Genomic DNA, 72,089 nt, shown 5'->3' with positions numbered 1-72,089 from the left:
TACTAGACATAAGGCCAAATTCATCCATGGTGCAACTCCATTGTCTTCAGCAAAATGACACCTGCTTACATTGAGGCTGAATTTGTCCTGAAGTATCAAACATCAACTCTTGGAGAAGAGGAGTCAGAGTGGGTTCTCCGTCTCTTGGATCATCAACAGCAAAAAATGATTCTGTAGGTCAAATTTTGCTCTCAGAAGCATTTGTGCAAACCTTGGAACTGAAAGATATTGGGGTTAGGAAGGCATTACTGAAGGCATACTCTAAAGACAGTGGAATTGCATAGATGTAGATGGGGGTATAATTTGGCCTGCAGAATTTTTAAACTTGGTGATGAACTGAGTTAGACAGAATCCAGCTTAACTGTGAGATCTCAGGGAAGGAGGGGAGTGGAGTGGAGGAAGAAGCAGGACATATAACACATACTACTTACAAATGGAGCAAGGTTAACATGGGAATCAGTGAGACACAACAAATATGGAGACCCACAATGCCCTTCTAATAGAGGCCCTTCCTAGGACAGAAAGGCACTTCTATGATATTTACTAAAGAGGAAAAAATAATTTAGTAGGCTAGCTCCTCTAGCTCCTCTAGTGTGGTGGAAGGTGTTCTGTGCCACACTGCTGGGACATTCTGAACATAAAACTGGCAGATCAACCCAACATAAGGAGGAGATTCTAGTGGAGTAGGAGTGGCACAGAAGCTCCTATGCAGCAGCCCTTCGCTGTTGCCAGCATGTGTGGATGGAAGAAAGGGGTATAGGTGGAATATCCCTACAATGCACCAATTTCTGCTATTTTAGCCTCTTAGGGACATTGCTGGTGGTGCAAATTCAAGCTGCATTCAAGTTACTCTATCTTATGCATGGGGACCATTTTGCATAGACCAGAGGTCCATCTAGCTTAGTATCCTGTTTTCTGACAATGGCTAGTGGTGCCAGATGCTTCAGAGGGAATGAACAGAACAGAGAAATTATGAATGATCCATCCCTCTGTCATCCAGCTTCTGGCACTCAGAGGGTTAGGGATACCCAGAGCATGGATGGAGTAGCATGCTTGACCATCTTGGCTAATAGCCATTGATGGACCTAACCACCATGAACTTATCTAATTCTTTTTTAACCCAGTTATACTTTTGGCCTTCATATCATCTGCTGGTAACAAGGTGACTGTTTGTTGCGTGAAGTACTTCCTTTTGCTTGTTTTAAACCTGTTGCCTATTAATATCATTAGGTGACTGCTAGTTCCTTTATTATATGAAGGAGCAAATACCACCTCCCTATTCACTTTCTCCACACCATATGATTTTAAAGACGTCTATCATATCCCCCCTAATCCTTTTTTTTCTATATTGAACAGTCCCAGTCTTTTTAATCTTTCCTCCTATGGAAGCTGTTCCATTAATTATTTTTGTCGCCCTCTTCCAATTCTAATATATTTTTCAAGTTGGGGTGACCAGAACTGCATGCATGTGGGCCATGGAACATTGAGAGGATGTTTTCAGTGAACTATCCACAATGATTCCAAGATCGCTTTCTATTTTCTCTTTTCATTTGGTAACAGCTAATTTAGACTCTATCGTTTTGTACATATAGTTGGAATTATTTTTCTAATGTGCTATATACTTTCACTTCTCAACATTGACTTTAATCAGCCATTTTGTTGCCTAGTCATCCACTTTAGTGAGAGTCCTCCGTAACTCTTCAGAATCAGCTTTGGACTTGACTATTTGGAGTAATTTTGTATTGTTTGTAAATTTTGCTTCCTCATTATTCAGCCCCTTTTTCAGATCATTTATGACTATGTTGAACAGTACACATCCCAGTACAGATCCTCAGGAAACCCGTTATTCACCTCTCTGCATTGTGCTACCTCTCACCCTACCAACTATCTCAGTTTACTATTCTGTCATAGTGAAGAATCTGGTCCATTGTTTCAAATTTAAAATTTGTACTTAATGCAGATGAATTCATTACTGTATGGTGAATTTTACTGCAATACCAGGAGGTATAACAAGTTTCCCCACAGTACATCAAGTTCTTAATTGGTGGCGAGGGGCAGAGGAGGGAGAAAGGGAGAGAAGAGAGAGAGAGAGAGAGAGAGAGAGAAAAGCTGTAATTCAGAAGAAGGAAAAATACTGACATCTCCTGGAAGAAACTAAGTCTGCACTGCAGCTCTTTGAATTACATTCTGCCTATAGCAGTGGCTCAACCTTTCCGGACTACTGTACCCCTCTGAGGAGTCTGATTTCTCTTGCACACCCCAAAGTTTCACCTCACTTAAAAACTACTTGCTTACAAAATCAGACAAAATACACAAATGTCACAGCATTCTATTACTGAAAAATTGCTGACTTTCTTATTTTTACAATATAATTATAAATGAAATCAGTTGGAAAATAAATATTGTACTTACATTTCAGTGTATAGTATATACAGCAGTATAAACAAATAATTGTCTGAATGAAATTTTAGTTTATACCGACTTCACTAGTGCTTTTTATGTAGCCTGTTGTAAAACTAGGCAAATATATATATGAACTGATTTACCCCCTGGAACACCTCTACTCATACCCCAGGGCATGTGTACCCCTGGCTGAGAACCACTGGCCTATAGTTTATCTCCCAATAATTTGTTAGAAGAATAACTTCTACTCTTTCTTGCTTTTAAAAAGTAAGCAATAAAGATATAATGGTGCTGAAATGAAAAGAAACAGTAAGGTCATTTGGTGATGCACTTTTCCTCTATAACCACAGTTACAGACTGGCTGAAATTTAACCAGACAAGTAGTCATGTTTGTTTCGTTTGGATATGCATCTGCTAACATAGAGTCCTGTCCAAATCCTATCTAATTCCATCTGTACCACAGGAAGTAACCCCCTTCACATTGCTAAACACTAGATTCACTTGGTTCTCTCCCAGCTATAAGGGCACTGAGACAACACAGAAGCTATGGTGAAGAACCAACCTTTATTTGCATCTACCACAGTTATGGTGAAAGACTTAAAAAAATCTTATTGCAAATGATTGGGTGGAGATTGTGATTTCTACCACTGGTGCCCTACCCTCTATCCTTTAAGACTTGCAGGGCATCAGTGAATAGCAAGACTGGAATGAGGGAGAGGGTGTTTAGAAGCCACATCACCGCCACCTTAACACTATCTGTGCTGTAGAGCTGTTCCTCAAAGTCTACTTCCAGAACAGGAGCTAAGAAAAGAAAAAAAAGTGTCTACTGCAACCTGGCTTGCTTGAGGTTGACACAGTTAATAACAGCAGTGATGTATATGAAATGACAGTGCATCATTCAGAAAAATGCATTGTTGCCCTGGATTTGAGGGGTGTGTATACCCCAGAATGTGATCAAGCTAATTGCAAGCATATTATGTGCATTCAGCCACCCTAAAATAATGAAATAGAACACCACATAGTTAAGGGTTAATTTGGAAACAGGCTTTCAGAACAAGGTCATATCTAGCTGGCAGTTTCTGCTAATCATAATGGGAGAAGAGGACAGGCAAGTAAACAATTCAGACTGAAAACCTTGGTGGTTGGAAAACCTTGAGTCTAGATGCCTTTGATATTAAAGGTTTATTGAAAGTTAGAAAAGTGATGATATAGTAGGGAGTATTATGATCTATGTGTTTTGTAGAAGTTAGTTATAAAAGATGAACTACAGTGTATTTTGGAGCAGCCCTCGAAGCCAACTTGAGAGAGGTTTTTCCTGATACCCTTTCTCCCTGGTGGGTGAGCAACTGGCCACTGCGAACCTGACCTGCTGTTAATTATTCAATACCGTTCCAGATGTTAGATAAATAGCTGGGATGTTCTAAACCTATTGCTTATGTTTGTGTGTGCTTGAATCTAATAAACTTTAGTTTTAGATAGAGCATGGTTACTTGCATGAATCTTATGAGATGGAATTGCTGTGTTCCTATTGATTTATTCATAACACTGCCTGGTGTGAAATAGTTACGCTGCTCCTGTTGGGGGTTCTGAAAACCCCAGGTTATAGATTTTGGCTAGCCTAGCCAGGAGCCTGTGTAGAGGAAGTGAATGATTAATGCAAGTGGTGTTTGTTGCAAAAGGTGAAGAGGACCGTGGAACAGGGTAGCAACCTGTAATTCTCCAGGTCATAGCCTGAGAGTTGATTTTTGGTCACGTTCCGTTGTTGATTCATGGGCTCAGGCTGAAAAGCCAAGTTGAGTAAAAAGATATGTCAGAAGGACAGGAAGCTCCTGGAGAGAAAAAAAAGTTAGAAGTAGATTTGGATACGAACTTGGGTTTTGGAAGCCTGGAAGCTTTACCGATCCCAGAACATTCCTGCAGCTCTGTAAGCATATGGTAACGATGGTACCTGATAAAGGAGTTAAAGGCAGCAATAGAGAAAGTTGAGAAAGATAAAGAAATATCCAGACTGAGGGCAGCTCAGATACTGGCACAGCAGAAGTAGAAGTGTGACAGCGAGAGAGAGAATAACAGGTTGGAGCAGGAAGTGTTTGAATTGAAACAGAAAATGGAGAGTGAATCTGTTGCTACAGCCTTACCAAAGGAATCCCAGGATAAGAGCCAGGCAGATCTCAGGAAATGTAAGAGTCAAAGTTGTGTGCCCAGGCAGGGAGAGCAGAAGGGACTAGTGATTACAATTTGTGGGAATTGTAGCCTTAGAGGGGGGGCAAGTCAGATGAGGATGTCGACTTGTATCCTCATTCTGATGATGAGAGATGTGATCCCCATGAGCTTTCTTTTCCCTTGGACTCTTCTTGGCAGTCCCTGTATGGTCCCTTGCTTGAAACACTGGAAGAGCTGCAGGCATCCATAGTCCCCATTGTAAATGAGATTGTTCCCCAAAGGTTCCCCAGGAGGGGAAGAATGGGTAGAGGTCAGGCTCTTCACCCCTAACCAGGCTAGAGCTGCAGGAAAACTGGTTGGCCCATTAATCCAGAGCACAGCCTTGGAATGGCTGGCAAAGATAGCTGGCAACCCTGTCTCACTCTGGTGGATGTGGCAGCAATCCCCACTCTCCTCTTGGAGCCAGGATAGGGGGTTTAGGTTCCCTGATGCTTTGGTCTGCAGAGCCCTACTTCTAGATTTATTGTTGCTGTCTGTACTTTCCTCGGCTTAGGTTTTCCTAAGTAGTTCTTTTTTCACTGCCCCTCTCCGCTTCTTCCCCGTTCTCTGCTTTTCTTGTCTCCACCTCTTCTACCCTTCTCCCCCCACTCCACTTTTTCTCTTTCTCTGTCGTGCCCCCCCCCCACCTTCCACTAAAAGTATTTACTGTCTTTGAAGATATGGTTGCCGGGCAATTCTGGTTAGGGCCTGGAAAGCAGTTTTGAGAAAGGCAGTAAAACAGCAAAAGAAGGATCAGGCTGAAAGCTTGAAAAGTTTGCATGAAGCAGTCTTGTTTAAAGCCCTGGTCCCTCCTAAATAAAATTTTAAAGGAGGAAAAAGGGAAAGTGAATGAAGACAGGCCCTTTAAGGGTTGAGTCAAAGCTCTTGATCTCTGATGGGTGGAAATTTGAAGACAGCTTTTAAAGCTTGTCCACCCTGGAATTTTTGTTAAAGCTGGCTGAGTGCACAGGGAAAATCCTGAGTGCACCAGTAGCCTCCCTATAGAATTATTAGGGTTGGAAGGGACCTCAAGAGATCATCTAGTCCAACCCCTTGCTCAAAGCAGGACCAGTCCCCAAATTGCCCCCTCAAGGATTGAACTCACAATCCTGAGTTTAACAGGACAATGCTCAAACCACTGAGCTATCCCTCCCCATCTAGGCATGTCTCGCCTAATCAGTTCCATTGCAGATGCCCTCAACTCCCCTAGCAGTGACACATTTTGACACTGATGGATGGGGGAGATTCATGGTTTATATGGAGTTTGAAGGAGGGGCATTTTGACAGAATTTGTTGTTAGATATAGGTGCCACTTACTCCTGGATTAGTACCCAGATAAGAACTTGTTTGGCCCTCTGGCCAAAACAAATGAAAAAGAATGTTTCCTTTTGCAGAAATATTTTGTATTAGGCGTGGAGGAGGAGAAATAAAGAGCAATTTGACTTAATGAATTTGGGAGGAGAGGGAATTTTGGGAATTGATGTTTTAAGAGAATTAAGAGTGTTAGCTGATTTTGCTAACAGGGTTATATAGGAAATGCCTCCTGGCATATCCTAGGAACCAGTGGAGATTTTAGCAAGCTACCAGATAGCAGCCCTTAAGGCATCTGAAGAATTGGAGTGGCCCACGTGTACTCCAGAAATTTTGGCAATTGCAGAGAAACACCAGGAGGTAGGGGCCAAGAATAAAATAGAATATGGTAAAACTGAAGCAGAAATCCTAGTTACAGAGGGGTGATCCCCCACCCCAGAAGCTGTACAGCTATCCAAATGAGGCAGAAGCCAGCCTGAGAGAAACAATTAATGGGCTTTTAAGCCAAGGGGTTTTAGCCAAGACCCAAAAACGCTGCTCTCTGGCCAGTCCTGAAAAGTGATGGCAAGACCTGGAGGCTGGTAGTTAATTTTCACTCCCTTGATTGGGCAATACCCCTGATGGCCCCCATACTGGCTAAGTATCAAGACATAATGGTTTCCATTGGGGGACGGGGGTACAGTGGTTTTCAGTTTTGGATTTGGCCAGTGCTTTCTTTGCTATCCCTTTACATCAGGGCAGCTATTACAAATTTGCTTTACCTTTCAAGGGAAGCAGTTGTGTTTTGCCAGGGTCTCCTGGTAATCAAGATGTGAATGGATGCACATAATCAAGATGGAATGGGATGCATGAAAGAGACATTGTGATTTTTTGTATGGGTAACATCCTGATTTGTATTTAGATCAGAGAAGAGAGTTTGGAAGTATTGGATAGGGTGTTACAAAAAATTCAGAACACTGGTTTAAAGTAAGCCCAAAGAAAGCGTAGTTGTGTTCCCAGCAGGTATATTATTTTGGAGTGATTTTGGGACAGAAAGGGTGTTTTCCTGATCAACAGAGTGGTGCTGATTCTTAAATTACCAGCTCCCACAGATGTTACAGCTCTTAGATTCTTCCTGGGAATGGTTAATTTCTCCCAAGGATTTTTAAAGATGGCAGCCCTACTGCATGAATTGTTAAAGGAGGGGATGGAATTGAACTGGGGCCCTCTAAAGCAGAAAGCCATGAGCAAGTTAAAGCAGGCCTTAGTTTAGGCTCCAGCTTTAGTACCCCAGGTGCGACCACCATTTGTTCTACTGCTGGCAACTACAGAAAGGAGATTGGGAGCAGTGCTATATCAGAACCATGGAACAGGCCTCTGTCCTGTGGTTTAAACCTCCAAAATTATAAGTTAAATAGAGAGAAGGTTTACTCCCTGTGAAAAAAGGAGGGTTTGGCACTAGTTCGGGTTTTGCAGCATTGGGAGTATCTGGTGGGATTGTGCCTTGTGTTATTGAAAACTGCCCACTCCCCAGTGAAATATGTGCTTACTGGCAAGACAAATAATGGTCATGTCTTCAGCTCCAGTAAGTTCTAAGCAAATTAGAGCTGATTAATTTGCTGAGCCCCAAGTGGGGATAAGCATAGTTAAGTGTTAAAGAGCCCCTCCCAGGGGAAAAGGGGGATGGGAAAGAGGGACTACAGGTTAATAAATTAGTTACCTGTTTATGTTTAAATGTATACCTCCTGCAATATAGGGAAGGCAGAAATTTTGTTTTGCTTTGTTTTAGAATATTAATTATGTAGATGCTGGAAGACCTTGCAGATGATGCATTCCTGTGTGCTTTTTGGCTGGCATTTGGATCGCAGGCCTACTCCTCTGATGGTGTGAATCCAGAACTTGGTGTGCCCGCAGCATGGGAAAACTTCCTGTGGATGACAGTGCTGTGCAACGTGAATGATGCAATGGAAATTGATGTCACCCCAGTGACCAGAAAAGTCTCAAGCAGTGCTATCAATGCCTCCTGGAAGTGGTCAGACGTCAATGGGAAAGAAGTGATCCCACCCATGACTCATCTCCAGATGCCATAATGAAGGGCTATCTGCTTTGGTGGACAGAAAAAAAAGTGATGCTTTAGGACTGTAAATTGGTGACAAATGCTAGTTTAAATTGTAGTTCTTTTTCCGCCTTTGTGTTCATTTATGAATTGATATCCCCAACTGGACAGCATTAGGGGAAGAGACAATTCATTTTAGGTCAAACACTCACTTGTATACCCAAACATTGGGCAGAAAAGTGTGGAGAGAAGCAAATTACAAATAAGGACACCGGGAGGGGAATTGGAGGCTCTTTTGCCTTACACTTGGGAGGCTCTAGGTCCTCAGGAAATTTGTAAGAGGGATAAAGGATGTCTGAATAATAGGATGGTTAAATGGTAAAAAGGTGTAGAAGAATGAATTCTATAACCACCTATAATTGATATGATTGGAGAATGTGGTTCAAATCAATGGGAAGAAGTATGTTGAGATGAAGGTAGAGTAAGGTGAATTATGGTGAGTGTGTGGATGTACAGTAAAGACAATGAAACAGTATGAATGAGGAGGTGGTTGTGAATAATATGAATGCAATAGATCAACACCTAAAGGATTTAGCAATGCCCCCCAAGGGTATTTTTAGATCAGCTAAGCTGCATACAGGATGGGATGGCACAGGTTTTAGAGAAATGGGAGCAATCCCAAGAAAAGCACCACCTCTATCTCTTGCAGGCTATTGGTGGCATCCAGAGTAATGTTTCCTTGGCCCTGACATGCTTGCAAATGCAGGTGTGGGTTACTGATATGGTAAAGAACATGATTTGAGATGGTATGAGTGGGATAATCACAATGAAAATTGGGAGCCTGCTTAGAATAATTTGGGATTGAATATGAATGTACCATAAATATCTTAATGCTACAAGATATTTAGAATAGAGAGAATATGCCTCTATTTATTGAAATGAATTTGATTGTTGTAAAAATGTTAATTAAGCATTCCTATTTAAGGAATTATTGGTAAATTGCTAGGCAGGAAGCATGCAGTCATGGTTGCCATTCACCATGCTTCTAATTAGATTAAATACGTGATTAAGAGGGTTAGCAGATTTGGAACAAAATTGGTGGGAGACATTATTGAGATGGTCCCCCACAGTACTGGGGATTTAATTTGGCCTTGCATTTAATGGTGGTGATTCTAATGTTTCAGGTGGCATTGGTCATTGTGCATCTAGTACTGATATACTGGATTCGGAGGAAGATTGATCGGTTACAAAACCAGCGATTCTATAGACCATGGGTACGCCCTGAAGATATGTACATGAAGTCTGGTCCTTAACGAGGCAAAGTCAGGAGTGATACCAGAGAGTGCTAGTGAGAAGATTTTTGCTCGGTCTGTCAAGAACCTTGTGCCTAATGCTGGACCTTCAAAAGTAACCACTGAACTAGTTATGTTGTAAAGGCCTTAATATTAAAATTATATCGCCTTTAAGGAGGGGAATGTTGCGCTGTATTTGAGGGGTTTGTATAGCCCAGAATGTGATCAAGCTAACTGCAAGCATATTACATGCATTCAGCCACCCTAAAATAATGAAATAGACCACCACATAGGTTAAGGGTTAATTTGGAAACAGGCTTTCAGAAGCAGTTTCTGCTGATCGGAAGGGAAGGTGACAGACAAGAAAAACAACAGACTGAAAACTTTGGTGGTTGGAAAACCTTGAGTCGGCACACCTTGGATATTAAAAGTTTTTTGAAAGTTTTAGAAAAGTGATGATATAGTAGGGATTATGATGACCTATGTGTTTTATAGAAGTTAGTTATAAAAGATGAGCTAATAGAGTCTTTGGAGCAGTCCTCGGAAGCCAACTTGAGAGCGGTTTTTCCTGACACCCTTTCTCCCCAGTGGGTGAGCAACTGGTCACTATGAACCTGCTGTTAATTACTCCAGATATTAGGTAAATATCTGGGATGTTCTAAACCTATTGCTTATATTTGTAAATGCTTGAATCTAACAAAACAGCAGTTTCAGATAGAGTACGCTTATTTGCATGGATCTTATCAGATGGAATTGCTGTGTTCCTATTGATTTATTCCCAATTTATATTCCATTTATTCCTGGAATGAAATCATTAAGTTGCCCCAGTTGGGGGTTCTGAAGACCCCAGGAAACCACATGACTATCCCAGAGCTAATTAAATAGCCTTTATCCAGCCCCAAATTGTCTTCATAGTTGCTGATTTATGGAAACTGCATGAGCATTCAAGCCTATGCAGCTGCAGAGGCTTCTTGCAGTTTCAGCAGGGAACTTCACCTTTAGGAGTGGCCACATAGTGGGATTGAAGTCTTCCTAGGCTGACTGATGCCATTCAGTCAGGGATTAAATTTTAATGATCTCACTGTCACAAACAGATAGCTAAGGGTTAATGTCTCTTTCACCTGTAAAGGGTTAACAAACAGTGACCTGCAACAGCTGACCAGAGGACCAATCAGGAGACAAGATATTTTCAAATCTGGGTGGAGGGAGTTTTGGGTGTGAGTTCTTTGTTCTTCTCTGGGAGGGTCTGAGAGAGACCAGACATTACTACAGGCTCTCTAAGTTTCTTTTCAAATAGAAGGTAAAAACCAGGCGGTTTAGGCTTTTTAATTGTTTTACTCTATTTGCTATCGTGGATCTGGCTGGTTAACTTTTATATGTGTAGTTGCTGGGAATATTTTGATTTGTATTGGTACTGGGGGGAAAGTCTCTTTCTGGTATCTGTAAGCTATAGGACCCTGTATAATGACATCTTGAAGTTACAGAGATAATTCTTTACTTTTTCCTTTCTTTTATTAAAATATTTCTTTTTAGAGAACCTGATTGATTGTTTTTTCTCTGTTTCCCTTGTTTTATCCCAGGGGGTTGGGCTAACTCACCAGGACGGGAGACGAGAGGGAGGGAGATAAAATCTCTCTCTGTTTTCCTTGAATCTGTTTGCCTCTTTGTGGAAGGGAAGGGAGATGCTTCTCTGTATGGTGATTTAAGAGGTTAGATCAGTATCTCAGGATAGCCCAGAGAGGGAAGTTCTGAGAGGGGAAAGGTGGGGGAATGGTTTATTTCTCCTTGTTTTAAGAACCCAAGGGGTCTGGGTTCTTGGTGTCCCCAGGGAAGGTTGGGGAGGTCAGAGTGCCCCAAAACACTATATTTTTGGGTGGTGGCAGCCTATCAGATCTAAGCTGGTAATTAAGCTTAGGAAAATTCATGCTAGTATCTCATTTTCTGAACTCTAAGGTTCAGATCTGAGAAAGAATGCTATGACAGTCATATAGCTCAGAAATTGAACTAAGCCAGAAAGAAGATTATGAGGGAGAACCTATCCCTCCAGTTAACACCCAGCAAGGCAACCTTCTGCCACAGGGCTAGGGTTTTTTCCTCCTCACTGTGAAGTGGGTCACCACCACAACATCATACCCCAGCTGTTACCTGCTTGTCTGTCTCTAGTGCATTATACTACACAATGATACATTGTCCAGCATTTCTTACATAGAATACAGCAATATTATTTCCCACAGGGCTTGTCTACAGAGGGAAATGGCCTGGAATAAATATTCCACAATAGCTCCTCATATGGACCCTCTTATTCTGCCCTAAGAATGCCTTGGTGTAATTTAACTCAATCCATTTTAGTAACAAATAAGAGTGTCTACACGGGGAGTTGCGGAATAGCAACTGTGTTTTAAATTCATACTCTAGCTTATTTCACAATAGACAAGCTCACAATGTTGCATTGTGCATTTCTTGCACAAAACGAAACACACATTTGCCAAAACTTGACCAACCATGGCAACATGTCTCCTTGTAAAGTTAAAGGGTTGTCAGCTACAGTACACCATAAAGATATTGGTGTGACAGATTCCAGTTAATGCTTTTGATCTATTGCTATAACCTGAATATCTAATAGGTAGCAAGAATACAGCAAAAAAAAGGAGAAAAAACAAAACAAAACAAAAACCACAAAGAAAGAAGCAAAACGTCACATCTCAGCTCTATCCATCTTGTTGTTCTTAGGTTTTATTGGTTTTGTTAGCTGGTCTGATTTTTACAAAGAGTAACTTAAAACACTGAAGTTGAAAAATCAAGCGCTCAAAGGTTAGAAATTGACAGAATTAAGTTTGCCTGTACAACCTGAATGTGGACCTCGTGTGAGTAGGTAATAGGATAAAGGGTGGGATTTTCAAAGCATCTAAATGACTTAAGAGCACAAGTCCTATTGAAAGAGTGGCAAATAAGACCTTTTTTCAATAGAAGAAGAAATCTCAATAGTAATTAGTTAAAACTCAATATAAAAAGAAATACTGCATAGCTACCAGCTTGTAAAGGGGATGGACTACTAGGACTGTTAAGAATTGTGCTCTCTCTATGGTGCAATATACATTCATATTTCTATATTTTCATTCAGCCACAGGTGCAATTCAGGGTCTTAGTGACTATTTTAAAAATCTCATTGTCTGGAACCTAGTTATTTAAGAGGGATTCCTTTTGTACTACTGCAGGTAGTGAGGTTCACTGGGGCATCTCAGCTATCAGTGCCTAGAACTCAGCTTTACGGTAATCTCAGCTAAAGAAATTTGGAATTTACTGGCCATCAGACCCCAAGTTTGCTGAGCATCAGATGAAGTTTTCATATTGTCGAGTGGCATCTATTTAAAAATAAGTAACAATTCAGCTTATCTGAGAAATGTAAGTTCATTAATTAGTACATTTTATGTTAAAATAAATTATACCAGCCAATTTTGATATTTTGAATTAAATACTGTTAAGTTTATTTCCCAAAATAAAATTAATGCTGATCTTTTAATAATCATCAAGTTACCAAATTATTCTCACCAAAACCCACATTTATAAATAATTAACTATTTCTGAATAACTGTCCGGCAACAGCCTTTAGCCTGCAACTCAATCTACTCAAGTGGATTCTTAAGCCTGGGGAGAGTCCCCCTGGTGCCACAGGGCTCTGAAATAATGCGCACAATTGCAGAATTGGGGTATAGAACATTATTCTTTCTAGGCACTTGCCATTTGGTTTTGTCTGTATAAGGATTTCATTATCTACATAAATGCAACTTCATGGATGTAACTCTTTCACTGACTTCAGTACAAGTAGCTCAGAGAAGAGGAGTGGAATCAGACTAGTTTACATTTATAAATATGTAACATCAGTAATCTCATTAATACTGAACACCATATTTCTTCTTCAACTCTTCAACAGAATTATCCTCCAATCCTGACTGGTTCATGTGACTGAACAATACATGTGCAGCTGTAAGAGAAGATAAAAATTAACATGACTTTCCATTTTTAGACTTTCAGACACACTATATTTTAAATGTGTGATTTTAAGGTTACAGACAAACTGTTATAGAACATAAATATATCCTATCTTACAACTGTCAATACATTTAATGTGTCATTTGGATTTGATAGAATAAGAAATCTCAACAGTAATTAGTTAAACTCAATATTCTGTCTATAAGAAACTGAAACCAAACCAAACCCAAACCCCACAAATGGCAAGAGCCACCATTTTTGTTTTGGTGCTTTACACAATGAATAAAGGTCCTTTTACAGCAAGTAGTTAGCCAAAAAACCCTATAATTCCTCAAGTGCATATTCCTGATGACAAAAATAGAAAAAACAAACAAGATATAAGCTATCTTGTCTTTATGATATTAAAAAGAGAAGATAAAAAGCTTGTGACAGATATCAGAAAAAATTGGCATAAAAATAAAGTTGCTTATTCAAATTTATAAGCTGTAATGAAGTAAAAAAGTAGAAAAAACTAAGTTTCAAAACATGAAAATGTCATTTACAACTAAAATTTGTCCAAAATATTTGTCCAAGAGGCTCAAATTTGTTTTCTATTATAAAGAAAGAGTGGTAGCTGTAGTGAAGCTCAGCTATATGCAGTAATTTCCAAATTTATTTTTTAAAATGTCCATTTATCAGCAATAGATGTCGTAGGGCACCAAACAGCTTATGTGCACAAAACTGGTGGTCTCAGTCCAGGTCTGAAGTAGAAAAATATTCAAACAGGCACTCCCCTTCCCCTTAATGGGCCATATGAAAGGAGGGTCAAGCCACAAAGAGTAAAACTCCTGTGAACTAACTGTGGTGGTCCTTCAAGAAAGGTGCTGACACATACCAGCAGAACACTTTAGAGAAGCTTGCATTGTCTGCTTAAATGTGTTCTGTGGTAAATAGAAGATGTCAATCTCTAGGACTGAGAAATCTAGCACATACATGGATACTAAATTAAAAATAAAAATCAACTGAAAAAATAGATGTCAAAACAATTACAATGTATGATGAATGGTCAAAAGATACTGAGAGGGATCCAACAGAATCTGAATCACGTAGCAAGTGTAAAAACAACCAATATTAAAAAAATTAATTTACTAACAAGAGTAATAGGGCAAAATTCTTAAGGTGGGTTACAGCCCTTTACACCACTCAAGTGGTGCAGAGGGATCAAAACGTAGCTGCATATGTCCAGCAGAGATGTCCCAGAAGTACAGGAACTCTGTTGGAGTACGTGTGCTTTCTCAGGCCCTGCGCCATACATCCCACAGCAGAACCTAGAGAGTCTAAAATGGTGGGAGAATAGAGGTGAGTCAGGGCCACAGAGCAGCTCCATCATGGCAATTATCCACTGGCAGGGTATATTATATTAGTGGCTCTTTTCCAATGGCACAAGTTAAAACTGCCACGAAGCCGTTCTAAATTGCATCAGAGCTGGGGCCAGCCATGCAAATCAGGGAGCTGTTTCAGCCCACCAACCTTCTCCCGTGCCAAGACAGAATGAAGCCTTTAGTGCCTTGATATTACAGTGATGGGTAAAATGCAAAGGTAGCAGCATTCAGTACTGCAATTAGAACCTGAGTTTGACTCTACAACATTTTGAAAATTTTCTTCCCAAATTTGATTTAGTGAGAATCAGATATGACATCATGCATTTTGGTACTATATTGTGTTCAATTGCAATTGCAGCTACTGAGTTTGTACACAACATTGCTATTGAAAAAGGTAGTTATAACCAGCATGTCTTTTCTGGCTGTTAGTTTGAGTTTTAAGGAGATCCTAAAAAGAAAGTCTCTGAGTAGAACATTTAAAATAGCTGATTTAATCAAGTGTTCATATGTCATTTAAAATCATCTATAATAAATCATTTACATTTCAAAGACATTCAAAATGTTGTCCTAAAAGATATGCTCTAGGAATTATTTTGGGGAAGTTCCATGGCCTGCGTTATATCGAAGGTCAGACTAGATCAGACGTCGGCAACCTTTCAGAAGTGCTGTGCCGAGTCTTCATTTCTTCACTCTAATTTAAGTTTTTGCGTGCCAGTAATACATTTTAACGTTTTGCGAAAGTCTCTTTCTATAAGTCTCTATATATAACTAAACTATTGTTGTATGTAAAGTAAATAAGGTTTTTAAAATGTTTAAGAAGCTTCATTTAAAATGAAATTAAAATGCAGAGCCCCCTGGACCGGAGGCCAGGACCTGGGCAGTGTGAGTGCCACTGAAAATCAGCTCACGTGCCACCTTCGGTACATGTGCTATAGTTTGCCTACCCCGGACTAGATGATCACAGTGGTTCCTTCCAGGCTTAAAAACTCAAGAATAATTTGTTTTGGGAGGCTCCTTCAAGCCCTGCACAGTACCCCAAAATTTGTCCCCATTTTTTCCCTTTATTTTCCGCACTTACAAAAGCCCTAAATAAACTGATCTCCCAGCCAAGAAGGATACGATTTGCCTGAAACCTTTCCGCTCCACAATTGCACAGGCAAGAATGGTCACTACACGGTGGTGAATTTCCCTTCTCAGAGTGGTTGAGTTCACGGCTTTTAGACTGACCCACATATCTTCCTCTCCATTCCCTCACCCCACCCCCCAACCTCTCAAAAAAGAATCAAACTGGAAACCTTTTTAGAAGCACATAGTTAAAGCAGCCTCTGAAGTATAATAAATAAGATTTCATGTGTATTTGCATTATTGGTTGTAAACTGAATTGATACTGAAGTTCATTGTATCTGACTGAAATGAGACCTATGCCAAGATCCAAGTTTGAAAGAAAACAACAACAACAACACAACAACAAAAAAGAAGATCCAGCATTACTTTGTACTTACTTTTTTTCTCCAAGTCTGACATAAACATCACTGCCATATCAAATCTTTTTAATTCAGATAGCCTCTGGAGAATTTCAAGGATGAGAGATGGTTTCTCTTTCCTAAAACAGCAGGTTATTAAATATATATGAAAATAACTACCTCTGATTAGAAAGATCCAATAGTTACAAGCAGGATTATGGAATTCAAGAAATTCAAGCTACTGGAGCAGATGAACTCAGATGGTCTGTATATAAATATTTTTAGGACTAGAGAACTGTCAAACAGATGGTTAAGGGTTACTGTCTCTTTTACCTGTAAAGGGTTAAGAAGCTCAGTGAACCTGGCTGGCACCTGACCAGAGGACCAATGGGGGGGACAAGATACTTTCAAATCTTGGTGGAGGGAAGTCTTTGTTTGTGCTGTTTGTTTTGTTTGTTGTTCGCTCTTGGGGCTAAGAGGGACCAGACATACACCCAGGTGTTCCCAATCTTTCTGAATCAGTCTTTCATGTTTCAAAATTGTAAGTATAGCCAAGCAAGGCGGATTAGTCTTGTGTTTGTTTTCTTAACTTGTAAATGTGTCTTTTTGCTGGAAGGATTTTTACCTCTGTTTGCTATAACTCTGAATCTCATGCTGGGGCAGAGGGGAAGTCTCTCTAGTCTATATGAATCTGAATACCCTGTAAGCATTTTCCATCCTGATTTTACATAGATAATTTTTACTTTTTCTTTCTTTAATTAAAAGCTTTCTTTTTAAGAACCTGATTGATTTTTCCTTGTTTTGGAATCCAAGGGATTGAGTCTAAATTTACCAGGGATTGGTGGGGGGAAAAGGAAGGGAACGGTTAATTCCTCATTGTTTTAAGAGCCAAGGAGTTTGGATCTGTATAGCTTCCCAAGGCAACCTAGAGAGGGGAAAGAGGTGGGGATGGTTTATTTCTGCTTGTTTTAAGACCCAAAGGGTTTGGGTCTTGGGTTCCCCAGGGAAGGTTTTGGGGGAACAGGAAGTGTGCCAAACACTATATTTTTGGCTGGTGGCAGAGTACCAGATCTAAGCTAGGAATTAAGTTTAGAAGTGATCATGCAGGTCCCCACTTTTTGGATGCTAAAGTTCAAAGTGGGGAAAAACCCTTGAAAAGAACAAAGGTTAAAAAAAAAACAGAAAGGAGGAGGAAAGTTGACAAGGCATAAAACATTAAACCAGGCACTAGTTATTGCTATTCTAAATATCAAATCATACTTTTCAGTACCTAAAAGATTGGAGCTTGTGGTGTGTGTTTTTTTTATAACTTTTCCATAACCACAGCACCCTTCTGAGTTATTAGCTCATGATAATGGAGAAAAAACAAATTCCTTGTTTCCAACCAAAAATGGAAGCAACAGATAATGTCACTTAAAAACACCATCTCTGGCTTTCCTAAGTAAGCACATGTTCATAAAACTATGTCAGGTAAACTGCCTTAGTAGTAAGAAATCCATCTGATTTGCTACTTTAGACATTTACAGATCATGATCTATTGATTAGAGTATGCAAATCCAGAGGGTTTTCAGGAGGAAAATAAGGAGAGATTTTTAATGGGAACCTAGTAATTTGATTGTAAGGCTGTACACAGTGATGCATGGTTGCTGTCATTTTCAGCAGTATGGAACAATCTCTTTTTTTAAAAAATTGTTCTGACAATAAGAGCATGTGAGACTACCAGCCTTCCTCTTTCACTACCAAGGACTACGTATTATTTTTTGTCTTTATACTTCACTGTCATAAACAGATGGTTAAGGGTTAATGCCTCTTTTATCTGTAAAGGGTTAAAAAATTCACCTAGCCTAGCTAACACCTGACCAGAGGAACCAATGGGGGAACAAGATGTTTCAAAAGGAAGGAGGGAAGTTTTTCCTTTGTTTGAGTTTCCCAGTTTCAGCCGGAGTGAAAAAGATCAAGAAACCAGCCTCTTATCAGAGTAGTAAGTTTTAGAAAGGAATAAATAGGTTTAATGTTTAATTTTCTTTGTACCATTAGGGAATTATCAAAATTGGGTATTTGGGTATTTTTTTGGTGTAACTAAATTTGTGCCCAAGGGAACATCATCTGCGTTTGAAATCTGTTGTCCATGAGTAGCTGGTATACTAATCTCTCCCAGAGGGTTTTCTTTTACCTTTCTTTTCTTTAATTAAAAGCCTTTTTCTTAATACCTGATTGATTTTTCCTTGTTTTTTAGATCCAAGGGGGTTGGATCTGGATCCACCATGAGTTGGTGGGAGAAAGGGAGGGGGATGGTTAATTTCTCCTTGTTTTAAGATCCAAGGGGTTTGGATCTGTGTTCACCAGGGAATTGGTGAAGTCCCTCAAAACTATCCAGAGAGAATGGTGGTACTTGGGGGGGCGTGGCGGTGATACCAGATCTAAGCTAGTAATTAAGCTTAGAAGTGTCCATGCAGGTCCCCACATCTGTACCCTAAAGTTCAGAATGGGGAAGAAACCCTGACATTCACATTTCCCTCCTTTTTAAAACTGGTTTAACTTTCTACTCTCATCAAATCCACTCTAGAAGCTATGCACGTATTAACACTGAATGTAGGACATGCCTCTTCAGGTGTGGTGATTCAAACTTATGATTTGTTGTTGTTTGGACAATACTTGATACAGGCCTATACTCTGGCCCCTTTAATTTACACTTGTTACTCTGCATAATAAAAAACCCATATTTTTAGAGCTTAGATTAATTCAGATTAATACGTTGTTCATAATGTGCAGAATTTTAGCCTCAAGTGATGCAGCACTGAAATATCTCAGAAATAACTACCAAGCGCTTTTCATTTTCTTAATATTAAGACTTCTATTCCCATGCACATGCTTGCTACTTTCAAGTGTTTTGTTACAGAATACAAGCATATTAAAGGGGAAAAAATAAAAACCAAGACACTGAAGGCATCACAATGAAGATAGCATCAAAGAATGGAATTTCTTAGTTGTTTGCTCTTCTTTGAGCTACATATCATTGTTTTAAAAAATGATTTTTGTGGTCATGGAATGTGCTATCTTTCCAATAGAAACAAATCACTTCATATAGGCCACCAAGTAGTCATATCAGTGGCCAGTAATGACACAATCTGAATTTAAACCAATGACAACGCAAAAGGCTTTTTATTTCATACCAATTTTCTCCTAGCTAATCCTTCTGAAATACTCTTCTGTACTAAAAATTAATTTCTTGAGGAATACATTTAGATAACTACATCCTGATAAGCCAGTGTTATATACTATAGTCAGTTTGTTCAGTAAACTAAACAGAAAAAGCCTCTGTTGGCAGCAAGCAATATAAAACCATAAGATAATTAGTGAGGAAATGAACTTACTCAATGTAAAAGTCTTGCAGAATTTTCAAAATCTGGTTAAATACATCTGGATCTAAGGATTTTTGGAACAGCTTAGGGTAAAGTGAAGGCTCTATTTGCTTTGGAAGAATTAAAAAAATTGTTATTTACAGACAAAAAATATTATTCAATTGTGAAAACTGAAACTAGTAATTTTAAGTTCTCCTAGCAGGATCCATTCCCTTCCGCATATATTTATAGTGCCTACCAAAATCATGGGTACTCCCGGAAATAAGTTAAAAAAACCAACAAGAATAGATTTTGGTCTATTCTGCATATGGCCTTCTACATTCTGTTGAAAAGACAGCTGTAGTTACAAGGAAATATATTTTTCTTCTTAGAGCTACTCATTTTATTTTATTTACTTGTACCTTTTTGCAAGTGATTGTTAAAGGTTTTTTAAAAATGTAGATTAACCCTTGGTAACAAGAGAGGAACTAAAATTACTTTTTTTCCTTCAAAAATATACATTAAAGTAGTTTGAGGCACTTTAAAATATCTATACAGCCTATACAGTGATAAGAATACTGGTATTCTTCAATGCTACAGCTCCAATCCGGTGCTCACACATGTGAGTAACTGGAATTCAATGTGGATACCAAGATGTGTGTTTACATAATTCAGGCCTAAATTAGAAGGAAGGGATTTAAAAAAAAGAGGGCACCAGTTTTAGACTTATACTGTAAATGTCAAATAAAATAAAATCAAGCACAGAATGAATGATTTTCACATGAAGTCAAAGCTCTTAGTTTCATGGGAAAGGGGTTTAAATTAAAATGAAGATACTGCAATTTGTGCACGGTTAAATCATTCCAGGCACTAAGTTTCCCAATTCACCAACATAAAAGGGAACTATTTCTTTAATTACACCTCTACCGATATAATGCAATCAGCCATAACAAATTCGGATATAACGCGGTAAAGCAGTGCTCCAGGGGGGCGGGGCTGCGCACTGCAGTGGATCAAAGCAAGTTTGATATAATGCGGTTTCACCTATAACACAGTAAGATTATTTGGCTCCCGAGGACATTGTTATATCGAGGTAGAGGTGTATTTCTACAGTTGCAGTCACAGAACACTACTTCTCTTACCTTTAGATACATGTACATCTTATCTGGGCAGCCTTTCATTTTTCTGAAATCAGATTCAAGCTGGAATGAATTTGCAGGGATTGCAGGGACATCAGATGTAGATGCAGGAAGTAATGCTTTTTCTTCTTCTAGATGATTTCTCAGACTGGATGATTGAGGTGTGGCTGATGGCATATCTTTCACACTGGTTGGAGGTCTAAAACGTGTTTAATTATAGATTTTAAAATAAAAATACTGGCCAATTCATAAAGGAGTCTTAGTTGGAGCTATTGGCTGCCATCTCTTTTGCAAACCTGAGCCTTAATAAATATCCGCACTTGCAAGGTTTTAGTAATATTTTGTATAAAAAGCAATTATCTTTTTCAGACTAAAATATTCTTAAGCTTTGAAATTAAAGCAAACACACATATTTAAATGGAGCTAATTAAATTTTTTTTTTAAAAATATGATTTCACTGGTCAATTTAAATGATTTTCCAGTCCTGTAAAAACGTATATGCTACATATATTTACTGTATTTCCAGAAATAACTGTTTTTAGAGCACAAAAATCTTCTACTATTCAATATATATCTCTATCTCTATATCAGCATTACAGAAATTCTTTCCCCCACAGCTGCAAGAATAAGAAAAGAAGTTTTTTTGCAATTTCATAATGCAAAACAATAAGCACGTCAAATGTGAAAACATTTTCCACACTGATTACAGTGCAGCCATTTGTTCTCCTATAATTTGTCATTTCAATCAGTATATTTTTAGAGGTTAGAACATGGCTGTAAAAATGTACTTTTGCCCTAAAAACAACACTACAAACCGAATCCATTCAGCTGTTTAGGGGAGGAAAAGAAGAAAAATTTTTCCAGACAGTTTTTCAGTTAGTAAAAATATGTTAAAAAGGCAAGGAATACCATATTAATATTCTCTGACAATTCAAAGAGCCTGGGAAATTGGCTTAAACAGCCAACCAAGGATTCCCAACACCTGGGTGTAGGGAGCTATCTCCATTGCTTCTATATCACTCAGCCCAGCACACCCCCATTTTAGGAGTCATCCCAGGGATGATTCCAGCCAATGTAATGACCCTGTCACAGGCTCGCTGGCCTTTTAAGGGGAGTTGCGGTCAGCCCAGTTGAGATAGGTCAGCTACCCTCTCCCTCCATCTGATCCTGATCAGCTAGGGAGCAAATAGTCCCGTTTAATTATTAGTCCCAGCTGGGAAGGAGTTACGGGATGACCCCAAAGGGTTGCAAGAGCTTGGTTGGGGGAGGCAGGTTGATTCCTCTAGTAGGCCCTGGAGAAGGGTAGCTCCCAGACAGACAGCCTGGTGGGCTGAGGGTTTCAGGAAGGAGACTGGTTCCTATGACTAACCCTGGAAGCAGGGAGGCTCCCAAAAGGGAAACGCCCGGAGACTCAGTGCTCTGTAGAGAGTGTGAAAGACCTGAGATTTTAGGCCAAGGGTGGAGAACCCTTCTCTGTTATGCTGCACTTGGGATTACTGTTTAAATTAGTTACCAGTACCTTGCCGGATACGGCTGATGGAGACTACTCCCTGGGAGAAAACGGAGGCATGGTGAATACTGCTGTGGTGGGCCACTAGGGGGTGCCGTGGAGTCTGACTCTGCCACAGGCTCCTTGGGAGCTCTTACCAGTCAACAGAGCTTAGGGCAGACATGAGGCTCCTGGCTGCCTCCACAATTGGAGGAGTGGTGGTAAAATGCTTTAATACCATATTTGTTGCCTCCCCTCCCCAGGTGTGCAGAGCAGACCTCTAGCACTCCTGAGAATCTTGCCCTAAAATTCCCAACTGACCTCCTATAACTGAGGTAAGATGTAGTGCATAGGAAATGTAGCATATTTTCTACATCAAGATTACATAACTTTCCTCACATATTTGGAATACTTGAGCAAAACAATCCAAGTTAACAACTTCTCTATCTGTATCTAAAAGGGTCATATTTGTTTCAGAAGAGTCTAAATAAAGTAAATCTTCGAACAAGGTGTATACAGCTACAAGACTATTTAATAAAAACAATACAGCAGTGTTTTCAAATTTCGATCATGACAACATGTAATCAAGGTTTTTTGGTGCAATATTCAAAGCACATAATAATTTGAGAAGGATTACATACCCAGTCATGTTTGCTTATCAAATCCGAGAACACCAAAGAGATTATACTCACTGGAAGATTGGTATATCACCGATTTCTTCTATTTTCAATTGTTTTGCTCTAGGAGTATCAGATGTGGTTAAGAGGTCATCTTGACTTGGATTCTTTGTTGTTTCTACGCTCGTAGAATTAATCCAATTATTGACTAGAGTAATAGTGTCAGGCACATCAATATTCTGCATCTCATCATCTACTTCTTCAATGAATATTCTTCTCAAAGGTTTCTAAATGGAACAAACACCTAAGATTAGTGGGATACTCTACTTTATTCTTTGTAAAGACTACGGGTTACAATGGACTAGAACCCCAGAGCCACCATGTTAGTGTACGCTGGTGTCCAGTGCAGATACTTTACAATAAAACTATACAGTGTTTACATATTATAATTTGTGACTTCAAAATTCATCATAAAATGAAAACTATTCTCTCTCATTTGGCCTTTTCCCTGCTACCACTTTACTTTATTTGTCTGTATCATGGGCCGTTCTCACCTCAAAGTCATTCCATTTCTATATTCTGTTTTCCCAGACAACTAAAAAGTAAAAAAAACCCATACTTCTTCTGAGAGGTCTTTTAATTTTTTAATTTAGGATCTATGATATCTGAGTCAGTCCATTAGTCAATCAAATTTTGTATCCTGACTTCAAAAGAAGATGTAGCAATGAGATTTGACTAGCTTTATTTTGCATAAATAACTACAAATGGGTCTATGGTCACAACATTTAAAATCCAGCCATACTATTTGACTAAATGACATCCTGAGGCACTGAATTCCATATAGTTTGCCTACCCATTGTTACTGAAATAATTTGTTTTATTTGTTCCAGTTTTGCTAATAATTACTTTGATCCCTGCCTGATCTCCAGCAATTGCAGACATCGTATTACAGGCCCTCCACAGGACCTCTGGGTCTTTTACCAGCCGCCCAAATGAAGCGTGAACTCCATCCACTGAATATAATCTTTTGGGAGCAGAGTGTGTTATACATATTTGCAAGACTATATACAATTATTAGTAATGTGACTCGGAAGTTCAAACAGCAAATTAATCTGTTAAAGGGAAGAACAGAAGAATGCAAAAGATTCTGGGTCAGATTCTCTGTCACAACTGAGATCTGCTTAGCACAGTGAAGAGGCCATCAGGGAACCAGTTATGATTTTCTAGTCCTCAGCTCCGGCCCGGCCCAACCCCACCTTAGAGCAGCTCACACTATTCTAACTTAACAGCTATGCTAGCTGGCAACAATCTTGGGATAGGCAGAGTGCAATCCATTATAGACACAACCCATCCTGCCCCATATCAGGAAAGGTGTAGGGTCTCCACTGGGGAGAAATAGGTGGTTTCTGTTCTCTTTTCACTGATCTTGCAGTACAAAGAGAACAGAGTAGGACAGTAAATTTGTAAGTGTCAGTAAATGTCTAACCTTAATAGAACCATGAAGGACAAATTAATCTATATTTAGTATCTCCAGTCAGTGCAGCTTTTAAGCTGAAAATTAGCATGTCAATAATGCTACAGCTGATATAACCAAGTATAATTTAACATTATAGAGGGTATATTCTATTACATTTGTATTACACAATCTCTCTTAATTGGATGTAATTAATCCAATGCTTAACTTTAAAATTTAAAGTAAAGGACATTATTTTCTACCTAACTTTAGTCTGTTACCAATTTTGGTTTATATTACAATTAATGGAATGAACAAACAAAACTGTTTGGAAATTATTTATTAAATTAAGAGAAAATGTATTTGTTAAATGTTAGTGTGCTTTGCACCGTACAAAAACACAATAAATACTCTGTGTCCCAGATAATTTACCTTATAAGAAACAGAAAAGAATTAAAATGTATGACTAGTGCAAGTCTAATGTATGCGGAAATCTGTATCTGCAAACTACATTATCTTAATATATATTTAAATAACGCATTTTTACACTAAAAGCATGCATGCCAAATATCAGTTTATATTTACAACACAACAGGTAGGAAAGGAGTTAAATGTTGAACTCCACTATTTCTCCATGTCCCTCTATATTTTTAAGATGTTCCCACCCTTCTCCCCCACTTACAGTGGATCGAAGATGTACGGGTTTATCAATGGGCTGTACCAGGCTTCGTATTTCTGTTTCTTCTGCAGATGGTTCAGGACATTCCTGGTAAGTACACAGCCCTTTCTCAACTAATTCCTTAAACATAATTGTTCAGATAATTAAAATGAAGGTTAGTTATGAAATTCATTACATTTATACATATAATCTAAGCACATAAATATTCTGTTAATAAACTGCAATATATAGTCACATACATACATACATTCTGTATTTTGGTTAGTTCATTTATTGCTTGTTTATTGCCAGGTTCCAACTTCAAAACTGTTTTAAAATCTATGGGAATAAAAAAAAAGAAAAAAATGTATAAGTTTCAGACTGAAGTATTTCTGGTCTTTTTCTTTTGTCCTTTATTATTAAACTATCTGTTTTCCCCAAAGGTAACCGCCTCCAAAATAATTAGTTTACAAGTAAATTAGGGCTGTCAGGCGATTAAAAAAATTAATCGCAGTGTTAAACAATAATAGACTACCATTGAAATATTTTTGAATGTTTTCTACATTTTCAAATATATTGATTTCAATTACAAACATAGAAAACAAAGTGTACAGTGCTCACTTTATATTTATTTATCTTTGAAATCAAATATTTGGACTGTAAAAAACAGAAGAAATAGTATTTTTCAATTCATTTAATACAAGTACTGTAGTGCAATCTCTATCACACAAGTTGAACTTACAAATTATGTACAAAATTATGTATAGAATTATGTACAAAAAATAACTGCATTAAAAAAATAAAACAATATAAAACTTTAGAGCCTACAAGTCCATTGAGTCCTACTTCAGCCAATTGCTCAGACAAACAAGTTTAGTTACAATTTGCAGGAGATGATGCTATCCGCTTCTTGCTTACAATGTCACCTGAAAGTGAGAAGAGGCGTTCGCATGGCACTGTTGTAGCCGGCGTCGCAAGATATTTGCATGCCAGATGCGCTAAAGATTCATATGTCCCTTCATGCTTCAATCACCATTCAAAAGGACATGTTTCCATGCTGATGATGGGTTCAACTTGATAATGAACCAAAGCAGAGCGGACCAACGCATGTTCATATTCATCATCCGAGAAAGATGCCACCAGCAGGCTGATTTTCTTTTTTGGTGGTTCAGGTTCTGTAGTTTCTGCATTGGAGTGTTGCTCTTTTAAGACTTCTGAAAGCATGCTTCACACCTCATCCCTCTCAGATTGCAGAAGGCACTTCAGATTCTTAAATCTTGGGCCGAGTGCTGTAGCTATTTTTAGAAATCTCACATTGGTACCTTCTTTGCATTTTGTCATATCTCCTGTTAAAATGTTCTTAAAACAGTATGTGGTGGGTCATCATCCGAGACTGCTATAACATGAAATATATGGCAGAATGCAAGTAAAACAGGAGACATACAATTCTCCCCCAAGGAGTTCAGTTACAAATTTAATGAAAACATTTTTTTAACAAGCATTTTTTAATGAAAGCACGTCCTCTTGAATGGTAGATGAAGCATGAACAAGCATACAAATGTTTAGCATATCTGGCACGTAAAAACCTTGCAATGCCAGTTACAAAAGTGCCATGCGAATGCCTGTTTTCACTGTCAGGTGACACTGTAAGCAAAAAGTGGGCAGCAAACCAAACTTCTCTGTCTGAGCGACTGCTGAACCAGGAGGAGGACTGAGTGGACTTGCAGGCGCTAAAGTTTTATATTGTTTTGTTTTTGAGTGCAATTATGTAACCAAAAAAATCTATATTTGTAAGTTACCATTTCATGGTAAAGATATTGCACTACAGTACTTGTGTGAGGTGAACTGAAAAATACTATTTTCTCATTTTTACAGTGCAAATATTTGTAATAAAAATAATATAAAGTGAGCACTATACACTTTGTATTCTATGTTGTAACAGAAATGAGTGTATTTAAAAAGATAGAAAAACATTCAAAAACATTTAATAAATTTCAGTGGGTATTCTATTATTTAACAGTGCGATTAATCACAATTAACTTTTCTGAGTTAATCGCAAGTTAACTGCGATTAATCGACAGCCCTAAATTAAATAAATGTAAAAATTAACTCCATTTATATTAGAAAAATATAAAGCTAGATTATTTCCTAGTAGCTAATAATATGTAATAAGAAATTTTTTATAACTAGGTGGGAAAAAGACATTTTATGTTAAAATAAGACTTATTATGAAAGTACCAGTCACAATTCCATATTTAAGATTGATTGGCACGTTACACTTAAACAGGAACTACAAATGCATAATAAGTGCACCCAAACAGCCATAACACTGTTCTGTAGTGTTACCACAAGGCAGCAGGGCTGAGGGAAAAAAATGAGTGTCTCTTTAAAAAAATTAATATTTTTACTTAAAATGGAACACTAAATACTTTAATTATAATTATGTGGTTATTGCATGTTGTCAGTATAGAGAGTTAAGGTTACCTATTCCTGTGATGTGTTTTCCCTTAAATTACTATTCACAAATCTTAATGTAGTTTTTGACTAGAGATAATACTAAAAACACATGCTGAAGCTTGAAAATTAGGTTGGTTTAATGACCACTATGGTATCAGTCTTCATCTCTCCCACTCTCCCAATATTCAGGTCCCATGCTGTTGAGCATGGGACCTGAATATTTCTTGCTGGAATGCAAACCTAGAACCCTTCTACAATACTCTTTAAATAATACATTCCATTGCAATCTTTAGAGATATAATTTTATTTGTTCAAATGAATAAGAGATGGTAGGTGAAATAAATCTTCAATTTGGCCTACCAATGAAAAAAAAAATTAGAGATCCGAAATTCATGGTACCAAAAAAGTGGTCTTCCTAGAAGGCTTGCCCCAAAATACTGGAAATGTCAATAAATTGGTTTAATTGTTTATTGAGTGTTTAAAGGATCAGGACTAAAATCTATATATGGTACCTAACCCATCACAAATATTTACTTGCATTCAAAGCCTCACCTTGCATAGCTTCTTTTAGCTTTCCTAGTGCTGCTCTGGCAGACCCTCTTCTAGCAAAAGCTTTAGAATAGGAAACATCTAGTTGTACAGCTTGTGTGCAGTCTGCTTCTGCCTCTTCATATCTCAGCAGAAAATAAATTTTAAAAGATTATACTAACCATGTAATGAAAACACAGTTTTCAATATTAAAAAAAAAAAATAGTTTCTCCAAGGTATAAACATTTGGACCAAAGGCTTAATATCCGGAGGCATAACATTAAGTCCTTAAATCCATATTTAGACACCAATAGAAGTTGCCTAGTTTTCAGAAGTGTTGAGCATCCCCAGTTCCCATTAAGTCAATGGGAGGCTCAGGAGCTCAGACCAGCTTTGAAAGTCAGGCCTCTTTTATTAAGAGATTAAATATCAATCTAAGGATTTAACTTTAGGCACCTAGGTTTGAAAATTTTAGCCGTAGTTTCTGTTACATCCAGTGACATCACAGATCTAAATTCTCAGCTTTTGTCAGAACCTGTCTACAGTATGTTTATTTCTAGACTTTTTTTTTTTAAACAAACTACAGAGTTTTTAGAAAGCAATATTTTTCCAAATAAGATTAATCTAACAGACTTAATTTTTTTACATTATATACTTTAATATATTGGTTCTGTACCTGAATTTTGGGACAGCCACCCAGAAAAGCACATACTACATGGAAAGAGCCTTTACAAATGGTAGAAACATTTGCCTCATTTGACTGTAAAATTCAATTCCAGAGACAAGTATGCATATCTATTCTTATTGGGATTTTTTGTTTATCCAAACAATACACACCACCACCACCTTTCTAAGTCCATTACTGTAAAGAGTTTGTATAGTTAAAAAATATTTGTTTTTAAAGACTGTTTATAAACATTCCTTCAGAAGTTTGAAATTTGAATCAATTTATTTAGCAAAATTAGCTCTCTTCCATCCTATATGAGACATCTAACAACTTTCTATCTTTTTGTCATACATAAACAGCATTGATCCAGGTCCTTTGAAGGGGAGAGTATAGTTGCACAGAACTTTAAAAGCAAGAAAAATTGGACTGGTCAAATTGTGAGAAAATGATTCAAGGTTCATTGTGGTTTCAATCTAGCCCTATTTTTCTCTCTTTCAAAATGTTTTCATTAAAAATTAATCATAAGATGACATACGCATATATTAAAGGAGACATTGAAAAGAACAACTGAACATTTGTTTGAATATACTTTATACTGAATTCTAAGAAGAGTGTAACGGTTTGAATTTAAATGAAACTGATGTTATCATTTTTTGTTCCCAATTTACAAAGAATAGAGAAGTTTTTACTCAACACCACTTACTTTTGAATCTTTAGATAGGCCATAGCTCTGTTAGCTGGCAGAAGTGCATTGGTGCCATCTGCTGCTATACCACGTGTATAACATTCAATTGCTGCTTCATATTTTCCCTCTTTGAAATATCCATTTCCCTGATATATTTGGATGGAAAAATTGTATAATATTAAGGAAGGTCTGATAAACATTAGATATACTGGTGAGCATTTAAAAATACTAATAAGGTGAGTTACATTAATAAATGATGCACTTCAAAATTTGCTAGAAATAAGAAGTACTTTACTACATTAAATGGAAGACATTTTGTAGCCAGATGCCTGCTTAGTTTTCATATATAGAAATAACACACTGGAAAAACTGTCAAACATGGATTAAATATTTAACCTTACCACTACTCAAATATTCTTCACAAAATTAATTTCTCACAACAGACTAGCGCCATGGGGTGAGATTATATTTAATAGAATACACACACATTATATAGAGATATATATACATACACACACACACAAAAACAATAGTATATTTCATATATATTCTTTATATATATATATATAAAAAAATGTGATAAAAGATCAAATGTCAATTGATTAAATGTAATCACTATAAATATGAAAAGTAAATTGATGCAGCTTCATTTAGGAAATGCGACAACAAAAATACTGATGAAAAATAAGTGATCTAGTGATATTATAAGTTGCAGAATTTTAAAATAGGTGTTTTACAGTAATACATTTCATATAGAAAGTTCTTAAAAAAAAAGTATAAACTTTTTTTTTTTTTAAACCCATGTCTGATGGGAGATTCCACTGATTCAGCCCTATAAAGAAAAAGGACTCAATCATTGCTCAGAAAAGGGTGGCAGCGTGCAGCTTATTTGTCAGATCCCTGCTCTTCGGAAGAAGACTAGAAAATAATACTTCAGGAAGAAATAAAATCTAGAATCACAAATGATGCATGTGGCAAAATATTCTATTGCATTATGGTAGAAATCTACATCTCTGATGCATTTTTCCTCCCATATAGTTATAGGATATCAGCTACAGAAAAGTTTACAGAGTTACTTCAAGATTATATGGCTCCATATAACCCAACTGTAACCTACAGTACCACCTGTTGCAGAATAAGTGAGAAGGAAGGAAACTTATAAGCACAGAGGAAAAACAAAAGCAGACAGATTTCACCATAGAGAATCCTTGAAAATAGTTTTTGACTTAGCTGTAAAAAAAGCCAAGAGATCCTCTCTCTCTGTGTAGGACCGTTAACTCATCTTCTTCAGATCACAAAATGCTTTGTCAATGCACAATTTCTCCCCGACTATAGACGTCTGTTATCTCTAGTTATTATGGCTAGTCTGAAAAAAAATATACCTGGCGCCACTGATGCTTTGAAAAATGATGAAAAGACGACCATAAAAAAAGGCTCCTAATTATTTTATTCGGGGACAATCCTCTTCCTACCCTCCCATCCCGCAATAAACCTAGAACAAAAACCTAGAAGAAAAGAAAGTTAAGAGCCTCATTTCTGCTTATGACTCCAGCAACACATGAAAGGCAGCATTTGCTGCAAGAGACAGAAGACAGGCAATTACTGCCTGTTTTTCTCCAACTCTGCCTTCTTGATGGGAAGGAGAGGATAGTACAGTGGGTAAGGGAGTCATTGTGGAGGTTTTTTCTAGATGGCTCCAAAGAAGACATTCTCCATTTTCCTTCTTGGAGACCCGGAAAACGGCAGCAAGGAGGCCAAGTGAGAATACTGATCTCTTTAGTATTTTACAACCCAGCAAACAAAACAGCCAAGTTCTATTCCAGGGCCAAATCTACAGCTAGCTCCTAAATCTATGTACTTTAATGTTTCACCTCACCCTTAATCACTCCCCAAATTGCCTGAATATCCATGTGTTTCCCTTGTATTTATTGATTCATCCTCACAACTCCCCAATAAATTAGGGAAGTATTAACTCCATTTTACAGATAGGGAACTGTACAGTTACAGTAAAATTAAGTGACTTGTCCAAAGGCATTCCGTTGCAGAGCCAGAGACTGAACCCAGCTCTCCGACATCTTACTCCAGTTCCTCAATCTCAAGATCGAAACTTCAAAGGTTCTCATATGCTGTTTCTCCAACTCTTCCATCTGCACAAGCGATCCCATCTATTGTCGTCTGATCCCAACTCTTACTTCCTTGTCTACCATTCTCCTCAATGTTTCTCTTTCCTCAGATTTCTTCCCTTCACAAGCGTAAGTCTGCTATGGTCTCCCTCATCCTAAAAAACTCAGTCTTGACCCCAACCTCTCTTTCCATTTACCATTAGCCCTCAGCTTCTAAACTCATTGCTTTAAGTTCCTCTCTTTCACCTCCATCCTTGTTCTCTCTCCAATCTTCCTCCATACAATTCTCAGTTTCTAAAGAACTCGTAATAGTGGTTGTAGGACCTCTACTCCACCTTCATCCTCCTTGACCACTTGGCTGCTTTTTTTTTTTTTTTTTTTTAAACAGCTCATCAGATCCTGATTCATGAAGTGTTATTCCTTGCCTTCCTTTAGCATGTCCTTTGGTGGAAATACCTAATTCCTCCTGCTACAAAGACCCACTCTTTGACAATTTCTCTTCTTCCTCTGCATTCCCTGCCTCTGGATTATTTTAAGCGCTCATTTGATTTCACCTATGCTATTTATGTCAATGAGCAACAAGTGTACATCTACACTTCTGTCTCCATCCACTCTTGCCACTCAGTCCATCTCTTTGACATCTCTTCATGGAGGTCTCCTATCAACTTAAGCTCAACCTGAGCAAAATGAAACTTATCTCCCCTCCAAATCCTCTCCACTCTGTTACTGTTGACATGACCACTATCCCGAGAGTTATGCAGGCCCAGAACCTTGGTGCCATCTTCAACTCTGCCGCTGTTCATTTCCACCCTCATGCTGTAGTTATGCCCTCATGCCACCCAAAACTCCTGCTTGTGGTGGGAGGGACCTTCTATACAAGAAGCCCCTGCCACTACTACCTTTGTGGACCCTCATCCCTGTGTTCAGGCAGGATGGGCTCTGTTCTGAATGAATTAGGAGTCAGCCCCTTACAACACCAGTCTAGCACATGATGGACCATGCCCACAAAGCCCTCACAATTCAGAATCCCCTGATGAAGTGGTGAAGGTGAGGATCCTCAACGCAGCATGTTTCAGTATTAACAACCCTGTAAGATAAATGGGTAAATTCACAGCTCTTGGAACTATCATTTCAGACTGCAGGCAAACTCAGACAGACATCACTGAATCAGCAACCCTCTGTTTACATTCACAAGGCTTTCTTAATAACCTTGAGGCTAGAAGTAGGGGGTTTTTTAAGTCAAGGCTACAATTCAGACATTTTCATAGGACTCCAGAAGCCACGTCCCTGCAGTCATGTCCTCAACGCATATGCCCTAATCCAGCCCTATCTCCACTTCTTCACGCATCATCAGATTAAAGCCTCTTGTCCTCACATTTAATGCCCCTCAGGATTTCCATCCCTTTTTATTTATCTGCTCTTGTATATTATTGCATAACCCACTGCCCCTTCAATGATCCCATCCTTAATAACCTAATTATTAACTCCTCCAATAGCTTCTTCCAAATCATCCCTTTATGCGTGGAGGATCTTCCCAAACTAGTCCAGAAAACTACTACTCTGTCTTCCAAATCCCATATCAAGACCCAATTAGTGTGTACTGTCAGTAAGAAAATGCAAACTTATAATAAATAGGTAGGTAGGTGGCCTCTACTAACCATTTGTATCTATTTTATTTCTTTTTTATTTCAACTGTCAATCACAATCAACTAACTTGGCACCATATGTTCCTGTCAGGGTTACCCACAACCTCCCTCATTCCCTGTTTGTTGCAACCACTTTGCCTCATTTCATCTTAGGCCCTGAATTTGCAATGGGTACTCCACCTGGGCACACTGGGGTCAACCTACATGTAATACATTGCAGAATCAGGTTCTTAGATTGTAAGGTTTTTGGAGCAGGAATACACTTTTACTATGTATTAGTATATTGCCTCACATAATGCTTAATGGCATCTATCCCATTTGGAGTCTCCCGGTGCTACTTTAATACAAAAACCACTCAACTATAACAAACAATGGGCGCTAACCAGATAAAATCCCACCTCACACCCTTAAAAAATACACACTTTGCACAGATGAACAAAGGAATGACACACAAAGATTTAAAAAAAGATACTATGTACTTTTGTTCATACTTGCAGAGCAAAATTATAGTATACTATTACTTATCTTGAGTAAATGTTTTGTTCATTTTCCCCTCATGGCAGAAAAAGGTTATGTGATTTACCAAATCTTTCTCTGCAATTGCCTTCTGCTTGAGCTGCTGCTCTTCTATTTGTTTCTTTTCTTCTTCTGTTAATTCAAGCTTCTTTCCAACATCTTCAGTTTCATTTTGTTGTGAATTTTCTTTTGACGTTAGAGCCTGGGATAGATAGCATCAGCAATATTATTCAACTCATTTTCTCCCCCTGTCCCTCCCTCCCTGCTCCACACAACCCTTGTCTATATGGTGGCTTTGTCCACACCAGGCAGGAGTGTAAATTCTAATGTGCACTAACATGTCACTCACTAAGTTGAGTAGGTAACTTTTAGTGTGTGCCAGCAGGATCCACACAGGCCATTTAGTGTGAAACATGCTGGCACACATTAGAATTTACACCCCTCCTGGTGTGGACTAAGGAACCATATGGACAAGTCTACACACTAGGGTGACCAGACGTCCCAATATTTAGGTGTTTGTCCTGCATCCCGACCGATGTTTTTTTTGGTTTGTTTTTTGCGTCGATGATAACCCCTTCCTCCCCTCCCCATGTGTCCTGATATTTTCTTCCTCTGTTCTAGTCACCCTACTACACACGCAGAATTTTCTTCAACTGGAATATATCACTATTTGTAGTTTAATCAAAACTCTTGGAAAGCATTTTATTAATTTTTATTTATTTATTTCAAAAAAGATACTGGCATTAGAAAAGGTTCAGAGAAGGGCAACTAAAATGATTAGGGGTTCGGAATGGGTCCCATATGAGGAGAGATTAAAGAGGCTAGGACTTTTCAGCTTGGAAAAGAGGAGACTAAGGGGGGATATGATAGAGGTATATAAAATCATGAGTGATGTGGAGAAAGTGACTAAGAAAAAGTTATTTACTTGTCCCCATAATATAAGAACTAGGAGCCACCAAATGAAATTAATGGGCAGCAGGTTTAAAAAAAAATAAAAAAAAAAGGGATGGGGGTGGGTTCTTCTTCACACAGCACGCAGTCAACTTGTGGAACTCCCTAGCCTTCACAACCACCTCAGGTAAGACTGTAACAGGGTTTAAAAGATAACTGGATAAATTCATGGAGGTTAAGTCCATTAATGGCTATTAGCCAGGATGGGTAAGGAATGGTGTCCCTAGCCTCTGTTTGTCAGAGGGTGGTAATGGACAGCAGGAGAGAGATCACTTGATTAGTACCTGTTAGGTTCATTCCCTCTGGGGCAGCTGGCATTGGTCACTGTCAGTAGACAGGATACTGGGCTGGATATACCTTTGGTTTGACCCAGTACAGCCATTCTTATGTTCTAAGGAAGCTACTTTGTTATAACTTGGATGCATACAATTTCTCACTGTTATAAATAACATTGAAAGGGACTAGAACTCTTCATTGCGTTGAAGTGCCTACCTATCACATGCTTCCATCACAGCATCTCTGTGAAGCACAACTTTGATTTTTGTTAAAATATTTAGCAGAGGGCAGTAAAATTCGGATTCTGATGTTCCAGTTTCTGAAACATGTTTGTAGCTTATTCCCAGCATTGTCTGTACAACATCAGCTCCAGCTGGCAAATCATTTTAGAGAGGTCATTACAACGTTTAAAAGGCAAAGATTGGATTTAAAAGTAACTTTTCCAAATGCTTCCAAAACAACAGGTATATTATTTCTGGACTCTGAGTAACTTGTATTTACCACAGTTCACTATAATCAATATTCTCCCTCAGTACACTGCTTGCGTGGTGGACCTACCCTAGATTTTAATCTACATCAATTTTTGATCTCCTGCCATGCTCACACCCACTCACCACGCATCCCAATTTGTATCATCTACAAAAATTAGTCTGAGGCATAAGCAGAGTGCACTCAAACATAACATCAGCCAGAATTACTCTGTAGCTAACAGAACATGTAAAGTTCTTCCACTTATATTCAGTGCTACTATGTGACTTGTGCTAGACTTATCACAAACACAAAAAACAAAAAACAAACAAAAACAGATGGGAGGATGAAAATCATTTGAGAAATTAAAAACAGGTTAGAAACATGACATGGTTGGAATATTGATATCCGTTTTTTTCACAAAGATTTATATGGGTTAGTCCACTGTAGGCCAACGAGCTAACATTTCACTGGTCAATGCTTATTAATTTGCTAGTAGTAAACTAAAAATGTTCTTAAACTCTTGGGGGAAAATATGCCATGTAGTAAAAGCATAAATATAAAATTAACAAAGGGTTTTTTGGCATCATGAATTGAGTTAAATATAAAAAAGTTGTTTATTAGACTGTTAGCAACGATTCATCTTTCTTACCAGATCGATTTTCTGGAGTTCATTTTTTGCTTCAAAGTTATCTGGATCCAGTTCTAAAACCTTTTCATAATCTAAACAGTAGACAGGAGGACATCAAAATTCTATATTTTTATATAACTATGTTACAGGTGAAATTAGAAACTAGCATATTTAACTATTACCAAAAGGTGAACTAACAGCTTCCGTCAAGTCATTTTGTGGTACTGCCAAAAAAAAAAAGGGGGGGGGGGGCTAGCTGGCTTAAGATGTCACAGAGTTTACTATTCTAAGCCATTTAAAATCCAATTATTTCATATACTACTTGTAGCTACTCTTCTTATTTAGACTTACTATCCCTTTTCAACTTAACAGATAAACTCGATCTAGCATCCCATTTGATTTCTTCTTGAAAATGGAAATTAGGAGTCCTTTATCAAGAGCGATAAAATCAACCAAACAACAACAACATCATCTACAAAAAGGTTTAGAGTAATAAGTGTATAAAATAGTTTGCATGTATAATAAGGATTTTTTTTTTTTTAAACTAACCTTCTTTGGCCCCCTCAAGATTTTGCAAAGCAAAGCGAGCAGCTCCTCTCCTGGAATAAGCCTTTGTATAATTCTTATTTAGTGCAAGTGCTAAATTGCAGTCAGATTCAGCAACAGAAAACCTATAACAATACTGCAGATTAATTATTTTGAATACATTTAGATTAAAGAAAAACATAGGTATGGCTCCAGATTAAGCTAACAAGATGTATCCAAAGTATGACAGAACATTAGAGTGTCCATTTTGGGGGGAATTCAGTGACATTAACCCTCTAGATAAAGATGGCGCGTAGAGGCGGTATTCAGCTTTAGTTGTTGACATGAATGCCAACAATTTTAGGTGCACTCTTCCTCAAAGTATTTTCAGCACTATACTGATGGTAATCCTCTTTGGGAGTAAAAAGGCAAAAAAACAAACAGCTAGCTCTCTCTGCCCCAGGGCCACCTGGGACTTTTATTGACATCTGGAGGAGGCTGGAGCAACACCTGCTACCCAGACTGAATTCACAATAAAGAGCCCTGATAATGCTCAGAAATAAGGTTTAGATCTCAGTTGATGTACTTGATAAAGGGAGCAGTAAGAGCTTGTCTACATGAACACTTAGATCACAACAAGCTGGGGTGTAAATCAACCCCCGACTAAACTGTTGTGAACTAAGTGCCAGAGCGGACACTGCAGCTGTACACTAAAAGTTGCCTAATGAACTTTAACTTAGCCAGCTTTGAAATGGGAACTGACTGAAGTGCGCTAGGGAACTTTGTGTGTGTGCTGCCACATACTAGAAATTCCCATGTGCGCTTTAATCTACTCCCAAACAGAGCAGCTTAATGCGCACTAGGAAACTTCTAATGAACAGGCTAGTTACACCCTGCCTTGCTGCAATCTAGCGTTTGTGTAGATGATCCCTAAGAGACAAATATTTTTTTCTTTTCTTTGTTACGATGCATTCCAATATAATAGAGGTGCAGGGTCTCTAGACACCACAGAGCCTCAGCAACAGAGAGAAAAGCAATCTCCCTCTGCCAAAAATGGGAAGTCTTGGAAGCACTGTGAAAATTTGGGGCTATATTAGAGAGCAAAGAAGTGTCTTTACTCAAATATTCTACAACAGGGAGGTTAAGACTTCCAGTCTGAAGCTGTGGAGGCAGACTGAAACTGATAACTTCAGAAAGAGACATACTTTCCATTCTTGCAAATCAAATTCTACCTCCAAAGCTGCAAACAGGCTGAAAATGCACATAAACAGACCTGTGGCTCTCAGCATGATGAACAATATATTTATGACTACAATTCAAAGACAAAATTTTTCTTTGGAATACTATTTGATAATAAGTCTTACTTTTTCATTCTGAAGAAAGCAGATGCTCTGTTTGTGGGGAGGACTGGATTGTACGGATCAGCATTCATCCCCTTTGTGTAACATTTTATTGCTTCATCATACTTTCCTTGTTGAAAGTACATATTGCCCTGTTTAAAAAAAAAAAAATTATAAAAGGGCAGCTTGTTGTCAATTTGTCACAGTACAGTCTTTTGCTAAATAAACATTTTGTACTCATTTCAGTCTCTTAATTTTGTGGTGCAAAGAGAACAAGCATTTTAAACGTTGGGTTAAACATTCCAGTTTAAAGTATCTAAACACTGCTATCATTAGTCTGTTACTTACAAAACATTTCTAAAATGTTTCTCACCTTCCTACTGTCAATTTTTTATTATCCCTATAACAAAAACGGTTTACTTTGTCATACAGCTTGTTAAAAGACTCAACTTAATACAGATCACTCCCGCTTGCATTTCCATAATTATTAAAATCTCTTCATAGGTTACTAATGAAAACCAAACCAAATATCACAGTATTTTAGTTTTCGAAGAAGGTTTATGATATCATGCTGTAGTACCCTTTGTATTTTCCTTTTATGTTACAAGTTATTCTGAGGCCAGAATATAGGCTTGCCCAAGGATAATTTGGAGCTATTTGGAGAAAGGATGGGAAAAAACCTTTTTTTGGAATTGTTTCCACAGTTATGGAAGCAGCTTTCTATCTGCATTCAGAAAAGTCAGTCTGGGTTAGATTTTAAAGCAACATTTAAGATACAATTGAACCACTTTGAATTGAGACATACCCTAAGAGTTGTGTATATTTTCTACATTAATCTGTTTTCTGCCAATAATACTCCAATAATAAATTTACACAGCAACTTAAAACAAAATTTGCAAGAAGAAAAATAGTAGTATGGAAAAGAAGTCGATGTAAAATCTTCTGAGTAATATTTGTCCAACCCATCAGTGAAGATGAACTGTCCCAATCTATAACGGAAGAACAAAGTGTCCCACAAATAAAAACAATGATCATAAGGTTAACTCATAAACGAGAGAGACTAAGATAATACAGGACAAGAGAAATTCAGAAGTAAGAGAAATCCTTGTTTTTTCAGATGGCTGGATCTAGGACAGTTGTGAGAACACAATCTCTAGGAAGGAGGATGACATACGCATCACACTTTTTTACTCTTAACAGCCTGCTGCTGCCTCACAAGATTACCAATTCTGCAAGCTACAGAATGAGTCCAGTGACCAGCTGCTGTATAAGGCAACAGACTCATACAGGTAAGCTGGAAGATCAGAATTGAATGAATCAAAAATGCATACTTCATAAAAGAAATGGAAAGGTCAGGAGGCTGACAACAGGATATGCAGACTTTCAAGTCCAGCCAAGGTTGATCGTGACAAAGAGTTTTGCACCTCAAATCCTTATGAACAGATAGTCAAATGAAAATAAAAAACTTCCCATCAGAATTGGCACCCTTCTTCGAAGTCAACAGAAAGACAAAGGATGAAACCTATGGACAAAGACTGAATTACTCTCACTCCTAGATTTAGCTACTTTGGGTCCAGGATGAGGAATACTGGCAAGGTGGTGTAGGAAGGGAAGACAGAACAGTATGTCCAGGGCTATGCTATATTTAAGATAGGGAGGTTCAGTCTCAACAACCTAGCCCCTTTAACAAGCAGAAAGGGGACTTAAATGCTGTGTGAAGATCAAGAGGGAATCTTCTCACTCAGAAGAATATAATGAATCATGGGCCTTTGGAAAAATGAAGGCATCATACATCCTAGCTGAAATTGGAGGAGAGAGAAAAGAATGGTTACTTAACCAACAGTAATTGTGGGTTCTTTGAGATGTGTTGTCCACCCAGATTCTGCTTCTGGTGTGCATATGTCCCATGTATGTGAGATCAGATCCTTTCAGCCGCATCCATTGGGACCACATATATGCCTTAGATACCTTTGTGATGTTCCCACCCACCCAAGGACATCAAAGGACAAATGGGCTCAACGATCCCTCAGAAGAAATCTGATATTGCTTGTCGGCGTTTTTGGAAGTCGGTGCCATTGGTGCTGGGGTCTGCCACAAGATCTTAGCTATTCTAACAAGTTTTCATTAACAGCCATGGTAAGGCTACCTGAAGGCATGAAATAGTGCAGGATACCTAGTAATTTATGTGGCTTTTCCAGTACTACCTCTATTGGAATTTCTAACATATCTGCTGTGTGACTTAAAAGCTCTCAGAAGGTCCTGAAATCATCTGTCTAGCTAGGAACAGAAGTGACTGCCTTTCTGTGAAGAAAAGGAATTGCTGTTGCGAATAAGTGTTCTTCCGTCTTCAGCTGCTATTCTTCATTGTTATGGTCTAGTTGTTGCAGACTGTGAGACTGTACTAACTGACCTTGCTGAGTTAATCTGTGGTGTCTTGTAGGAGAGAAAGATATAACTACTGAGCAGGGGAAGAGTGAGGGTAAGGACAGCACAAGATGTCCTTGAATGACACAGGGATGGAGGCCCTGGGGTTGAAACCACAAAGAATTTTCTCCTCAAGTTTCCTGATGTCTGTGCCTATAATTGCATTCTCCGGAATCTATCTGGCCAGTAAGGTTTATACAAGGCAGTATGCAGCATATGTGGCAATACCATCCTGCTATGCTCTGAAGGCCAGGAAGAAAAATGAATATGCTTCCTTTTATGGGGGAGCTATCTTGTCAGGTGTCCTAATGTCTGCCCATAAGTAATTGACTGGATTTAACAGGTGAGTTCATCACTACTGTGGCCACATCAGAAGTCGGCAGCAAGGCAGGCTGCTAAATGATGCAGATAGCTGGGGTGACTCCAGTAGCCTGGTGACCATAAGACAAACGGGTACCTAAAAAGTCAGTGCTGGAACCACCTGCACTGTGGAGGTGAAGTCTGAATCATGGGCACTGAGGCTCAAGTGTGGCTGTTCCAATGGCAGTACTGAGAGAAGTGAAGACAGTGGTTTCAGATGGTGCCATGAGTTCCTGGTGACTAACTGTACCAAGGCATCGGAGGGACCCAGTCTGGATTACCAAATGCCTTTTGGCTAAGGGGCATCAGTTCTTGAGTCACGGTAGGGCTTTTGTCTGTCTTTATTGGGAACCATGATGGGTGACCATGTTTGAGCTTGACCCTGAAGTGGTGCTGCTTCCAATCACTTTCAGATAATGACTGAGTAGAGGAATTCTTGTCTGTCCTACCAGAATCAGTAGTCTTAGATTAAGAAAAGTGCCTAGGAGCTTGGTGTAGATCCACAGCTCAGCAGGGTGCTCATTCAAATAGATTGAGGAAGCAGGACTCTTTAGCCTTGGGCTCTGAAGAGGCCCTCCTTAGTGTTCTAAAAGCAGAGCTTATGATGGGCCTTGGTGGCTTTGTGCATCCTCTTGGAAAAGGAATAGACTGACCACTTATTAGGATTCTGTCCCTCACCAAGGCAGAAGAAACACCAAAACTGTCCACCATTAAACAACATAGCAGCCTCTCAAGAAGGACAAGTTTTAAATCCCAGGGATTTAGTTTTAGCCATATCAACTAAGTACCAAATAAACTCCAAATCTAATCTAATTTTTTTTTAGCCAAGTTGTGTAACAATGCAACTATTAACTAACTATATTAATAAACAATTCTAATTATCCTGACAACTAACAGGTCAGTGCACAGAGTATGTGGACACTGAAAGTGTTCTCTCTTGTCAGGAGAAGAAAGAAAGAAGTGAGGGATAACTGGGCCCATCGCACCCTTTATGTCCTTTCCGGGGGCTAGGGAGTATGAGTGTGGAGAAGGTGGTGCAGTTCAAGTGTATGTAGAGCATGGGTATGGTCCCAACTGACACTGCTGTGTAAAAATCTGTTATTGGGCACATGCTCACCAGAAGTGGAATCCATGTGGACAATGACTTGAAGCAGCAGCCAATGTTCAAATGTCTGGGTCACTTTTTTATTTTTAAGGGTCATTTAATGCTGCAATAACCTTTTCTTTCTCAGCAAGAGCTTTTTCTGCATCTATATGAATTCCATCTTCTTCAGAGTCCGATTCTGCAGATAAAGAATCATGGGTACTATCTTCTTTGTCAAGTTCTTCAAGTATTTTGTCCTAGAAAAACAAAATAAATTCACTTATATAAAAGTTCATTATAATCCATGACTCTACACAAATAACTTGATATTAATAAAGGACAAATTAGACACAGGATTTTTAAAAATACATCTATTACAAATCCTACCGACAGTACTTGGTTTTGTCTTTATTTAACTAAGGTTGCGATCTTGCTTAGCCACAGGGGTCCACTTGTGCACTGAGGTCTAAGAATGTATGATTTATAATTTTGTAAGCAGATTTTGAAATATTGACAAAGATAATAAAACAACTTCCTGACAACACACACCAAAAAATAATAAATCTAAGTTATTCTACTTGGACTCTTATAAAATGCACATTTTTATCACAGATGTTTAAACACTGATAATGGCGCTATGGATGGTGCTTAGTAACAGTTGTACATGCAGTACAAAATTGCATACATTTGAAATTATACATCATAAATGTTTGAAATACAGAATTATTTTCTGTGACTAGAATATACCCATACTCCATGAAGTTCACGAAAAACCCTGAACTACCTGAATGTCCATTCTACATCAGGGATTTTAGATTCCTATTCAGGTTTCTCTACTCAAGAAAACATTTAAGCACATGCTTTAGTGCTTTTCTGAATTCAGGCCTTAATGAATTGTACAGCTTTTTGCAGCAGGGCTTGCAATGCATGTTTGGAGACTACTCAACTTGTAATCCATAATCCAAACTGTAACATTTAAATTCACAGTGGTATAGGTTTTTCCATGATCATTTTTAAATTTGTAAGTGGCACAGTAAGTCATAATTAAATGGAAAACTTTCACACTCAGTTTTGATTATGAAACCGCAATCTGTTTCACAGTATTTCAGTGTATTCACTGCACTTAGTTTTAGTGAATCTCAGTTTACAATTTTGTACGTGGAAAAATTTATTAACATACAAACATGATGTCTCTCTACACTTACCATGTCTCATTTAGTATACATACAGCCATGCTAAACCCACTATACAGCAAAAAAAAAAAAGTTCACTCTTATAGGGAAATATTTGTCATCCCAAAAGCCCATCCCATACCCAATGCTTATTCAAACATTTTAATTGCTGATAACATGGTAAACCTCACAGATTCTACCCTTTTCTGAATGTAAATAAAAGTTGGATGAGCTTAGTATCTTAATACTTATTCTACTGAGTATTTTATTTTTCAGATCAGATTAAAGTTTAAAAAGACCTTAAATACGGGACTCCCATCATAAGAAAGTTAATCAGTTATTTTTAAAATATAGCAAATACCTACCTCAAAGCTACAGAAACATTAAAAAAATGTTACTTAAAGTTAATTTTTAAACATAGCCATCCTCAAATCTCCAGCTTCTGTAAGCTGTTATTCCTTGGGTAAACCTAACTGTGTAGCATTAGTCAGACATATCCAATGAGAAATCAGACTAAAATTCATCAGAGGCATCCTATTCGTATCCTGAAGGTTTCCATGGCTTTTAAACACCATGCTGCTTTCACTTCAGGAACCTAGTTAAGAGACACTACACTAGTAAGACTTCAGCTCCAAAAAACTTTCACAGGTTAAATGTGTTTGATTCCAAATAATTAACAGATTTTATGCAGCCTTTACACAACAGTTTAATTCAATACACTACTTGCATTGGTCTGGATGCTTACAATGTTAATAGCAGCACAAGCAGTATGAGCTCATGAACTCAGGGTTTGGCAGGTACTTCAAGAAACTATTTTCCAAATATTTTGTTTTAAAAACATTCATCACAAAGCTTATTCACACATACTAGTAATAAATGGAGATGCCAAAAATGCCATACATACATACATACACACACACACACACACACACCACCTTTAACCAATACTTCCATAAAGTTGCAACATGTTAAATATTTAGCTCACATGCTCTTCTCCTATTCTAAACTATTTCTTGTAGAATTATTTTACATTAAAAAAAACCCAAAAACCAAACACACTATTTTTAAAACCATTTTTTCTTAAAGACAAAAATTTAGAATATGAGCCAGAGCAGGGCATAATCACTGTGGAATAATTCACACCTAATGTATTTAAAATAAATTATAGTACCCTATTTCACATCTTTTCAAGGACCAAAGCGTAAGTGTTTGGGGCAGGGAGTGTTATTTTCTGTTTTTACAATACCTAGTGCAACTGGGAACCAACGTAGCAGGACTCTAGGCATTAATGCAATACAATATTAAGCACTAGTATCAATTATGCATGACACAAGTTAAGCACACCATATGCCTGGAATAACGTACCACATCAAGCTTTCCCCATGCTTCATAGTCATAAGATTTTATCTTGTTTTTTTTGTTTTCCTCAGTGGTTTTCTTAGAAGGTACTTTAGCTTTGCTCTTCTTCTTTTTCTTATAAGCCTCATTTCGAATTGGTGGTAAATTCTAGGTAGAACAAACCATTATTTCAGTATAGTTTTAACTTAACAGAGAAATAATTATGAGATTTTTTTTTTTTTAGTTAAGATAGGAAAATGTTTACAGCAAAATACTTTTTTTAAAACAAAGAATGATTGAAAACTGCATTTCTTAGAGATGAAGGCAGATTTAAGGTAGTACCACTTTTGTTACTATCAGCACGACTGGCTTTATCTTCTAAGACAAGGGTGGCCAACCTGAGCTGGAGAATTTACCAATGTACATTGCCAAAGAGCCACACTAATACGTCAGTAGCCCCCGCATCAGCTCCACCCCCAAGCCCGATTCCCAGCACCTCCCGCCCACCGGCAGCTCTGGCGATCAACGCGTCTCCCTCCCTATCAGCTGTTTTGTGGTCTGCAGGAGGCTCTAGAGGGTAGTGAGAGGAGCGAGGGTATAACAGGCATAGGGGAGGGAAGGGGTGGAGCGAGGGGCATGGCCTGTGGCAGAGCCAAGGGTTGAGCAGGGAGTACCCCCCAGCACACTGGAAAGTTGGCGTCTGTAGCTCCAGTCCTGGAGTCGATGCCTATACAAGGAGCCGCATATTAACTTCTGAAGAGCCACAGATGGCGCCGGAGCCACAGGTTGGCCACCCCTGTTCTAAGAGAATCTGTAAACTTTAATACTCAACGTACTTTGAAAAATGAAAATCTCTGTAAATAAATGTATATGAAAGACTTTACAGTGTCACAATTCTGAAGATAGATAGATTCAAGTTTAGTTTTAGATTAGGTTTCCCTGAATCCAAAACATTTTGAAGAAAATGGTTTGTCACCCAGCTTTGCAGCTCTACTCAAATAATGTTCATGCTGATGCTGCTCCACAAGCTGACAAAGATTTTCCTTATGGATAATATAAATCTAACAGGATATGTTAAAATGCAATATCAAAAATACACACATTAAGATGTTTACCATGGTTGAACCTCTTTGTGACTATGTAAAACAAGATTCATTTCATTTTTGGATTTGAATTTCAGACATAAATAGATGTATAACATTTTACGCCTTGACTACACTGGTACTTTACAGCACTGCAACTTTCTCGCTCAGGGGTGTGAAAAAAACACCACCCTGAGTGCTGCAAGACACAGCGCTGTAAAGTGCCAGTGTAAACAGTGTCACAGCGCTGGGAGTGCGGCTCAAGCTAAACCCTATCAGGATGTGGAGTACATGGAGCGCTGAGAGAGACCACACTCGCACTTCAAAGCTTTAAGTGTAGCCATACCCTTAGATAAAAAGGAAAGAGGAACAAAAAAACCCCCAAACACAGTATACGCATGTTTGACTGGGAAATGTGCTGATTCTATAAATCTCCATGTATTTTCTTTCCTCGGAAAGATTAAACATTTTAAAAGTCAGTGGTGTGTTTCATGCCAATATTAAGTATCCATGTTAGTGCAGAAGATGAAACTCTGTCCTCACTGACATCAATGGGAGTTATGCCTTTATTTCAATGGAGCCAGGATTCCACACAAAGTTATTCTGCACAGAAATAAACCATATACCTCCGCATATTTCAGTGGTTGTTAAATTTTTAGTTTTATACTGAAGTATCAGTTTACTTGTAGAGGGCCAAATCCTATTTGCCTTACTTACACAGGGAGCCCTGTGATACCAATAGGACTTTTCAGAAAAGTACATCAAAGAGGATTTGGCCTAGCATAAAGTAATACTTCAAACATACAGCAAGGTACCACTGCATGTACTTTGATCACACACGTTGCTGGTTTAAAAAAAAAAAAATGGGGGGGGGAGAGGGTTTAGGAGATAATGATCCTTAGTCTTTATGAAATATCTTTGAGCAGCAGCAGTAACGTGTCCCATGACAATTAAAATGAGAAATCACTTTGAATATTAATCTGTGCAACGAAAAACAAAACTAAATGATAAATTATTAAACAAATACTACCACTTTTTATAAATAGCTGTGTTAATATTGAGATTGGACTCTTCAATTTACCTCTTCTGGGGCACCACTCTGTTTCCTCAATTCAGAATCCATCTGCTTAACATCTTTTTCCCAGCTTTCTAATTCTCTCACAAAATCATGCAGCTCTTCAGCATTTTGCTTCATTTGCAGCTGTAGTTCTAGTGCTTTATTTGGTGAAGTCATTGTTACCTGTTGAATTTGGGGAAAAATAGGTTTTTGATGAGAATCAAAAGCATTTATTGAAGAAAACTAGTTTCAGTAAAATGAGAAAAAAAATCATGTCTGAACTCGACTGAACTACTTTGCATGCAAGACTGAACTCCCCACCGGTATGAGCAAGGCATTATTAAAATGATAAAAAAAGTTATAAAGTTATAACTTTTCTGACATACCACAACATTTCAAAAGAAAGAAACAAGTCATGTTTTTCATTATTATGGATAAGGTGTATTGCCTCTTTAAGGAGCAAGTCAAGGATGTATCCAGAAGTTGACAACTATGTGATCTTGTACTAAAGGAAACGTGAATTCAGTAATTTTTTAAAACATCAGTCACACCATCTTGTGTGAAAAAAACCCAAGGAAATTGGCTTTTTAAAGTTAACATTTAACAAAAAATCTGCAACTATAAAATGTACTCATTCTATAGATGCTACCTCGTGTCTGTGTACGGGCAGGAAATTTGATCAATTTAATATTTTTAGGTAGGTTTAAATATGTACTTTCATTTTAACTACCAGGAAGGGGGAGGCTCCCAGAGGTGAACTGCAGCAGTTGGTAGCTGCTAGGGGCCGTGCCTGCGGATGGTCAACATCAGCAAAATGTCTTGCAGCCTGCAATCATATCACTCTGATGGACCACAGGTTGCCCACCACTGCCACCACACCCGTGTCAGTTAGCAGCTGGTTTATGCCCTGAAATGTGGTTTTATCACTTATAGAAAAAATAAATAAATATTGTTTACCCTATCCAACATCCCTGTGGATGTTCCATATTTTTGAACGCTCCTAAATTCCAGGTCTCAGTTTGTGGTGATGCAAAACAAATAGTTGATTATTGTTCAACTGCTATGTAAAAAAGTATTTATTTTTATCAGTTTTAATTCTGTTTTCTTTATATTTAAAATTTATATGCCCTTTGGTCCTGCATTGTGACAGAAGATAAACAGAAATATCCAATTCACTGTCTCTGATTCCAGTCACCATTTTGTATATTAACATTATGTCCCCTGTTATTTTTATACTCTCTCTTTACTCTTTCCATACCTTCTAGTTTTCAGAGTCCGAGACTCCTATTTCTGGTATATCTGTTTTGAGGCAGAATGACCAGAATTTAACATTAGATAGCCTTACCTAAAACAAAGATAATATTTTCATGATCATTAACCCACATTCTTTATACAGTGTAACTTTTTGCTTGCTTTTTTTTTTTTGACCACTGCTGCACACTGAACAGATGCTCTTCTTGAGCTATCCTGAAAGATGGCAAGGTCATTTTCCTAAATTGTTACAATGAATTTAGAACTCAGTGAAACATAGGAATTGCGGCATTGGATTAGCCCATGGTCTCGCATCCTGTCTCCAAAGTGACTGGCACCAGTTGCTTCAGAGGAACTTCAAGAAACCCAGCAACAGACAGATATGGGATAATCTGTCTTCCATGAAGCTCTCATCCTAATCTGTAAAAATTGTTTTAAACCTATACAAATGAAGTTCTTAATTTTTGGTAACCATTAACTATTATAACTCTGGATAGTCTTGCTATCTGCTTAAATATCTTTGAACCCTGCTAATTTCTTGGCCTACGTGACATCCTGTGTCATTGAGGTCCATAATCTAATTATGTGTTGTGTGAAAAAAAAAATCTTAGTACTGAAATTTGGCACCCTTCTGTTTCTCTTGTTCTTGCTATTCTATAGCCTGTTCCTTATGCTTCCTAATATCTTGATTTTTTGCAAATGGACAGAGGTCTTCATTGAGCTGAGCACACCAATGCTCAGGTCCCTTTCCAGCATTGATCCTGTTAATTTAGAACCCTGTAAAGTGTACTAGCATGCTTAAGAATTTGGAGGATAGGGGCCTAAGCAAAAAACTTGGAATTCCTTTGCATATTAAAGTCTCTATTCATACCTCTCAACCTGCAGAGGACAATAAGAGATATTAATTAGGGAAGCCTTCAACCAAATGAACACAGTAAGGGTCCTTTCTGAACAAATTATGATATTTTGGCTTATTATTCCTCAGGCATGTGCTGAAAAGACATACTGCTAAAATTAATGTGTACAGTTACATGCATAAGGGAAATGGGGAGGAAAGGATGCTCTATGGTGGACCAGTCACTAGATTGGGAGTGTCATAGACTTTAAGGTCAGACAGGACCATCATGATGATCAGTCTGACCTCCTGCACATAGCAGGTCACAGAACCTCACCCACTCACTGAAATAGACCCCCCCCCATATTTGGCTGAGTTACTGAAATCCTCAAATCATGGTTTAAAGCAGGGGTAGGCAACCTATGGCATGCGTGCCAAAGGAGATACGTGAGCTGATTTTCAGTGACACTCACGCTGCCTGGGTCTTAGTCACAGGTCTGGGGGGCTCTGCATTTTAATTTAATTTTAAATGAAGCTTCTTAAACATTTTAAAAACCTTATTTACTTTATATACAACAATAGTTTAGTTATATATTATAGACTTATAGAAAGAGACCTTCTAAAAATGTTAAAATGTATTACTGGCACGCAAAACCTTAAATTAGAGTGAATAAAGGAAGACTAGGCACACCATTCCTGAAAGGTTGCAGACCTCTGGTTTAAAGACTTGAAGTTACAGAGAGTTTGCCATTTACACTGTTTTAAACCTGCAAGTGACCTGTACCCCATGTTGCAAAGGAAAGCGAAAACTCCCAGGATATCTGCTAATCTGAACCAGGAGAAAATTCCTGATCCCAAATTTGGCATTCAGTTAGACCCTGAGCATATGGGTAAGACCCACCAGGCAGACATCCAGGAAAGAATTATCTGTATTAACTCAGAACCCACCTCATTTGATGTCCTATCTCCAGCCGTTGGCTGACTGCCAGTAGCAAAAATCCCCATGGGCCACGTGCCATTGTAGGCAGTCCTGTCATAGAAGCCCCCACGGCTCCCCTGAGCTGTTCCAGAACTTCACTTCTCTGATGGTTAGAAACCTTTGCCTAAACTTGTTGATGGCCAGTTTATATCCATTTGTTCTTGTGTCCACATTGGCACTTAATTAAAATAACTCCTCCCCCTCACTCTTATCTAGTCAGGAGACCTAGAGTCATTCGCAGCTCTGCCACAGACTTTCTGTGCAATCTTGGGCAAGTCACTTACACCTTGATCCACAAAGTTACTTAAGTGCACTTAAAATTTAGGCACCTAAAACCCAGTTTTAAACTCCACCAAAACCCACAGGCACCTAAATGCACTTGGTGCCTAAGTTTACAGGTTCCCTCTGCATCTAAATTTCTACCTCTGGGCACTTGCGCTGCTGCCTCACTCTCGGCATTTAGATGCCTAACAATGCACAAACAGGGAAAACACAGGTATTCATCTGCCTACCTTGTGCGCAGAGCCCAATCCAGTAGGTGGACTGAGGGTACCTATCAGATCAGGTCCCATTCAAAATCTGCTAGAAGGAGGAGTTTTCTTACAATATTTAGCCCAGCGGTCACCTGAGATGTGAACGATCCAGGTTCAATTCCCCGCTCTGCCAGATTGGGAGGAAGGATCTGACATCTCAGAAAGATGCTCAAATCACTAAGCAATGGGATATTTTGATGTGAGGTGTGACACTGTATGCAAGCCACATGCCAAAGGATATAAAAGGCAGCTGCATCATCTTCAATCCTGCTTCTTACCTCTGGAGTAAATTCTTTGCAAACTGAAGTTCTGAACAAAGGACTGAATAACACTCCCAAGCTTTGGATGTGTTCCAGACAGGGATATAAATATCATTTTAAAAAGTACCTGTTTAAACTATAAAAATGATATTGGTTAACCATTTAACCCGTTAACCAATTTGGGCCTCACAATGTCTAGGATGATGTCTCCCCTCCCCCTTGCCCTAGACAGATGGGGAAGCGCGGCAGGGGATTGGGGTGCAGGACACAACAGGCCAAGCCAGGAGAGCTTTGGGCAGATGAGGGGGCACAGCACGCTCCTTGCATCCTCACTAACCAGGAAAAGGGAGAGGAGCCCCAGGTATCTAGTTTGTCCTGATGTGGCCTCCACAGATGCTCCATACCACCCCAGCAGCAGCTTCCTTTCCCTTCAATTATCAGCCGAAGCCGCAGCACCAACCAGCGTGCTGTCTGCCTCCACAGCCAAACCCCTTCCAGCGGCAAAGCGGGGAGGCCGGGGCCTACTTTACCCCCCAATGGGGCCTGAAGCCCCTGACCCTCTCCCCAGCCTAAACACACTCCCTGACAGGCTGGCCGCCCCCGCAAAGCCCCCAGACTGACAGTTTCCTTGTCCTGCTTACCTGCGCTGCCAGGTGTTTCCTGGCCTAGCCTAGTGAGCAGTATCCTTCTACCAGCTGATTGGAAGCAGATGGGTGAATGATGGAGGGTTAACGGTAAGACTAATACTTATTGGTTTATCATTTAACATTTTACATCCTTAGTTCCAGAGGGACTCTCAAGCCAGCAAACTCACCAATACTGCTAAAGATCTGATATATGGACTTTGAAGTCTTATGTATGTATCTGACTACTTGGACCATTTAGCAACTCTCTTCTTGTTCTTTTATTTAATAAACCCTTAGTTTTAGATCCTGAAAGACTGCCTGGCAACATCGTATTTTGGATAAGATCCAAACTAATATTGGCCAGGTAATGTGACTGGCCCTTTGGGGTTCAGAAGAACATTTTGTATAGTGAGCAGAGTTTTTAAATAACTCCTCACCTTACTGGAATAAAAAAAAAAAAGAGAGAGAGCTGTGTAATTCCTCCCCCTGCCCCTGCACTCCCCAGTTTCTTGCTAACCAGTGTGGGGAATCAGAACAGTTTAGTTGGTGAATCTAATGTCAGAGTTCACCACCATTTTTGAGAGGATCTGCTCTCCTTTTCGCAGCCTGCCCTGACTTTGGCATTTTCAGTGAGGGCTACCATGGGCACCGCAGGACACATGAGGCACCCTGAATCTCTGCAGTAGTAGCTGCTCAGCTTTGGATAAATACTTAAATAATCATTGGAGCAGGGAGGCTGGACCTGAGGTCTCCTGGGGTGTCCTACCAGTTTACAGAGTCAGTCCAATTTCTCTGTGGCCCAATGGCTCTTTAAGCATTGATTTGAAGTAGAGCACTTATCTGATTACTCCAAGAGATGGGTTCTTGGCTACAGATCACTAGCTGAGACAGGTGCCTCCTCAGTGCCCAAACTGAGGCACCTACCCCTGTGAGAGCAGCTAAGCTTAGGACACACACCCCACTGGCTATTTCAGGCAGGTTTCTCTTTCCTAGAATGTTGGCTCTGCAGCTCAGTGACTCTCAACCTTTTCCAAACAACTGTGTACCCCATTCAGCAGTCTGATTTGTCTTGTATAACCCAAGTTTCAACTCATTTAAAAACGACTTGCTTACAAAATCAGATAGAAAAATACAAAACAGTCACAGCTCACTGTCAGTGAAAAATTGCATACTTTCTCATTTTTATCATCTAATTATAAAATAAATCAACTGGAATATAAAGTTTTTACTTACACTTCAGTGTACAGTATAGAGAGCAGCATAAACAAGTATTAACTTGTTACTATGTCACTGGCGCTTTTTATGTAGCCTCTTGTAAAACTAGACAAATCTCTAGATGAGAGAGCCCCCCCCGAAAGACCTCCGCGTACCCCTGGTTGAGAAGCACTGGCGTAGATCACAGTTTAAGGTGCCTAACTCTCCCATATGTCGTTGCGGCGTCCAGACACCTGGCTCAGTGGCCCCGAGTCCTGTTCCTAGGACGCTCGACGTTGCAACGCCTAAGTGCCTTGCTGACCCCAGGCTTTACTCTCTCCCGGCCTCAGCTCCCCACCTACAGACTGGCCAGCAGCGCCGCTCACAGCCCGCTGGTGCCCCGAGGGGCTCGGCCGCTGCCCTGAGGGCGGGAAATGGGTCAGGCCAGAGGCCTGGCGCCTCACATGCCCCCAGCAAACGTGGCTGCTCGGGCTCATCCCCCCACAGGCGCCCCCCGCAAGGAGACCAGGGACCCAGCCGCCCCACTCCCGGCCAGGTTGAAACCGCCGCCTCGCGCCCTCCAGACCCCACCTTGCGCCGGGTACCGCCTCCTCCTGCCGCCGCTAGCGCCGCAAACCGCGGCTGGGGCCGGAAACAGAATCACCTGCGCGTCTAGTGACGGGGCCTCGGCTCAGCTGCCGCCCGCGCAGCCCCGCTCCGCGACCACTCACCCCAAGCGACCGTTACCTCTGGTGTCATGGCTGACAGCACCGCCCCTCAGCTCGCTGCACGTGGTGCGCAGCCGGCCCTGTGATTGGCGGGGCGGCGTTGACCTTTGCCCGGGAACGGTCGCTGTCAGGGGCATGTCTTGAGCCGGCCCGTGAGCGCCCGGGGAACCGAGCCCATGGATCGGAGCGAGCCGCGGCCGCCGCCGCAGGAGGTGGCCGAGGGGGAGGATTTCGGTTACCGGCTCTTCCCGGAGCGGCGCGGCGAGGCCAAGCCGCAGCGCAGCTTCCTGTCCACCAGCCTCTTCACCTTCAACCACAAGTGCCAGCTGATGCTGAAGATCGCCCTGGACACAAGTAGGCACCGAGGGGGGCGCCGGGCCCTGTGGCCGCGGCGGGGTCTGTTCTGAGTGCGGGGTTCGAGGGGCCCGCCGGGCCAGGGGCGCAGAGCTTCTCCTCCGGGGGCCGGGTGTAATTTGCTGCCAGTAGCAGTTACCGATATTAAACTGCTCTCTGGCCTAATCGCCCCCGGACTGGGGTAGCGAACTGTAGCCCGTAGCAGTTACTGATCTGTGAGGTTGTTGTGATTTGTTGACTTGTCCTAACCTGAGACTAGTGTGGGATGGAGGCAGAGTCTTCAGCTTCCAAACGACCCCGCCTGGTGTACAAAAGTATCAATTACTTTTTTACAGAGTGAGGTCATTTAAACATCGTTTATTTTGCAGCTTCATTTACTGTGCTAACAAAACATAGCAACTGCAATACTAGAAACATAGACGTAATTGCTAAAACTACTTAGCAAGTACCTATACTTATTTTCAATGAGTATTTGGTATTAAAATATGAATTAAATATCACCACGACAAGCATCTGCACAATAACTAAGGTAAATGGTGAAGTGCTAAGATCGGTGGGCAAACTTTTAAGCCCAAGGACCACATCTGGGTATGGAAATTATATGGCTGGCCATGAACGCTCACAAAATTGGGGTGAGGGTTCTGGTAGGCATACAGACTCTGGGGTGAGGGCAGCCAGGCCTCGGTGTGCCAGGTGTGGGGGGGAGCGCTCACTGCCAGTGGCTCTCCGTCCCTGCTGCTCCTGGCGGAGGCACGGCTAGGCAGCTCTGCAAGCAGGCATGTGCCACACTGCCTCTGTCTGCAGGCGCTGCCCCCCGCAGCTCCCCTTGGCCACAGTTTCCGGCCAATGGGCTGGAAGCCACAGAGTTAGCACTCGGGGATGGGGGCAGAGGCAGTGTGCCTGCAGAGCCATCTGGCCGTGCCTCTGCCAGCAACAGCTGGGGTGGGGAACTGCTTGCGGGGAACCGCCAGAGGTGAGTGCCACCCATCCAGCACCCTGCGCCCCAACTCCCTGCCCCAAACTTCCTCCGCCCCACAGTCCCTCCCATGCCCGAGCCCCCTGCTGGCTCCACACCAGCTGCACTATAATTTGGACTTTCAGTGCAGATCAGAAATGCTGGTTTATAGAGCTGGCTGGCTTGTGAAGTACTGGATAAAAGAGCTTTTACTGTATTGCTCTTGGCAGTGCAGAGGGTGGAGATGGGGGGACATTTGGAGTTTTTTGGCATCTGTGAAGATGTAGAAATTGTGAGTAACTCGATGTTTCTGTTAAAGTGATAACCTCTTAAAAGCTTCTTCATTGTTCTTGGGCTTTTTTCTTGCTATGTAACATTCCTTGTTCATCTTCTATATCTGCACTAATTCTGGCTAAGTAAATTAAGAAAATAACCTTCCAGAAGTGGCTGCTATATGTTCTTTTTACCTAGAAGGCCTTTTTCTGTAGATTGAGGGCATAGGCTAACTCTACACTTAGGCTTCATTATTATACACTGAGGCTGGCTGTACACCACAAGTGCTACAGCCCTGTAGTATAGACACTTACTACAGTATCGGAAAGGGACTTTTCTCATTGTCGTAGTAAATCCACCTCTCTCAGAGGCCACAACTACTCGACCAAAGTTTTAGCATAATGTCAGGCCAGACCTCCACCTAAGTTCTGTACAGTACTCGGAAGTAGTGGCCTCTATACAAGCATTTGCTATTTAAATAACGTCTGTGTGCTCTGCAGTGAATTGAGCATTGTATGGCTTTGAATGTCATTTTTTTATTAATCTGAATTGGGACAATTGTAAATTGACTTTTTCATCAGTGCTTTTTCAAAGAAAGTCACAATGCATGTAGCTTAAGATGCAGTGTCACTTCATCACCATATAATTATTAATTGCATAAATCTCACTTTGTAATTTATCTTATAGAATAAATAACTGAACTTTACACAAAGTTTTGTACAGCATGTAGAGAAATTGATTGCAGCACTGTTTTTCTAGGTCCGTATGCTCAACTTCTTCTTGATGCTATGAAGCAGTCTGGCTGGTAGGTTAACCTCTGACTTCTGTGTTCTGTATTGACTTCTATAGTGATCCTTTGCAATCTTATTTAAAACTTACCTCTTAACTTCATACTTCTTGTCCTTTCAGCACTGTTTATAAAGATCGGCACTTTGCCTGTGAAGACTGTGATGGGTGTGTCAGTGGAGGTTTTGATTCTGCAACATCACAGGTAGGCATTGATTTGACTGTTTTAATAGCCTGTAAAGTGAAAAAGAAGATTGCAAGAACATGTATTTATAATCAAAATCAGATATTTAAATAGTGTTGGAAGTTTTATTTAAATCCATGAAAGAAAGTTAACCTTAAAATCTGGTAGAGCCATGCTTGTGCTTAGATACTGATGCTTCTTTGTAAAGTGCTTTGAGCTCTGCCAATGAAAAGCAGTATGTAAGAGTTGTTATTTGGAGATAACACCATTAATATTAGAACACCGCAGGTTGAAGTGATGGTTAATGGAGAAAAATAGTGGGATCCTCAGTGATGCAGATGACCTGCCAGGGGTCTTTGAGGGATTATAGGATAAATATAAAATGAAAGAATTAGGGTTAGCTTAAATTTGTTTAAGGAAATATGAGTTAAAGATTCCTTTAAGTCGAAAAAAGGGCTTCGTCGTGTGGACAGGTCCAGGCTTAAATCAAGGTAACACTGCTAAATTTGACTTAAAATTGTAGTGTAGACCAGGCCTTAGTCTTGCTTTAAGTACAGGGGACTGGACTAGATAATCTACTCAGGTCTCTTCCAGTCCTACGCGTGTATGAGTCAATGATTATGGCTCTAAGAACCCCTGGGTTTAGGCCATTTGTAAATATCTTGATCAAATGCTTGTAAAAATTTTTTTTTTTTTTTTTTTTTACTATGGGGATATAGTATAGGTCTTATTAGTTAGGCTTTTAGGCATGTTTAGAGCAATTGTATAAATACCATTTGACCTTTGAATTTAATAAAGGAATTATGGTTAAGTTAGTGTTGTAGAAGTTGCCTGCATAAATAAATCCAACAGGGTAAGGAGAAATTGAAAGCCAGTAATACTGTTCAAAGCTAGTATACTCTTGCAATGAAAATTCCTTTAGAAGAAAGTTAAAGACTTCCTATATTTTTGTTCTACAGATTGTTCTATGCCAGAACAATATTCATCACCAATCCCATATGAACCGAGTAGTTACACATGAACTGATTCATGCTTTTGATCACTGTCGTGCACATGTTGACTGGTTCAGCAATGTCAAACATTTAGCTTGTTCAGAGGTAAGTCAATGTGCATGTCACATATGAGTAGGCTTCTTTCTTGAGTCCGAGTGTTACTTACTGGTGGTTATTAGAGGTTTTGGTGCTAAGCCAAACATTCTGTTCTGTCCGGACATAATTCAATATAACTCTCTTCTTCATCCCTTTTTTGTTCTTTTGTTTGTTCATTCTAGAGACCAGATTTGTTCAAAGTACAAGTTGAAATACTATGTTTTGGAGTTTAACAAACAAATGTAATACATAATACATATTTATCTGCTTCTGATACGTAATTAATTGAACATTATCACGTTTCAATAGCTACAGAATAAAAATGTTTGGATGATAGTATAGTATTTATAAAGTTCCTTTTTCTACAAGTATTGATATTTTGCATAATCTTCATAGTAGTATATTAGAGTTCAAAAGTAAGGCTATTAACAAAAGTGACTCTTCCTGTAAAAATATTTACATATTATTTCATTGACTGTAGCCTTAATAATAATAAACTTCTGTTCATGACACTCTAATCCTTTCCTGGAGAGTAGTTATTACCAGATCATTACTGAGTGACACATAGTTGCTTGTATAGCATGGAGAACTTGATAAATTATGATACAAAACTAAGCTACTTACACAGGTTACTAATAGTTCATTTTGGAATATGAACTAGAATTATGTGAAGTATATTTCCATGTAAATGTCATCTTTGTAATTTTGATAAAGTAGAAAATTTCCTCACTGTAACAAAAAAAAAAAAATTCTATGCCAATAAAGATAATGTAAATATGTAGAGTTAAATGGTGTCTGTGTCATTTTAGCTTAAAATGTTTAGGAATACTTTCCAAGAAATGTAAAGAATGATATCTGGAGTTGATAGCAGAAACTTACAGGTTTCATTGTAAAAACTGCACATTCAGTGATCTGTCCTAATGGGAGAAGTAATGTAACAAATTTGCTACAAAAAGGTCTGATTTTATAAAGGTACATAAAATTGTATATCATACAAGATTTAACACAAGATTGGGCTCGTGCTTTTTTGGGAATTGCTTGTTTGTACTTCTTGGCCCATTTTTTGTGTCCAAACAACTTTTGCCCTTTCTATCTTCTTTAAATTCACCAATACAAATACTAGCTTTTTCCTCTTATGAAACAATTATTTGTTTTTTTTCTACACATGATTTCCATAATTTAATTTTTTTTTTTAATTTAAACCACTGGAGCAGCGTTTCCCATCGAAGAAGGTAGGCTATACCAGAGAAGTCCCAGACTAGGCTGGAGGAGGGAGAGAAAGTGCAAGGAAGAGGAAGAGAACATCGAGGGTTAGGGAAATGTGCATGACTCTATGTCTGTACTTCTCTTAATGCAGCTGTGTTCCTGCTACGGTGGAAGATGCAGCAGGTGGTTCTTTGAAAGCCACTTGCCTGCCTTCCTTTCTCTTACAGCAGCCCCTAATACAGATGGCAACAGGAGCATCTCACAGAGTTTAAGTTCAAGCAGCGCCTCACAGATTTAATTTTTTCTACCTGATCACTGATTTCAGCTGCAAGAGCATGTTTGACTTGGCCCCCCAGAGTCACCAGTGGATATTCCCTCCAGAACAATGTGTAGCCTTCTATAGAAGTTAGTGGTGGTGGTGGGGTTACTATGAAAAGAAAAAAGCAAAAAAGTACAGGAGAGAGTAAAATCGGGGGAAAAAATGGTGGTCCATAAACCATGCCCTGGCATAGCTGACACCAAGAGGGCAAAGAAGAGTTCAGTCTTCCCCAGTTCAGCACAATGAGGGAGAATCCACAAGAAAAATACTGGTAACTACTTCATTATATTAAAATGGAAAAATCAGAGCATTACAGTAATTCTTATTTTCTGTGGTCTTTTGTTTTCATGATAGATTCGAGCTGCTAATCTCAGTGGAGACTGCTCACTCATAAATGAAATGACCAGATTTAAATTTGGATTAAAACAGCACCATCAGGTAAAGAAGACCGTGCCTTGTAGATAATGCTGACTTATGTTAAGAAACAGTACAGTATGGCTTTAGACTTTATTATTGTACTCCATCAAGCGATACACCACCTCCTATTAAATTGCTAGCCAGAATCTTACCACAGGAAAACGAGTAGATGACTGGAAATCACTTTAATCTTTTGTATAACTTTATATTGCCCACCTACCCATCCACCCATTCATATCTGACTTTCCCCTCCCGCTCCCCCAAATCTACATTTTTCCCTCCAGCTTCCTCAGCTTCAGTCCTTTTCCTCTCTACCTCTCTTAGCTTCCCCTTCAAGCCATCCCTACATCTCTGTTTGTCTAAGTTGCCTCCATATGACTGCCCCCAACTCCCCACCCACCTCCCTCAGCTCACTCCTGTATCTGAGGTGTTGGCTGTCATTCTTGTCAATTTCATGGTTCCATTTGGAAAGCTGGAGTGAGTGGGAGGCTCCCACTGGGGAGCCTGACTGCACAGAGGAGCGGGGAGCTGAGAGCCATGCGGGGGGGAGGGGGGGTGCCCTGGGTTCCTGATGGGGAGCCAAAAGTGCAGGGAACTGAGAGCCCAGGCAGGGAGCCGGTTGGGGGCAGCCGGAATCCTGGCAGGGAGCTGCGTGTGGAGCTGAGAGCCCACCCCATCCCCACCCCCACAATCCCCTTCTTAAGTAAGTGGAAACAACTCCTTGAGAGGATGCAAACCACCGATGGAAGGAGAATAGTGTGGACATGGACCACCACAGTAGTTACTGCAGTGGCTGTAAGTCGACCTAACATAGGTTGACTTAAGTTTTTAATAGAGATGCCCCCAGTGTCCCCTCCATCCATTGCCCGCTTTGCAGTTTCTCCTTGTACCTGGCTCCTCTCCTTCCTTATATATGTCTCCTAAGGAGGAGGGAGAGAAGAAATTGCTGCTGGATGGAAGCCTGATTGGTAATCCCTCCTGTGATGGGTTGGATCACAGAAACCTACTTGGGGCTGCCAACTGAAGTGCCAAGACTACTTCTGCCCTTGCTTTCCCTGCCAACCTAGACATGCTTACTGGCACAAACACAGACCCAGGTCTGAACCACATCCCACAAACTTCAGGCTTAACTGAAAGCAGCTTAAGAAGTGTTCCTGTCTTTAATACTCAGATGCCCAACTCCCACTGGGGTCCAAACCCCAAAGAAATCAGTTTTACCCTGTATAAAGCTCATAAATTGTTCGCCTTCTATAACAGTGATAGAGAGATATGCACAGCTGTTTTCTCTCCATAGAATTAACTCCGGGTTAATTAATAAGTAAAAAGTGATTTTATTATATTCAGAAAGTAGGATTTAAGTGGTTCCAGGTGATTACAGACAGAACAAAGTGAATTACCAAGCAAAATAAAACAAAACATGCAAGTCTAAACCTAATACAGTAAGAAAACTGAATACAGATAGTATCAGGGGGTAGCCGTGTTAGTTTGGATCTGTAAAAGCAGCAAAGAATCTTGTGGCACCTTATAGACTAACAGACGTTTTGGAGCATGAGCTTTCGTGGGTGAATACCCACTTCGTCAGATGCATGTAGTGGAAATTTCCAGGGGCAGGTATATATATATGCAAGCAAGCTAGAGATAATGAGGTTAGTTCAATCAGGGAGGATGAGGCCCTGTTCTAGCAGTTGAGATGTGAAAACCAAGAGAGGAGAAACTGCTTTTGTAGTTGGCTAGCCATTCACAGTCTTTGTTTAATCCTGAGCTGATGGTGTCAAATTTGCAGATGAACTGAAGCTCAGCAGTTTCTCTTTGAAGTCTGGTCCTGAAGTTTTTTTGCTGCAGGATGGCCACCTTAAGGTCTGCTATAGTGTGGCCAGGGAGGTTGAAGTGTTCTCCTACAGGTTTTTGTATATTGCCATTCCTAATATCTGATTTGTGTCCGTTTATCCTTTTCCGTAGCGACTGTCCAGTTTGGGCAATGTACATAGCAGAGGGGCATTGCTGGCATATGATGGCGTATATTACATTGGTGGACGTGCAGGTGAATGAACCGGTGATGGTGTGGCTGCTCTGGTTAGGTCCTGTGATGGTGTCGCTGGTGTAGATACGTGGGCAGAGTTGGCATCGAGGTTTGTTGCATGGATTGGTTCCTGAGCTAGAGTTACTATGGTGCGGTGTGCAGTTACTGGTGAGAATATGTTTCAGGTTGGCAGGTAGTCTGTGGTTGAGGACAGGCCTGCCACCCAAGGCCTGTGAAAGTGTGGGATCGTTGTCCAGGATGGGTTGTAGATCCCTGATGATGCGTTGGAGGGGTTTTAGCTGGGGACTGTATGTGATGGCCAGTGGAGTCCTGTTGGTTTCTTTCTTGGGTTTGTCTTGCAGTAGGAGGCTTCTGGGTACACGTCTGGCTCTGTTGATCTGTTTCCTTATTTCCTTATGTGGGTATTGTAGTTTTGAGAATGCTTGGTGGAGATTTTGTAGGTGTTGGTCTCTGTCTGAGGGGTTAGAGCAGATGCGATTGTACCTCAGAGCTTGGCTGTAGACAATGGATCGTGTGATGTGCCCAGGATGGAAGTTGGAGGCATGAAGGTAGGCATAGCGGTCGGTAGGTTTTTGGTATAGGGTAGTGTTAATGTGACCATCACTTATTTGCACTGTGGTGTCTAGGAAGTGGACCTCCCGTGTAGATTGGTCCAGGCTGAGGCTGATGGTGGGGCGGAAGCTGTTGAAATCGTGGTGGAATTTTTCCAGAGTCTCCATCCCATGGGTCCAGATGATGAAGATGTCATCAATGTAGCATAGGTAGAGAAGGGGCGTGAGTGAACGAGAGCCGAGGAAGCGTTGTTCCAGGTCGGCCATAAAACTGTTGGCATATTGTGGGGCTATGCGGGGGCCCATAGCGGTGCCACTGATCTGGAGATATATATTGTCATCAAATTTGAAATTGTTGTGTGTGAGGATAAAGGCACAGAGCTCAGCAGCCAGTTGTGCTGTGGCATCATCAGGGATACTGTTCCTGACAGCTTGTATTCCATCTGTGTGTGGGATGTTCGTGTAGAGAGCCTCTACGTCCATGGTGGCTAGGATGGTGTTTTCTGGAAGGTCACCAATGCATTGTAGTTTCCTCAGGAAATCTGTGGTGTCACGGAGATAGCTGAGAGTGCTGGTGGCGTAGGGTCTGAGTAGAGAGTCCACATATCCAGACAGTCCTTCAGTGAGAGTGCCAATGCCAGAGATGATGGGGCGTCCAGGATTTCTGGGTTTGTGGATCTTGGGTAGTAGATAAAATAACTCTGGTCGGGGCTCTAAGGGTATGTTGATTTGTTCCAGTGTTAGTGTAGGGAGTGTCCTGAGTAGATGTTGCAGTTTCTTAGTGTATTCCTCAGTGGGATCTGAGGGAAGTGGCCTGTAGAATTTGGTGTTAGAGAGTTGTCTGGCGGCCTCCTTTTGGTAGTCAGACCTGTTCATGATGACAACAGCACATCCTTTATCAGCCTCTTTGATGATAATGTCAGGGTGGTTTCTGAGGCTGTGGATGGCATTGCGTTCTGCACGACTTAGGTTATGAGGCAAGCGATGTTGTTTTTCCACAATTTCTGCCTGTGCACGTCGGCAGAAGCATTCAATGTATAGGTCCAGATTGTCATTTTGACCCTCAGGAGGAGTCCATGTGGAGTTCTTCTTCTTGTGCTGTTGGTGGGAGGGTACCTGTGTATCAGTGCACTGTTCAGTGTTGTCCTGAAAGTATTCTTTGAGTTGGAGACGGCGAAAGTAGGCTTCCAGATCGCCACAGAACTGTATCATGTTCGTGGGGGTGGCAGGGCAGAAAGAGAGTCCCCGAGATAGGACAGACTTTTCTTCTGGGCTGAGAGTGTAGTTGGATAGATTGACGATATTGCTGAGTGGGTTGGGGGTACCACGGTTGTGGCCCCATGAGGCAGGTAGGAGTTTAGACAGCTTACAGTCCTTTTTCCTTTGTAGAGAGGTGAAGTGAGTAATGTAGATCTCCTGTCTTATTTTAGTGAAGTCCGTTTGTATGGAAGTTTGGTTATTAGTGAGAGTCTCCAGGTTGGAGAGCTCTTTTTTGATGTTTTCCTGTTTGTTGTATAGGATGCTGATCAGGTGGTTCCTCAGTTTCTTTGATAGAGTATGGCATAATCTCTCACTGTGGTCTGTGTAGTACGTAGATAGCAGTGGATTTTTTACCTTTAGTCCATTTGGTATGATGTCCATCCGTTTGCATTTGGAAAGGAAGATGATATCTGTCTGTATACGTGCAAGTTTCTTCATGAGGTTGATGGATTTCCACTCCATATGGCTAAATGCAGTGCCGTGCGTGGTGTCAAGTATCAGAGGGGTAGCCGTGTAAGCCTGGATCTGTAAAAGCAGCAAAGAATCCTGTGGCACCTTATAGACTAACAGACGTTTTGGAGCATGAGCTTTCGTAGGTGAATACCCACTTCGTCAGATGCATGTAGTGGAAATTTCCACTGGAAAAATTCCACCACGATTTCAACAGCTTCCACCCCACCATCAGCCTCAGCCTGGACCAATCTACACGGGATGTCCACTTCCTAGACACCACGGTGCAAATAAGTGATGGTCACATTAACACTACCCTATACCAAAAACCTACCGACCGCTATGCCTACCTTCATGCCTCCAGCTTCCATCCTGGGCACATCACACGATCCATTGTCTACAGCCAAGCTCTGAGGTATAATCGCATCTGCTCTAACCCCTCAGACAGAGACCAACACCTATAAAATCTCCACCAAGCATTCTCAAAACTACAATACCCACAAGAGGAAATAAGGAAACAGATCAGCAGAGCCAGACGTGTACCCAGAAGCCTCCTACTGCAAGACAAACCCAAGAAAGAAACCAACAGGACTCCACTGGCCATCACATACAGTCCCCAGCTAAAACCCCTCCAACGCATCATCAGGGATCTACAACCCATCCTAGACAACGATCCCACACTTTCACAGGCCTTGGGTGGCAGGCCTGTCCTCGCCCACAGACAACCTGCCAACCTGAAACATATTCCTACCAGTAACTGCACACCGCACCATAGTAACTCTAGCTCAGGAACCAATCCATGCAACAAACCTCGATGCCAACTCTGCCCACATATCTACACCAGCGACACCATCAAAGGACCTAACCAGAGCAGCCATACCATCACCGGTTCATTCACCTGCACGTCCACCAATGTAATATACGCCATCATATGCCAGCAATGCCCCTCTGCTATGTACATTGCCCAAACTGGACAGTCGCTGTGGAAAAGGATAAACGGACACAAATCAGATATTAGGAATGGCAATATACAAAAACCTGTAGGAGAACACTTCAGCCTCCCTGGCCACACTATAGCAGACCTTAAGGTGGCCATCCTGCAGCAAAAAAACTTCAGGACCAGACTTCAAAGAGAAACTGCTGAGCTTCAGTTCATCTGCAAATTTGACACCATCAGCTCAGGATTAAACAAAAACTGTGAATGGCTAGCCAACTACAAAAGCAGTTTCTCCTCCCTTGGTTTTCACATCTCAACTGCTAGAACAGGGCCTCATCCTCCCTGATTGAACTAACCTCATTATCTCTAGCTTGCTTGCATATATATACCTGCCCCTGGAAATTTCCACTACATGCATCTGACGAAGTGGGTATTCACCCACGAAAGCTCATGCTCCAAAACGTCTGTTAGTCTAAAAGGTGCCACAGGATTCTTTGCTGAATATAGATAAAACCTCACCCTCAGAGGTGTTCTAGTAAGCTTCCTTTTGCAGACTAGTCTGCTGGACTCAGACTAGAAGGAATCACCCACACCCCTTGCAGTTACTGTCCTTTGTTCCAGTTTCTTTCAGGTGTCCTTGGGGGTAGAGCAGCTGTCTCTTGAGCCAGCTGAAGACAGAATGGAGAGGTCTCCCAGGGATTTAAATAGACTTTCTCTTGTGCTTGGGCACCAGTTTCCCCTCCCCCCCATGTAGAATCTAGCTACAAAATGGAGTTTTGGAGTCACATGAGCAAGTCACATGTCCATGTATGACCAAGTTAATTACCAGCTAAGCCACATTCCTGGGAAAACTCAGATATGGATTGGCATCTTCAAGTTCATTGTTGGCTTAAGGGCTTCTTGATTGGGCACTTACTGAGAATAGTCTTTTCTCAGGAAGCTGACCAACTGCTTCACTGAGGCTACTTAAAATTAAACAAGCATACAGCCCATATTCATAACTTTGAGTACAAAAATGACACATGCATGCAACTAGGATGAATATATTCAGTAGATCATAACCTTTACAGAAATTTTACATGGCATATGTAGCATAAAACATATTCCAGTTACGTCATATATACATTCATAAGTATATCCCATAAAGAATTTTGGGTTGCAATGTCACAACGCCTCTTTGTCTCCCATGCCCTTTCAGGAGACGGGCATAGGCAGGCAGGGATGGAGCTGAGCTGGCTGCAGCCTCTTCTGCCTGGTCAGAATAGAGCAGCTCCTGGCAGTAGGCTCTTGTGAGAATCCTACTCTGTCCAAAAGCTAAATTGCAGGTGGCAGGAAGAGAAGAGCTGGCTGAATGCTGCTGCACAAAGCTCCTCCCCTGCCTCCTGCCTGCAGCAACCAACTGGCTTGCAGTATTCAGGAAGGAGGGGGGAGGAGCGAGAACTCAGTGCACAGGCTCCTCCCTGCCTCCTGCCCACAGCAATCAACTGGTTTGCAGTGTTGGGGAGGGAGGGGGAGCCTGCACACCAAGTCCTCGCTCCTTCCCTCTCCCTCTTGAATGCCGCAAGCCAGCTGATTGCCACGGGCAGGAGACGGGGAGGAGGGGAATAGCGCTGATCCACAGGGTCTGTTGGCCGGCAGGAGGCGCTGGGAAGAAGGCATAGGGGAGCTGCTAGCTGTGGACAAAGCAGGCAGCCAAACAATGTTATAGCGAAGCATTGCACAACTTTAAATGGAGCATGTTTTGTAATTGAGCAGGGACGTAAGATTGAAACAATATTAAGAGAGAAGACGTTAAGTGGGGAGTTACTGTATTTGGAATGGTGTCAGTTTTCTGTAATACATAACTAACCTTAATGCTGACATACGTGCAATAGGAACTAACATTTGGATAGATCTGTACAAAATGGTTTGTAACTTGTGACCTTATTCTCAAATCGTAACTGCAATTTTTTTCCCCATTTCTCTTAGACTTGTGTACGAGACAGAGCCATTCGCTCCATTTTGGCTGTTAGAAAAGTTAGCAAAGAAACAGCAGAAAAAGCAGTGGATGGAGTTTTTGACTCCTGTTTCAATGATCATGAACCATTCGGAAGAGTCCCACACAGTAAATCAGATGCCAAGTATGCTTACAGAAACTTTCAGAACCGGGATCGATATTACGCAAATTTGTAAAGGTGACTGTTAATCATTAACAGTGCTGTCACACTGAAAACATAGCACATATACCTGGTGCTGGTGGAGAGAGGAAATTCTGGCAAGTAAACTACTATTTTGTATGGAAAGCTTACACAAAAGCCAAGTTCCCCTGATGAGTTAGAAATAATCTGAGTAAATGAACAAGAGCTGTAAACCATGTATTTTCTCGCCTGTTTTTCAATGTTTCTTTTGACATATCAAATTTTTAATCCACACATTTCAATTCATGTGTAAATCTGCTCAGTCCAATTAAGACTGTTTCAAAATGTCTTTTATATTTACTGAATAAAGTGATTTAAGATGTTCAGATTTTTACAAATTGTGTTGTGTCTGCATATGATACTGAAAATTGAGCATTCTTTTTTCAAAGTGGATACCTAAAGTTAGGATCTTAAATCCACATATGGGCACTTAAGGCTAGGTCCACAAAAGGATTTAGGTGCTTAACTGCTGCTTCAAGTGCCTAAGTCCAATATTTAGATCCTCAAAACCTCTGCTTAGGCACCTAAATTTTTGCTGATAGGCAGCAGTGCCCATGCTCAAATTTTGACACTCAACACTTAAGCCCTGGCAGGATTCACAAATTAGGCATTCCCCTGCCTAACTCACTGATGCCATGGTAGTTCTCAGATGCCACTTTAGAGGATGCGTACCAGACTGGGCTCCATACAAAACACAGCTGGTAGTGATGGTGTGATTCCATCAGGCACCAGGGCACCTAGTTAGGTGTGCAACACTGAGCCTAAGTCTCCTTTGTGAATCTTCCTTTTAGGGCTTGTCTATACAGTACATTAGTGTAGAACCAGCAAACGTGTAAATTCTAGTGTGCACCAGCATGTTGCACACAAATAGTCTGTTTGGACTCTGCTGTGTGCACTAAAAGTTACCAAGAGCACATTGACAGAGTCCCACTTGAAACATGACTATGTCAACACGCAGCAGGGTCCATATGCGTCCGTTAGTGCATCCTGGAATTTACACTCTAGCTGGTGAGCAATAATGTACTATGTAGACAAACTCTTAGACTCCCTTTTGAAGATCCAAGCCCTAAATAAATGACTAGATTTTCAAATGAGCACAAAAGCTCTCAATGAAGTCAAGGGGAGCTTCCAGGCATTCAGTTTTTGAACATTTAACCATGTATTTAACTTAAGCTTAGGCACCCACTTCTAAAAATCTTAGCCAGTCTGTTTTATGCTGTTAGTGGTTGTTTAAAAATAGTGACTTTTTCTTTTAAATTTTTTAAAAAGGGACAACGAGATACTCTTTCATCTCAGGCGACTACTTACAAATATATAGTTCTGGCCCTTCTCCCATGCAGAGTGCTCCATGCTGTGACTTGTGGGGCTCTTCTCAGATGTGGGAGTCTATCTGCCCATATTAAATTACTGAATTGCAACCTAAAGGTTGGTCCTACACTTAAAACTTCTAATGGCATAACTGTATCAGTGAGGGGTGTGAAAAACCCCACACCCCCTAGAGACATAGCTATGTCAGCGCAACCACCAATGTAGACACTGCAATGCCAACAGAAGATTGCTATGCCAACAGAAACAAATAGCATTTGGGGACAAGATGTTCCTGCACCAGCAGAAAAACTCCTGTCACTGTATGCTGCTTCTGCACTAGGGGGCTCCAGTAGCATAGTTGTGCTGCCACAGTCTCTGCATTGTAGGGTATGTCTACACAACCCATCGGATCGACGGATAGCGATTGATTTATCGGAGATCGATTTATCATGTCTAGTGTAGATGCGATAAAATCGATCCTCGATCACTCTGCTGTCGACTCCTGAATACCACCACAGCGAGAGGCGGAAGCAGAGTCGATGAGGGAGCGGCAGCGGTCGACTCGCCATTCTCACGGCCAAGTAAATTGACCTAAGATACGCCAACTTCAGCTCCGCTATTTGTGTAGCTGAACTTGCATATCTTAGGTCGACACCCCCCGCCTCCCAGTGTAGACCTAGCCGTAGACATAGCTAAGCCTTAAGTCACAAACAGCATTATGTAAAAGGTATCAGAAAGATAAGGTATAAAACAAATCTTAAGTAAGTAAACTGGTTACCTGTACTGTTTTTCTTAGGATTATTTGAATTTCAATTACTTAACTAAAGAAAAACCAGCTCAACTGTTTTTATAGAGTTTTATTAACTATCCTTAGAAACATCAACTAATAGCATAGGATATAAGGTAAAGGTAATAATGGACTATGATTTTACTAATGCTGGCTAGAAAATTGATTAATACAATAACCATCCAGGTTTTCAAAATCGGCACAATGAAAAACAATGATACTCAATCACTGTCTTGGGAAGGTGGCTTTGTTTAGATTTTGACTCGGTCCCTTTTGACTTTTGCCAATTGGTTATCAACTGGGAGGTGTTACCACAGAGGAACTACCACCCAAAGTTAAAACAAGACAATCTGGTCAATTACTTGCACACCACTCCCCTCCTCTCCCCAGGTCTCCTTCCCAACACATCTATAGTAGTCAGCTCTTAACCTGCTTCCACATAAATTATATATAGGATCTTATTAACACTCCTAACAAACTCCTATTTTCATATGTGATCTCCTTTTACATTTGTATACACTTAGAACTTGAAAGCCAGTGTGAAATCATTAACTGAAGTTAGGCTTGGCTAAATTCAATTATTATTTTTTTATAATTTTGATGGATAACATGCTCGTTAAGCATTTTTTTTTATTTTTATCCATTTAAATTTTAACAGCTGTGGGAAATTTGGTTATTTTTTTCTATTTTTATTTAAATTTTCACAATTGCAGAAAATTGTGGGTGGGTCATGCTTATTTAGTGACATTGAGATTTAGAAAATTAAAGCTTTGTAACGATTAAAACAAATGTCTACATCATATGACAAAACATACAAAGTAAATAGTCTTAAATAAAACTAATAATTTCAAGCAGAGTTTTCTTAGACTTTGCCTTTCTGTAAATTTCAGTCATCAATGGAAATATTGTCAGTTTGTGCAAGTATGATGTAATCAACATTTATTGATATTTACCAATATAAATCTAATTTTTTAAAGCTAACTATAATAGACACATGCAGACTGTTTCACAATCCTAGTTGGCAACAGTAACTTGTTCAATTTTAAAGCTATTTTACAACTATTTTGACTGGAACCTGTTACAAAACAAGAACACATACTAAGGCTTTGTCTACATTACACAGCTTTTAGCAATATGGCTGTGTCACCACTGCTGTGCCGCTAAAAGTTATGCAGTGTAGCTGCTGTTTGTCCGCTTCCATGCTGACAAAAAAACTTCCACTCCCAATGACTGGTGTTTGTGTTGTTGGCAGCGCTCCTGCTGACTACACGCTGTTCACACTGGCACTTGTGGCAAAACTTTTGTCTTTCAGGGTAACACCTGTTTTGTTGTTCAATTGCCAGTGTAGACAAAGCCTAACTCTGTGACAGTCTTGAAAGACATACACAAGCATGGACATGCCCTTACTAATTAAGTACCCAGTTTCAGGAAGTAGTCAATTGAGTGATTTGGGTTGTCACCAAGAGAAAGTGTGTGTTACTTTTCAACAGATCTTTGCTCAGCTGTCTGTTTTCAGCTCAGTTACTGTTCACAGCAAGAGTTGATGCTGCAAATACTGGCGAAGCAAAGAATGGACATGACTATAGTCTTTTTCTGATGTTCTACCAGGCAGTCTGAATTCCTGGAAAATAAAAGACAGTTAAATGTGCCTATCCAAGATAACCGATGACATCAAATACCTAAGTGGCCAGCTCAGTCTTAATAGAATAAACATGCTTGATCTCAAATATTAGCCTTGCTTCTTCACTTTATCACTAAACTGAAATAACTCAATATGAATGCAACCTGCTTCTTTCCTTAACAGGATTGCCCAAGAGGTAAACCCTGTCATTGAAGTTTGCAATATTTTGCCCCAAGCTGTATCACTTGTAGCCAACTTCCATTTTAAAACATACAACTTTTATTTAATCACAATAGTTGATTCAATATGATTCCCTATTCCCACTCCCCACTATTTTATCTGGCAATATAATATAGTATCTTAATATTTGATAGCTATATTCCAATTCATAATTTCACACACGAGAGGGAAAGGAAGTCTCTTTAGCTGTTTCAACAGTATACTTGTGAAAGGCTGCTGAAACTATGAGTTTCCTTAGGCTATTTGTAAAGTGAAGAAACCTTGCCATTAAGAGTTGGTTTTTTATTCTCTGAGCTCTCTGTCCTGTCTTTTCTAAAAAGCCTTGAAGCCACCACAGTTCTTAAGTAATAATAACTCTCAATTTTGGGGCCTTAACCATTAGAAGGGGTTGTTGTATTTACTCCCTTTGGGCCACTGGCTGATCTTGATCTTTTAGGAGTCCTGGTCTTCATCCTGGCTTTCAAGTCCTGTGTGGGATAAGCTCAGACTACTTAAGGCCTCAATTCAGGAAAGCACCAGTGGGAGTCAAGCATATGTTTAAGTGCTGTCCTGAATCAGGGCTTGAAAGATCACTTCTCTGTACTACCACAGCTAGTGATACTATTGCTTGATAGTAGGAGATTCATGAGCAGCAGCTACAGAATTTTCGCAGGATCTGGACCTAGGCATGGAGCTCTCTGCCATAAGAGGTGAGAAAGACCATGGGCTTCACAGTATTTAAAACTAAATTGAAAACATCTCTGCAAACTAGTTTTCTTGCAGTAGGTATGACACACACAGAGTAATAACCTCTTAAATTTAAAAATAGCATTTTTTTTCAACCAGAAGAGAGATGCCATCGCTATAGTCTATGTGGACCATCATACCTTGGGCTTGATTCCCTATTGCCTTCCAGTCAGTTTAGTCATTTACGCTTATGCAAAGTACATCTCTACCTCGATATAACGTGACCCAATATAACACAAATTCAGATATAATGCGGTAAAGCAGCAATCGGGGGGGGGGGGCTGCACACTCCAGTGGATCAAATCAAGTTTGCTATAACGCGGATTCACCTATAAACGGTAAGATTTTTTGGCTCCTGAGGACAGCGTTATATCAAAGTAAAGGTGTAGAGGTCTTAGTGGTGTTTGAAGCCTGTTTTGCACGCGTTTCATAGATGTAAAAGACTACACAGCAGCAAGGCAGTGAAGAATCAGTCTCCAGATTGATGTAGGATGCAAGGATATTGACCAGTTGGTCAAATGTGTTCTCCATAGAAAACTCTTCAGCTGAACTGCCAAGAATCAAATCTGTGCTACAGATCCCAATTCACTTCAAATTAGAAAGCTCACTATTAAACTTCCAGTGAATCACTTACGGACTAATTTTACAACTTTTACATTGAGTAACATTCACTTGTGTGAGTAGTCCCATCACCATCAACTCAGTGGGGCTACTCCCACAAGTAAGTATTAGTGTGAGAACAAGTTGCAATAATAAGCATTTAGAGAAGATAGCAACTTCAACAGTTAGCAGAAGCAGATTCTATACCATATAGGCTTTAAAAAAAAACAAAAACTCAGCAACGAAGCATTTGGAGGGCAGGATTCAGAGTCTGTGGGCCACAGACATGGTCAGTGCTGTCCCAGAGGAACAATGGAGCAGGTTAAAATGGCACTGGAATGTCAAGAGATTTTATTTAAGTTTTTTGTTCTGTATAAGTGTGATGAGAAGCTGCCCCACATTCTCAAAGGCAGCATATGTGGTTAGTTGGTAACATTGCTGCTGGGGTTGTCCATTGATGCAGTCCTTTCACAGCCACATCCTAGCTCTCTTGGAGACGGTATCATCTAGTCCAAGGCTCCCCAAAACCTGTGTTTTCAATAATTTTTCAGAATTTCATGTGGAGAGCTACTAATCTTATTTTCTTGGAGTAATTCTATCAGTGACTTGCTGTCGCATAGCCACAGGTTGCATAGTGGCTGAATATCCAGCAGAATAAAATGGTTAAAGAAAGGACATAATACCTATACTCCTATGGAGAAAATTACACATTGAATTCTAAGCTTTCCTTCTTTGATGTAATCTAACTAGACCTTCTGCATTTTCTAAAATCCCCCGTGGATCACAGCTGCCTTGGAACAGCATAATCTTGTGTGTTAATACTCCCTTAACCTTTGCTTCTTTCTCAAATCTCCATTTTACTCAGTGTGATGTGATGCTGCATTTTCCATAATGCATATAACATGTATTAATTCCAGTAATTCCTCCCCTTCCTTTTACATCTTATTGAACATAGTTCTGTTGTGATAAGTATATTTTAATATTGCACTTTGACAGCAACATACATTGTTTTGAGTGTCTACTGCTGTATTCTGATGGCGGGCTGGTACAGGGGAAGCTATAGAACCTATTTAGAAATGCAGAAACAATGATAGGTATACAAACTGCTCGTTTGATTTTATTTAGCATTTTTTGTGGCTGAACAATGTAAAGCATTAAGACAGGGATTGGCAATCTTTGAGAAGTGGTGTGCCGAGTCTTCAACTATTCACTCTAATTTAAGGTTTCGCGTGCCCATAATACATTTTAACCTTTTTAGAAGGTCTCTTTCTGTAAGTCTACAATATATAACTAAACTATTGTTTTATGTAAAGAAATAA

The 72,089-nt window shown here is 40.0% G+C and overlaps 2 protein-coding genes across 8 annotated transcripts; one reads left to right on the top strand and one right to left on the bottom strand.

Annotated features, from left to right (window-relative positions):
- Positions 1 to 11,945: 11,945 nt before the first annotated feature.
- On the bottom strand, positions 11,946 to 52,551 carry RPAP3 (RNA polymerase II associated protein 3). 6 transcript variants are annotated; one of them, XM_030548879.1, is made up of 17 exons: positions 52,494 to 52,551; positions 46,109 to 46,267; positions 43,973 to 44,113; positions 41,570 to 41,692; positions 37,592 to 37,719; positions 36,252 to 36,373; positions 35,724 to 35,794; positions 33,444 to 33,578; positions 29,110 to 29,237; positions 27,764 to 27,885; positions 25,023 to 25,093; positions 24,779 to 24,895; positions 22,719 to 22,930; positions 20,541 to 20,736; positions 19,432 to 19,529; positions 16,097 to 16,197; positions 11,946 to 13,225 (listed from the first exon to the last, which is right to left on the bottom strand). In XM_030548879.1, exons 2-17 carry the CDS (start codon positions 46,259 to 46,261, stop codon positions 13,134 to 13,136), a joined length of 2,010 nt encoding a protein of 669 aa, XP_030404739.1. In that variant the 5' UTR covers positions 46,262 to 46,267; positions 52,494 to 52,551; the 3' UTR covers positions 11,946 to 13,133. The 6 variants fall into 6 exon arrangements, with proteins under 6 accessions (XP_030404739.1, XP_030404740.1, XP_030404742.1 ...); XM_030548880.1 differs by having other exon boundaries at positions 52,427 to 52,516; XM_030548882.1 differs by lacking the exon at positions 52,494 to 52,551 and adding an exon at positions 52,354 to 52,437 and having other exon boundaries at positions 16,093 to 16,197.
- A 19-nt stretch (positions 52,552 to 52,570) lies between these two features.
- On the top strand, positions 52,571 to 65,814 carry ATP23 (ATP23 metallopeptidase and ATP synthase assembly factor homolog). Of its 2 annotated transcripts, XM_030548884.1 has the most exons (6): positions 52,584 to 52,844; positions 54,832 to 54,877; positions 54,982 to 55,063; positions 56,002 to 56,139; positions 58,010 to 58,093; positions 65,280 to 65,814. In XM_030548884.1, exons 1-6 carry the CDS (start codon positions 52,667 to 52,669, stop codon positions 65,481 to 65,483), a joined length of 732 nt encoding a protein of 243 aa, XP_030404744.1. In that variant the 5' UTR covers positions 52,584 to 52,666; the 3' UTR covers positions 65,484 to 65,814. The 2 variants fall into 2 exon arrangements, with proteins under 2 accessions (XP_030404745.1, XP_030404744.1); XM_030548885.1 differs by lacking the exon at positions 54,832 to 54,877 and having other exon boundaries at positions 52,571 to 52,844.
- The last annotated feature ends 6,275 nt before the right edge of the window (positions 65,815 to 72,089 follow it).

Source organism: Gopherus evgoodei, chromosome 1, assembly GCF_007399415.2.
Source record: "Gopherus evgoodei ecotype Sinaloan lineage chromosome 1, rGopEvg1_v1.p, whole genome shotgun sequence".
Lineage (NCBI taxonomy): Eukaryota > Metazoa > Chordata > Testudines > Testudinidae > Gopherus > Gopherus evgoodei.
Note: the sequence above shows the minus strand (reverse complement) of the source record. Positions and strands in the feature narration are given on the sequence as shown.

Excerpts from the sequence above, each read along its gene's own strand:
- RPAP3 (XM_030548879.1), bottom strand. The coding sequence starts at position 46,261 with ATGACTTCACCAAATAAAGCACTAGAACTACAGCTGCAAATGAAGCAA. Across the intron at positions 41,693-43,972 it reads CATGGGGAAAGCTTGATGTG|GACAAAATACTTGAAGAACT; the intron begins GTACGTTATTCC and ends TTGTTTTTCTAG. Across the intron at positions 20,737-22,718 it reads GGTGATATACCAATCTTCCA|ACCTCCAACCAGTGTGAAAG; the intron begins GTGAGTATAATC and ends AACACGTTTTAG.
- ATP23 (XM_030548884.1), top strand. The coding sequence starts at position 52,667 with ATGGATCGGAGCGAGCCGCGGCCGCCGCCGCAGGAGGTGGCCGAGGGG. Across the intron at positions 55,064-56,001 it reads TTGATTCTGCAACATCACAG|ATTGTTCTATGCCAGAACAA; the intron begins GTAGGCATTGAT and ends TTTGTTCTACAG. Across the intron at positions 58,094-65,279 it reads GATTAAAACAGCACCATCAG|ACTTGTGTACGAGACAGAGC; the intron begins GTAAAGAAGACC and ends CATTTCTCTTAG.